Source organism: Euphorbia lathyris, chromosome 3 (assembly GCF_963576675.1).
Source record: "Euphorbia lathyris chromosome 3, ddEupLath1.1, whole genome shotgun sequence".
Lineage (NCBI taxonomy): Eukaryota > Viridiplantae > Streptophyta > Magnoliopsida > Malpighiales > Euphorbiaceae > Euphorbia > Euphorbia lathyris.
In genome coordinates, this window is record NC_088912.1 from 25,784,941 (window position 1) to 25,857,029 (window position 72,089).

At 34.8% G+C, this 72,089-nt stretch overlaps 3 protein-coding genes across 9 annotated transcripts in view; 1 reads left to right on the forward strand and 2 right to left on the reverse strand.

Moving 5' to 3' along the window:
* Positions 1-61, reverse strand: part of LOC136222340 (uncharacterized) — a 7,545-nt gene extending 7,484 nt beyond the window's left edge. Inside the window, exon 1 of the mRNA XM_066009995.1 lies at positions 1-61. This exon is cut by the window's left edge and continues 98 nt beyond it. The gene's annotated coding sequence lies outside the window, so the exon portion shown is untranslated.
* Positions 62-23,402: 23,341 nt separating this feature from the next.
* Positions 23,403-29,536, forward strand: LOC136224318 (vacuolar protein sorting-associated protein 36). 6 transcript variants are annotated; one of them, XM_066012614.1, is made up of 9 exons: positions 23,403-24,246; positions 24,355-24,558; positions 25,773-25,866; positions 25,984-26,064; positions 26,196-26,260; positions 26,970-27,105; positions 27,190-27,274; positions 29,044-29,123; positions 29,208-29,536. In XM_066012614.1, exons 1-8 carry the CDS (start codon positions 23,611-23,613, stop codon positions 29,096-29,098), a joined length of 1,356 nt encoding a protein of 451 aa, XP_065868686.1. In that variant the 5' UTR covers positions 23,403-23,610; the 3' UTR covers positions 29,099-29,123; positions 29,208-29,536. The 6 variants fall into 6 exon arrangements, 5 of the variants coding, with proteins under 5 accessions (XP_065868686.1, XP_065868689.1, XP_065868687.1 ...); XM_066012617.1 differs by having other exon boundaries at positions 29,295-29,536; XM_066012615.1 differs by having other exon boundaries at positions 29,044-29,118.
* A 5,162-nt stretch (positions 29,537-34,698) lies between these two features.
* LOC136223081 (2-isopropylmalate synthase 2, chloroplastic-like) lies at positions 34,699-49,017 on the reverse strand. 2 transcript variants are annotated; one of them, XM_066010876.1, is made up of 12 exons: positions 48,283-49,013; positions 43,373-43,586; positions 43,209-43,289; positions 41,528-41,620; positions 41,348-41,434; positions 40,862-40,962; positions 39,505-39,538; positions 39,341-39,415; positions 37,743-37,826; positions 37,531-37,665; positions 35,127-35,272; positions 34,699-35,036 (listed from the first exon to the last, which is right to left on the reverse strand). In XM_066010876.1, exons 1-12 carry the CDS (start codon positions 48,972-48,974, stop codon positions 34,901-34,903), a joined length of 1,878 nt encoding a protein of 625 aa, XP_065866948.1. In that variant the 5' UTR covers positions 48,975-49,013; the 3' UTR covers positions 34,699-34,900. The 2 variants fall into 2 exon arrangements, with proteins under 2 accessions (XP_065866948.1, XP_065866949.1); XM_066010877.1 differs by lacking the exons at positions 34,699-35,036; positions 35,127-35,272 and adding an exon at positions 36,913-37,128 and having other exon boundaries at positions 48,283-49,017.
* Positions 49,018-72,089: the final 23,072 nt, after the last annotated feature.

Below are 72,089 nucleotides of genomic sequence, written 5' to 3' on the forward strand. Positions count from 1 at the left end.
ATAGTGAAGCAGGATTTAAGGTTCTTACGCTGAAACCCTTGCTTTTCTTACGTTTCACGAACCATTCTTTGATTTTCCTTTTATTTCCTTTTTTTCCCCTTTTGCGTCTATTTACAAAATTAACCTGAATAACTTCTTTTTTTCTTTTCGTTTTTTAGGAACATTGATCTTTTATTTATTTAATTAAACTTCAGATTTTTATTTTAACATATATTATGATGTTAGTTATAAACATCTAATCTAATTCACTAAAAAATAGATACGATTTTATCTTTGTTTGAAATTATATTTTTACAGTTTAAATTAAAGGCTTTATAGTTTTTCTATACTCACATTATATATAAAAATCTATTTTTAAACTGTGAAAAATACAAATTTTAAAAGTATGATTAATCGAGTTTTATGTTCAAAGCTGGACTTTTTTTGTCATCATGAGATTTAATATGACCAAAAATAAAAGATAGTTTAATATTCTAAATAAAAGATCAATTTATCTATATACTTAAAGCAACTAACATTCGAGCTGACTTGGCATTTTCTCAAATTTTTCAGATTTATATTTATTTATATCATATTTAATTTATTTCTTCTTTCCACCCACTTCTCATTAGGGTAGTGTACGGGGGGATTATCTTTGTAATCAAACTATGTAACAATGGGGAGAGACTTACTCTATTGTGTTGTGGGGAGCTTTGTAATAGCCATTGGCGGTAGGACTCGAGTTGGCATAAAAAACACTATAGGGGGGAGTGACCTGTCATACTGGACAGTCACTCGGTTGTTGGTAGTCTACCCTCTCTAGTAGTTTCCCCCCTACTACTACGAGATGGGACCCGTGGTGTAACACTGTTGCTTATCTATGAATAACATCATCCGTGTATTGTTCATTCTTGAGTGTTCTATATGTTATCCATGTGTGTGCATGATTGAGATGGTTGCCCTTATGTCGGTATCGTATGTAGGCTATTATATTCACTATATGTGGTTCCTATCTAACCCTTGCGTGTGATCTTTGCAGCTAGAGTGATCTAGTTCCCTTGGCTGGCTTACTTCGGGGGAGACAAGTAAGCGTCGCACGGGCCCCGACGGTAGGCCCCGTGACAGGTAGCACGTTGTTGATGCACTCATTCCTTCAACTGTTTCTCAATCCTTCTCAAATATGAAACGATTCTGCATTCTCTCAACCATCAAGCCATCTTCCTCAACTGTTTTTAGATTTCATTAACTTCTTCCACTCCCTATCTCTGACTATTTTGAATTTTCTATCTCCATTAAATCTCCCTCTCCGACTCACGATCATCTCTCTCATCTATACAATACTCTAAACTGATTTTCATCTTTTCTCAACTGTTTTCCTCTCTCTCAACAATAATTTCTACATTCTGCAGATTTAGGAGCATCATTGTTAGAAATTAGAAAGGGAGATGAAGAAACCGGAAATAATTCAGGTAAGCCCTGAATTTTCGTTTGATTTACGTTTCCTTGATGTTTTTTTTTTGGTTCTCTTCTCATCAGTTCTCTTCATTTCCAATCAATTTTCTTATTATATATTTTGAATTCCATTGAGTTTCTACCTAATGGAGTTTTGGGATTTGTTAACTTGCGGGGAATTAAAGGTTGATCTGAGGTAATTTTTATGGTTTTGATTGTTCGGAATTTGCTTCACTCTTTGATTTTATTTTGGGATACATTGTGTTTTCAATTTGATAATCTTTCTACTTTACAAATGAATTTTCTCAGGTAAATTCGGTTATACTCCATCTTAAGTTCGTTATTATATTAAATTTGTTCAACTTTTACATGAATTTATTTAACTTTTACATGGAATTGTTTAACTTTTTCTATTCGTGATGCTCTGAAGTAAATCACAAAATCACCAGTTGCAATTTGTTCATCTGATGTTTTTTCTGCATGCAATAAAAGATAATATTTGGCTGTAAATTAATTATAATTTAATCAATATATTATAAAAATTCTCCTTATTTAGGTATTTGAAAAGGCATATGTTTATTCTTTTTTTTTTCTTTTTTACAGCAACATTGTAGGAGCTAAGAGATTTTAGAGGGTTCAAGTCATATTTGGTGCAAGGGGATGCACATATTGGATGTAGGAAACTCCCAATTCTACTAAAATATGCCTGAATGCAATTCAGGTATAAAGTGTCCAAGTTCGGACTATACAAATTTGATGATAATATTCCCGCTCGAGCTTTCAATAACTTCCAGGTTAGTAGCAGCTCTAAAATGTACATAACATTGAGGTTTATGGGTTTTTTTCATTTTCTTTGTTCTTTCAAAATGCTTATATTAATGGATTGCTATCTTTTCATATTAGTTTGTAAATTTTACAGATATAACGGCAAAAGCTATGGACCAATCTAGACAAGAGCTAGAGTTTGCTCTTGCAGCACTGATGGAAATTCCTGCTCAATACAAGGCAACTATTGAGCTCAGAATATTGGGGTAGTTATGCAATTCCCTTTTGTGTATGGTTAACAAGTTTTCATATTTGTAACGTAAAGTTGTTTCTTAAGTAGTCGACGGACAAGGAATGGTCTGGAGACTATTCGTACAGTCCGGGACATTTATAACTAAAAGACTTTCTATGGCGAGCAATATCACAAAACCCAAATGATTCTTCTGTACATTTTAGCAAAATGGTGTGTTACATATTTTCAATGTTTTCCATATTATTGCACCTTAACATCAATAATTTTCTTTCTAAGTATTATTTTTTTTTTTCTAAGTATTAAATTTTTATTGAAAATTTTGATTTATGTATGTAGGTTTAATCTTGAATTTTAGAGAAACTAAAAAATGACTCAAAACACATTTTCAAACAATTGTATGGATACAGTTCATTATCAATAAATTAGTTCAAAGAAAATCACAAGAGTCTATCTGAAAACAATGAAACATTTTTAGTTTTCATTCTTCATAGTTCATATTCACGGTTCTACATTCATATATTTTTTTGTTATTTTTGAATTCATTTTACTTTTCATCTAAATACATTAGCATAGTTCAATTTTCATTTAGTTTATATCACTTAACTATTCAAGATATTAAGCATAATGTAAAAATCTTTCCGTTATCGATTCATGTATTTTCCTTTATAGTGTTCATGGAATAATTAAAAGGAAGGAACCAAGCTCAAATATTTGTAGAAGATTTTATTCATTACTTAGTGCGAAGATTAATGTAGGAATCCTTACTTAAACTTCCTACTTGATTTAGATAAAATAGCATGAGAGCTTATATGTGGCTATTTTCGTTCATGAGAGCTTATATGTGGCTATTTTTGTTCTCGAATTGTCAAATGATAAGCAATATAGTTATATGGATAGTTGTACATTTAAAATTAATTGTTAAAGTGTCATGCTTATTGGTTATACAATTTTGTGACAACACTCTATTTGTTAAAATATCATGTATTAATTTTTTTTTCTTTTCGTTACTAGCAAGAAACATAACAAATCATGGTCTTCATAAGGAGATAATGAATTTTACAAACGTATCATTGCTTACCAATTTCTTCCATTAATTTTCATATTTGTTAATATATATTCATTGCCTAAAAACCATCTAAGTGTTTAACTCATTTCATTTGCATGTTAGAAAAAAACAAACGAATTAATTTTTTTTGCCAAAATTAGCAGCAATAATAATTATTGCGTCTTTGTTATATTGTAGTAGTTCAACAAAATATTTTATCCCTTAATAATTTTGTGTTAGTATTGTACTTTTTGAAGCTATTTTTTACTAGAATGTTTGAATAGTAAAAAAATTAAATAATGATGTAAATAAAATATGAAATTATAACAAATATTGAAATTTAATATTTTGGATAATAATAATAATAAGCAAACTTTAGTTTGACATAATATATGAATTTTAAAACAAAATTACAGAGATAAAAAAATTATTTTTAGTTTTAATTTGTTTAAGAAAATTCTAAGATAAAATTAAAATTTTCACTGATTAATAAATTTTCTATTCCATCAAAAAAAATTCTATAATTTATACTTTAATGTTATCATTAATGCATACTTTTTAATTCTTTAAAAAGTACATACTTTTTAATAGATAATGAGATTTTATATATATCCCGTGCATTGCACGGGGTTTCATACTAGTAGGTTAATAAACCAAACAATAAAAGATCAGGAACCTCGTGATGCTTCTTATGTTTGTTTAAGATTAGGGACCTTATGATGCTTCTTGTCCGGCTCTTTCTTTGATAAAGGAGTGGAATAGCGTTCCAATGAGGAACTGGTGTGAATTTCAGTAGCTCATTTTCTTTGTTGAGATTGATTAAGCACTAGTAGATATACATTTTCTTCTAACAAAAGTCTGGATTGTTTTAAGCATGTGCTAAAACCATCGACATTATCCAAATGTTTCATGCAATCTGACATCTTGCTTATAACAGCTCCTCTTCATGTTTCATCTGTGTTAAATTCATGGCATTGTGCGTCATTGCCTTGACTAGAGAAATTTGCCTTGTGTTAAACATGCGCTTTTTCTGCATCCTAAGACACAGCAAAGCTTGGATTCACCATTAAATTCATGATTGAGTGTTGACATCGTTTTTTATCCCACCGAGCGTGCCATTTAATGTTTCACCTTTTTTGGAATTATGCGAGCGTGCCAGAAAGTTTGTAAAAAACTTACAAAAAAAAGGAACTTTTAAATCAAAAGATTGTGTAAAAACTTAAAAGACTAAAAAGCTTAAGATTCGCAATTAAATCTATAAGATTGAGATTAATTGAAGGAAACGATGTCGAAATTGAGAATAAAAATGCTTGAACAATCGAAATTGAGACTGAGATTGAAAGGTTATATATATAGGAATGGAAAATGTATAACTAAGAATTGAAAAGAGAAATGTAGAACTAAGAATTGAAAGGGAAATGTAGAACAAATGAGTGAAAATTGAAAGAAATTGACAAGATTGAGTCTAATTGTTGTACATATTTTTTTCTGAGATTGTTGAGTCTTGTTGAGATTTTTGAGGCTTTTTTCTGCTGCATAAATATGTATTTATACTATAAAAAATGTACAAATAACTGCCCAGCAAGAAAGTTTTACGTTTCATCAAGGAAGATCCATATTTTAGCAAGGAAGATTCACGTTTCAACAAGGAATATCTGTAACTGCAAAGCAAGGTTGTTCCTAACTACTCTTCTCTACTAATCCATGTTTCAGCTCCACTATCTCATATGCCAATTTTCACAAATTTATTTAATTGGATAATTACATATTTCAGCCAAAACTTTTAGTAAATTACCAAATTGATCCAAAACTTCAAATGTTACACAAAATTTGACAAAAAAAAAAGTGATTAATAAATAACTATAAATTCAGACTAGAATAATTGGTAAAATCGCCTAATCGGTCGAATCCCATCAATATACATAATTTGGACCGAATTAAAAAATTAATAACAAAAAATATGGGTAAAACTCTAATATGATATCCACTAAAAATATTTATTTCAATTCTTTCATGTAGAACTAATAAACTTTCATTCATCTAGAGAAGTGGTATCGGAGTGAAAGGATTTAAAAAATTAAAAATTAAAGTGTATGTTTCCAATGACTACATAATGATATTAGTAAGAGAATTTAAGAAACATCTAATTTTTTTATTTTAAAATTGTCATATTTGAATTTTACTAGTGATATTATATAAAATATTTACATCAATATTGATAGTTTTAATAAATTTTTATTTAAAAATATATTTAAAATTAAATAATCGTATTTTTAAGTATAAAATTAAAATTCATGATTAAAGGATAAAATATGCTAAACAATGCTAAAATTTAGGACTATAAATGTAATTAAGCAAATAATAATTAAGGGCAAAGTCTTAGCGGGATATTTATTAGAGGGGATATAGAAGGTGTGATAAGGATAAAAAAACGAGATAAGTTATCTCATGTTTGTTTGGAAGATAGGAGAGTGAGACAAAGGAGGCATAAACTTCTTATCCACTAAAGTTATACCTAGAGATGGTAGTATAAAACATGAATGATAACTTATTTAGATGAAAAAGTCTAATTTGTCCCTCAAATTTTACTATTTATTCCATTTGTTGTGTTTTGAAAATTTAGTAGGGTGTTCCAAATATTTCTTAAGTTATTCTATTTTTTGTACTTTGAAAATTTAATACAATGTTCCAAGTATTTCTCAAGCAGGTTGATAGGTTAAATTTAACTAACTACAGTCCACGTTGATACTACAATAATAAATAACTTCTATTTAAATTTGGATAAGGATAATATAGTAAAATAAATCATTTTATTTTTATCCATATCCTACATATTAAACATGGGATAATAAACTCTTATATCTTATTTTTATCCTTATCTCAATCTTTTATCTTAATCCACATCACAACCTTAAAATACCAAACGACCATGGACGTAATAAATTATTTACCAACATAATAATAATAATGCCTTCTCTCCAGCAAAACGTGATTGCGATGGCGACAGTGGTGATAAACCCTAGCCAGTGAGAGTGTCTCTTCCTCGATCGGTGGTGAGAGTATCGGTGGCGCCGACGTTCCCCCTGCGGCGGTTGACGGTCAGATTCTGGTAAGTGTGCTCCTTTCCTTCTCCGATCTCTGGTGTTGGTGATTTGACGGTGTTTTCTCTGATTGCCCCTTTTTGGATTTTTTACTTTTGAAGTGCATTTTGTCTGCGATTGGCTCTGTTTTGGTGCGACTCGCCTGTTTTATTAAGCTGGATTGTCGTTTACATTTCCACCTCTCACAATCTTGTGCTTTTGAGTTACTGTGGTTTCTTTGCTGTTTGGTTTGATTGTGGTTTTCTTGATTCTCTGTGGATCCTCGACATATCTGTGTCGTTGAGTGTGGACTGTTCAGCTCTTGTGTGAAGTGTGTAATTTCGTGTCTGTTTGTTCAATTGTTGGCTAGTGACCGAGTCTCGGGTCCTCTTTCTGTTGTACTGTGTGCGTGGTACCGGTATTTGGAGGCCTTTCTTCAAAAATGGAAAAAGCTTTTGAGGGGCTGAACTTGGTAGGAGATGAGGGAGACTCTTTTGACTTCTCTACAGCTAACCAAGAGGGACCGACTACTGCAGAAACAAGTTTGGTCATGGTTGGGCGATTCCTGACTGACAAATCGGTTAATTTCAATTCAATGAAAACTAAGCTCGCTGACGTCTAGAGACCAGGGCGTGGGATCGCTATATCTGAGCTCCAGGCAAACCTGTTCCTTTTTTAGTTCTTTCACAGGGTGGATAAGGAACGCATCCTTGTAGGGGGAGTGGTCCTTTGACAACAACATGCTTGTGCTTGTCGATTGGAAGCTAAAGGAAAGACCAGAGCAGCTAGAACTGAACTTTGTGGCCATTTGGGCCCAAATTATGAACTACCGATCGGTTGTGTGACAGAAAGTATTGGCAAGCAAATTGGAAACTTTATAGGAAAGTTCCTTGAGTATGACCCCAACAATAACAGTAACATCAAGAGACAGTTCATGCGCATCAGAGTGGCGATTGATACACGGGTTTCGCTCAAATGATGTAAGAAAAGTAAAAAGTATGCGTCAGAATGGTCACTGATCAAGTTCAAATATGAACGGCTATGTAACTTTTGCTACATCTGTGGCCATCTGGGCCATACTGACAGATTCTGTGAGCAATTATTTCGCTTGGCACCACAGGATATCACTAGAGATTGGAGAGAGTGGCTACGTGCACCTATGCGGCGTGGGGCCGAGGCCAACATCTCGAGATGGCTAAAGGAACCTAGTGGGAGCAGACTGGCTGGAGAGGTCGATAACCAGAATAATAGATGGGACAACAAGAAGGGTGGAGGAAGGTGGGGACCATTAGAGTAGAGCAATCTGGCGAATGAGAATGAGAAACAAAAGGAGGTCAATACAGCTCTAAATGAAGATGTAGAAATGGAGCTGTTGGAAGCAAGAAAGAGGAAGAGAGAGGAAGAGTGGTCGACTAATGTTCTAAATGAGATTGACCCTAATATCATGAGTAATACAGCGGCCAATTCTTCTACACAATGTGTGGATCAATTAGCCTCTTCAGATTTGGAATCGGTGAGACCGGAGATGCAGGTCTGCCGAGGAGAATGAGTTGCCTGAGCTGGAACTGTCGGGGTCTAGGTAACCCCCGGGCAGTTCGTGCATTGGGTGAGTTGATGAAAGCTCACGCCCCAAGCTTTGTTTTTTAATTGAGACACTTGTGAATAAGGCGAGGGTGGAAACTTTACAGCAAAAATTTAAGTATAAAGGGTGCTTTGTGGTGGACGCTAGGGGACACAGTGGAGGGTTGGCATTGATGTGGAGACATGAACAAGATTTGGAAATAAAATCTTATTCGGACCATCATATTGAGGCTATTGTCAGGGATGGTGTTTTGGGGGATTGGAGGCTGATAGGGTTCTATGGGTATGCGGATTGAAGTAAACATAAAGATTCCTGAGAACTGTTGGGCAGCCTAGCGGGTAATTCAGAGCTGCCATGGGCTATCATAGGGGATTTCAATTGTATTCTGGCATAGAATGAGAAGCTGGGAGGCCCTTAATACCCACAGACTCTGATCACTCAGTTTTTGGAAATAATTGCACAATTGAACTGCGCATGAAGGGTAGTATTTACACTTGAGAAAGAGGTAGAGGGTCCAACAACTGGGTTCGGGAGAAGCTGGATAGAGTCTTTGGGTCTAATAGTTGGTGTGCGCAGTTCCCACAGTATGAAGTAACCACTCCAATTACTACATACTCTGACCACTCACCAATTTTATTAAAACCTTCCGCTAGTATCCAGAAAAGACGCAGTTGCCGCTTTAGATTTGATCATGCCTGGCTCAAGAAGGTGGATTTCGATGGCTTAGTGGCAGGCAGTTGGAGCAGGAGCGCTCAGCTGAGCATCCCGTTTCGCCTACGGACATGTTGTGCAAATATGGATAGATGGGGGTGAAATTTCAAGTATAGATTTGTGAGAGGCCTTGAGATTTACAAGGCGACTCTGAAGAGGAGATGTGACTTATCGGACCCTGAGTCAGTGGAAATGTGTAATCATGCTAGAAGAAAGATGAATCTATTGCTTGAGCAAGAATAGAGTTATTGGAAGCAGAGGGCAAAGGTATTTTGGCTAAAGGATGGTGATTTGAATACAAAGTTTTTCCATGCTGTGTCAATGCACGAAATCAAATAAACCGTATTCAAACACTAATGAATGAGGAGGATGAGGAAGTGAATGATGCTGCTGGCATGTGCAAAGTGGTTCGTCAATATTTCAACCAGCTTTTCTAGGGATGTGCGCGGACAGGTTATAGACGTGGGTGTCCTGCCAGTGACTGTAAACACGGAAATGAATGCGGATCTCACTAGACCCTTCACTTTTGAGGAGTTTACTGAGGCTATTAAACAAATGCACCCTGACAAATCCTCAAGACTTGATGGGCTTGGGTCGGGCTTCTTTCAGCACTATTGGCATCTGATTGGAAGGGAAATTTTCACGGCATACACTGACTGGTTACAGAAAGCTGAATTTTCGGACAACTTAAATGACACCTTGGTCACTCTTATCCCTAAATGTGAAAATCCTAGGAGGATGACCGAGCTGAGACCGATCTCTCTGTGCAATGTGTTGTACAAAATATTGGCAGAGGTCATTGCCAACAGATTAAAAGTGATGCTTCCCATGGTTATTTCTGAGAGCCAATCTTCTTTTGTCCCTAGAAGGTCTATAATTGACAATGTACAGATTGCCTTTGAAGTTATTCACTACATGAAAAGGAAGAATATAGGAGCTAAGGGCGAGGTTGCCCTTAAGATTGATATAATCAAGGCCTATGATAGGGTTGATTGGAGCTTCTTAGAAGAAGTTATGATTAGAATGGGCTTCTGCTCGCAATGGATCACTTGGATTATGCTATGTGTCAGATCTATATCATACTCCTTTATTGGCAACTCGGATATTGTGGGCCCTATCAAACCTAGTAGAGGACTTTGACAAAGGGATCCTTTATCTCCCTATCTTTTCCTATTGTGCTCTGAAGTGATATCCTAGTTAATTGGTAGAGCTGAATGGTAGGGGCTTATTGAAGGATGCAGAATCTGCCCTGGTGCACCCAGTATATCACATCTACTTTTTACAAATGATAGCTTCTTGTTCTTCAAGGCCACGACGGCTGAAGGTACTCAAATTAAGGAATTACTCCATGGCTACGAAGCCATATCAAGACAAGCGGTTAATCTAAGCAAATCTGGGATTTTCTTTAGTGCCAACGTAAAGGAGGAACAAAGGATGGAACTGAGGAACTTACTGCAGGTGCAGGCAGCGATTGACACAAGAAGATATCTGGGGCTGCCTTTTTTAATTAGAAGATCTAAGCGAGCGATTTTTGGGTTCCTAAAGGATCGCCTCCTGAAGCGATTTTTGGGTTCCTATCGTCTGCTGGCAAGGAGATACTATTGAAATCGGTTGCTCAGAATTTACCCACCTTTTGTATGAGCACCTTCCTATTACCAAAATCGACTTGTGATGACTTGCAAAAGATGATGAACTCCTTCTGGTGGGGCAAGAAGGAAGATGGTAGTAAACGTATACACTGGGCAAATTGGGGGAGACTGTGTGTGGACAAGAATAGAGGAGGATTGGGATTTTGTGAACTGGGAGAATTTAATTTGGCAATGCTAAGCAAGCAGGGATGTAAGCTGATTGATGAGCCTGACACTTTGGTGAGTCGAATGTTCAAAGCTAAATACTATCCTAGAGGAACTTTCCTAACCTCCAAATTGGGTAATAATCCTAGTTTTATTTGGAGGAGTGTTTGGAGCTCAATTAATGTACTAAAAGAAGGGCTGAGATGGTGTATTGGAAGAGGAGACACAGTAAAGGCATATGGTGATACTTGGATCTAGAATCTGGATAGGCTACTGACTGGGCATATGCAAAATCAAGGGAACCAAGAGGAGACAGTAGCAGAATTATTTATTCATGGCACAAGGATATAGGACCAGACTAAACTCAGACAGGTATTCAATGATGATGTGGCTGAGATTGTCAGTAGTATGGTGGCCCTTAATGGTTCTAAACCAGACAAGCTTGTTTGGCATTATATGGATAATGGATTATACAAGGTCAAATCAGGATACAAACTTTAGGCTATGGCTAGAGATGGGACAATGGAGGAAGTAGCATGGAGAAGAGTCTGGGGACTTGAGATCCCTCCAAAAATCAAAATGTTTGTATGGAAACTAATGTCATGTTTCTTGCCACTTAGAACCAGACTAGCTGACAGACGGGTGCCAGTGGCGACTAATTGCTTATTATGCCCAAATGACATAGAGTATGGCTGACATCTATTTTCTGGATGCAGGTATGTGCATGACTGCTAGATCAGATGGGGGATGGAGGCTCCGGGTGAGGAGTGGGAAAGAATAGAAGACTGGGTATCAAATCTATTTGTTGACACCACTGATGAAATAATTGTGAGGAAAGTCACTGTTTTTTGGGCTATCTGGCAATTTAGAAACAATGCGTTATGGAACCAGCAGGTTAGAACCCCTATGGGAGTGATTAGCAATGCGTTTGAATTTTTGAGGCAATGGAAAGATGCCCAATGCCCCCCCTAATGTTATACTGGACCGCTATGATAGGGTCCACCTTGCAGATGATGTAAATAATGCGTCTGTGGGCGTTGGGAGATTGGAGGTGTGGTAGCCTGTCGCCAAGAACGAACCGCGATGGGAGGCTGGGTTGAGGGAGATACAAGTGGCGGGGCGTTTTCTACTAATGATTTTGTTTTTTCAGGTACAACTGACACCCTTGCACGGAGTGTGGTGAACATCCACGGGGCACCGGAAGAGAGATCTTCCAGAACTATAGTAGCAAGATCCCAAGAGCAGACGATGCTGCCTCGCGGCATGTACACTGCTGAAATCCACCCAGCAGTAAGAAAATGTAACAGCCGCAGTGAAGACGGAACAACGAGTAGCAGTATTGTCGGGACTACAACAGACAAGCCACATCGACGAATGGAACCAGGAAACTCCAGCAACCTTCTGGGGGAAGATGACGAGCAGCCCCCACAACGAGCCGAGATGCATGAGCAGCCAGCCACGCAACAACATCATCCTCTGATAGTTCGACGGATAGACTAAATCTAATAGGAGGAGGTAGCTCGATCAAGGGACGAACCCAACATCCACATCTATCCCGAACTCAAACCACCGTCGGACAATGCAGCGCCTCAATCTCGGCAACAGCATCACAATGATAAATGGAAACGACTGGCTATCAAATGGTTCAAATGCAATGTAGACGCGGCTTTGTTCACAGAAGACGCGACATTTGGCGTGGGAGCAGTTCTACATGACAACTCTGGATCATTCATAGCCGGTTTCAGTGCACACATGACCGAGTTAGTTACAGTTAGAATTGTGGAGGCTTTAGCCCTCAAACTAGGATTGGATTGGATACTTAGTCTTGGCTACCAAAACGTCATTTTTGAGTCTGACGCTAAGGTAGTCGTAGATAGCATTATATCAGGAAGCAGGGATATTACTGAATACGGCAACATTATCGCCGATGTGAGGTCCTTGCTTCGGGTTCACTCTAGATTTTTAGTGCTTTTTATTCCAAGGTTAGCGAACGCAATGGTCCATCTTATGGCACAAAACGCTCATTCCTATGCTAATTCTTTCATTCACTATTCTTCTCCTGTATTTATCGAAAGCGAACACAATCGAGACGCTTCTCAAAGTTCTGATAAAAGTTGATATTTTCCGTCAAAAAAAAAATAATAATGCCATATGTATCGATTTAATTTATATACTTGTTAAAAAAAATAAAGGGAAAAGTACAAAAATAAACCTTGTGGTTACACCCATTTTCGAACAACACCCATGTGGTTTAAAAGTTTGCAAAGTGGTACCATGTACTTCATTCCGTTAGCAAACGCATACCAAATTGACTAACGGTGTTAAAAGTCAAAGGAAAAAGAGTTAATTTGGTCCTTATATTTATTTATTTTTGTAAATTGACCCCCTTATTATCTAATTATCACAAACAAACCCCAAAATAAAAAATAAAAATCAAATATACCATCTTCTCCATCTCTTTTTAATTTCTTATTTTTTTTCTTCTTTCTCTCTCCTCTCTCTTAATTTCTCTCTCTAAAATTCAATGTGTCAATAATCTATTATTTTCTGATTAAAAGAAAACACCATAGTTCTCAAATCTCATTCAGTTATTTAACACTGCTAATAGAAACAAATAACAAAGGTAATACGTCTAAAATTCAATGGGACTTGAATTTTAATAGAAACATAACAGTGACTGGTTATATAACCCATCTTTTTCCACTTTTCCCTGTTAACAAGAAACTGTTAACACTCTTTTCTTTCTCATTTTCTCTTTTATTACTTTAATGGCCATTAACACTGGCGCCAAGGCAAAGGCCCACAATGCTAACGCCGGCAATAATGGTTGCAGCTCTAGCGACAGCAGCGACGCTGACAGTAACTCTCCCAGTCTCCATCCGTCTCCCCATCAGTACCGTAGATAACTATTAAGCCCAAAATATACCTAAAATATCATATATAAATACGTTAAATTTACATTGAAATCGTGCTAAATATATTCATTTAGAATACTTTTACGTCTTTATTTACTTCTTTGATGCAAGGTACCTAATTATTTGGTTAAATCCAAATATGAGCTAAATAGGAGCTAAAACGGAGCTAAAATGGAGGAAAAACCTAAAAAACGTGCCAAGAATACGTATCAATCAGAAGAACGCTCAAGGAGGACAAGAAGCAGTCGAAAGACGGGGAGAAAAGTCCCTGTCGCGACTAAGATTTTCAGAATCTCAGTCGCGACATACGAAAGCCGGTCACGGAAAAACGAAGTCTTCAACTCGCCCCTTCACCCCCTGTCGTGACTGAGATTTTCAGAATCTCATATGAGACAGCGAAGAATTCTACACAGTTTTCACATGTTTAATTCCGAGAAACGCGTCTGTTCGTTTGGATAAAAGTGACCCTTCACTAACGGACACGACCCATCAATTACAATCGTTCACCAACTATAAATAAGTGATTCATTTCAGAAATCAAAGTTGAGAAATAGTTAGAGAAATTAGAGAGTTGTTATTATGTTGAAGAAACTCTGACTCAGAAATGAGTCAGATTAGTTTACATTTCTGTATAAACAAACTTGATGTACACAAGTTGTTATTAGATTAGTTATAAACACAGTATTAGTTTAGTTTCAAAGGTTGATCAGAGACAAGTTTTCATTCTGGTAGCGGACTAACCGGTCCCTATTCCGAAGATTCAGCGAGAAGAACTAATGGCCGAACCGCAAAGAGGTCTGACAAGCCTACGGAGTTTGAGGGAAAGATTGACAACCCGGATCTCAAAGTTTTCGCTACAATGCTATCCATGTTTCTACTTCTCTGTTAACTTGTGAAGATTCACATTTCATTAATGATATATTTATTTTATTCAATACATTCTTCATGTTGTTATTTTGATATTGTTCTGACAAAATGATTTTCAAAGTGATAAATTGGTGTTTTTATTAAAACGTTTTATACCATCTTATTCATATAAGAACTTTGTTGAACACTTGAAAGAATTGGTTTTTACGGATGATATGATCGCTAGCGCGGCTTATCGGATATAAAATACTAATTTGATTAAGGTAGAAATCTGCTCCGAACCAGAGAGATTTTTACGGTTCAAAGCCATTTAATTGAATAAATTCCTATATTATTACATGTCCATAATCTTACCAAAGTTATAGTTGTTTTCTTTGCTTTATGAAAATAAGTTTTATACCTTCTATTTATTCCAATTACGGAAGTATCTATCTTGTAATCAAAATCTCAAGACGGAATTGTTCTCTAAATTCAATATAATATTCTTATCTAATTCTAATTTATCCGAACCATTACAATCAATTAAACGATTTTCTTTAGTTAAACCTAAAGACGTGAATAAAACTGAATTAAATAAGTTTTTAGTTAAAAAGCGTTCCCTGTGGGTTCGATATCTTTTATTACTATAAGCGTATACCGTGCACTTGCGGAAATCGCTCAACAAGTTTTTGGCGCCGTTGCCGTGGAACGCCAAATTTTTAACAAAAATTTATATTTTTCGTCTTTTATTCCGAACCTTGGTTTATAATATATGTATTTATTTATTTATTTTTATATAGTATTTTATTTATTGAGGATGGTCACTAGGACTAAATCCTCATTGTTATTTAACGTTTTCATTTAGATGTTTGCAGATAAAAAAAATCCAAGTTTTTTCGAAGATAAACTGAAGATTTCATCATCAATATAAATTCACAGAAGGAGTCTACAGAAAAGAAATTTGGCTAGCAGATACATCGGAAGGAAAAGAAAATTTTATGAAACAGGATGTCAGACGTGACAGATGATATTTCCAGAAAATTTACCTCTTCCCAAACACATTTACCTCTTTTCTATACACTTAATCCTTCACCAAAATATCATATCTCTCTGTTAAGAAATTTATTCAATTCCTACACTAAACCCAAATAATTTCCTTTTTTATCACTACCTTAAATGTCTACATCTTCTCAGACAAGATATATCAGAAGTAGGATGAAATTACCTTATCCGTCAGGAAGGAATTATATACTTTTAATATAGTTTTGAAAGTTTCGGTTCATGTGCGTAGTTTTTGTTCGAGGCCAGAACCAGAAGTTCGAACATTCAACCAAAATCATTAGATCCTTAAATTGAGAAAACGCTAAAAGAGAAAGCGCTTAAAAAAATGCTAAAAAAAAGAAAAAAAAAGAAAAAAAATATTATAATAATTTCAAAGTTTGGGATACAGTTCTACTTTCTTTTATTCCTGCTTGAAATTATTCCCAGGTAAGCTCAGGTCTAGATGGAATGGACCGTTTGTGGTTAATAAAACGTTTGATTATGGAGTTTTAGAATTAGAAAATTCCAAAGGCGATCGATTTAAGGTTAACAGTAATCGATGCAAAATTTATTACGAAGGAGCTCCAATTCAAGCAATTGAATTCATTGACGAATTCTATGAAAATTAATTTATTTAGTTTTCATATTTTTAATTTATAGTTTTTCTTATTTTATGTTCATAATTTTTTTTATTTATTATTATTTTTTTTATTTATTTATTTTTATTTACTTTAATTTTTATTTTTATTTTGTGTACAAATAAGTTTTGTCAACATTAAAATTTTAATCTAATCATGTTTTGAAAATGATTTCATTAAGTGTTAAGTATTATTGAGAAATTAAATATGCAGAAATCTCAGTTGAGATTTTCCATGTTTCAGGATTTGGAAATCTCAGTTGAGATTCCGAAAATCTCAGTTGAGATTTTCTGTCTTTTACATTTTGAAATAACTGTAAGGGATTACAGCCATCTAATTTTAAAATTTCTGTCAGTTGAATCGAAGAGGTATCACTTTGGCATCTTTTCTTTTTAACAGACACAACCTTTCACTTATATGTCTTATATATTCCTGTAGGATCAGACTTATTCCATTTTCATTTCATCTTTCTGAATTTCTTTCTCAAATTCTCAATCCTATAGACACCATTTTCTTCTCTCTCACAAACATGACTAAGTCTTTGAAAAATGTTCGAAAACACACTTCTGCTCAAAGCGGGAAAATTGATATCTCTTCTCGTTACGGCGCATGGTTTCCAATCTATAATCATGACGAAGGGAAACGTTTTCTGCAGTTTAGATATGCTCAATTCTTTGGCATGATGTATATGGACGAGTTTCTGAACGAGGAACTCGGGATAAGCGATGACATAGATCGCTATCTGACTAATTTGGGATGGACCAAATTTGCTTCTATGAAATTTCCTATTGGGTTCTAGAGTTTTTATCTACCGTTCGGTTCGTCAATAAGAGACGTGTTCGTCTCAGTTTTTGTTGTGAGGGGAATGTATTCACTTTTGGATATCCAGAACTTCATAATTGGTTTGGTTTTCCACCCCGAGACACAACTCAGCACCATCCTGGAGGGGATATGACTTCTACAGATATATGGAGGATGTTAACAGGATTTTGGCGATTCAATCCACGTCTTGCCTTCAACAAATCCATAAATTCTAACTCCATGTTGTATCTACACAAATTCCTCTGTCATAGTCTTTTTGGTCGAGTCAGAAGCAATGTTGTGAAAGATACTGATCTTTATGTGTTAGGCGATGTTTTCCAAGGCAACTCAGTGAACTCCTCGAAGATTCTAATGGAGGGGTTAGTTGCCGCTTCCCGTTCGAAGAACCGGAAGATTGGGTTTGCCAATATCATTTGTGGAATCATTTTAGGAGCCAAGGGAACCATTTCTGTCCCTTGGACTGATACGGAACCATTCCCTATTCTTGATTACGAGTTCTTGGAAAACGAGGGGCTTGTCAAACGAGTTTTTCGTTCTGGTCCATAATTTCTTTCTCTTGAAGAAAGACAAATCTTCATTCAAGCGAAGATTAACAGGGCCAATGCACGCCGTATTCCAATTCATAGGGATGCTGTTTAAATCTATTTTGTTTGATTGTATTTATTGTGTATATGTTTGGTGTTTATGTACATAGATGCTTCATTTTTATGTCTATATGTAATAAGGTTTTTTATTGTATTTCCTTTGATTATGATTAATAAAAGTGCATTAATTCTTTCCTTAATTTCTTTTATTTAAGGAACAACCTTTGGTTTTCCTTTAATTTAATGTTTCAGTTTTGTTTATCTCAGTTTCAGGAACTAAAATTAGCTTTAATGTCACTTAATTACAAGAGGAATTGAATTAGTCATGTTCAAATTGTCAAAAACAGTCCAATTTTTACCCAGAAATTCCAGAATCTCAGTTGAGACAGCAACAGAGCAGTTTTCAGGAAAAATCCGCCCCCTTGCAAGCTTGTTGTCGCGATTGAGATTTTGAAAATCTCAGTCGCGACACGCAACTTGAGTGACGGTTTGGATGGTTTTTTGCATTTAATCCTATTCCTACTCTAATTCATTACCTATTACTCTATCCTAATCAATACCTATTACTTACACCTATTTATATCACCTCTATTTTCACCAATCACTCATCTTTTACTCTTCCCAACACAAAGATTCACTCACCTTCCCCATAAATCTTTACCCTATTCATCTTCTTCTTCCCTAAATCACCACCATTATCTTTTACTCTTCCTTTCATTCTTTCAAATTTCTTTATCTCTTTCACCAAATTTCACAAACAAAAATGCCTAGACAAAAGACCGTTGCTAACAAAACCAAAGCCTCCGAGATCACTAGATTACGCGTTCAATATGGAGCACCGTTCGATATTGCGACGCAGACCGAAGGACGCAAATTTCGCTGTTTTTCTAATAGCGAAGTGGTGTTCGTTGACATGCCTTTCCTTGACACTGAAACGGTAAACATATTTTCTTTTACCGACCGTATTGATGAATATCTATCCATTCTTGGTTGGACAAGATTTGCTAGTATGCGTTTTCCTAGTAATAAATCGCATATTTTGGAATTTTTGGTCACGCTAACCTATGACAAGAAAAAAGGTGTTATCTCTTTTCGAAATAATGGGATTCGTTTTGAAGTCGGGTATGCGGCAATGCACCGATGGTTTGGTTTTCCTACTCGGAATTTTTATTCCAAACCCAAGACTTTTAATGCACACACGGTTTGGCACACTTTAACCGGCCTAGATGTTTTTCATCCAAAGAACACATCTAGTAAATTAATTAAGGATAATTGTATCTTTTTCTTTCACAAATTTTTATCCTTTTCTTTATTTGGTCGGGTTGAAAGTTCCAAAGTGCAAATCCGTGATTTGTTTGTGCTAGATTGTATTTTTAAGAATTTGACCATTGATAGTATTGGAATGATATTTACTAATTTAGTTCGAGCTTCCAAGTCCCGCAATAAGCAAGTGCCAATGGGTAATTTAATTATCGGCATTGTTTTGGGTGCTCGGGGTGAATTAGTAGATTATCAAAATATGCCTCATATTGGTTTACCTTCCTTGGATCTCACGGCACTTCAAAGAGCCAATTTGTTGAAGAAAATGGGACCGCCCGCCTTTATCTCTTATGAAGATCGCACAAGACGTGTTTTTGCTACCTTGGGTGGTGAAGCTTCAAGTTCTCAAGGTTTGGGTGCTCAAGATGATGATGAGGAAGATGAAGAGGAATTTGATGAAGAGGAAGCGGAGGAGGAGCATATTGATGTTAATACCAACGAGCAAGCAAATGTAGAACCGAATGTTGAAGAGCAAGTTGGTTGGCAACGTGTTTTGACACAAATGAACGAGCATAACCGTCGCATGAATTTGCGGTTAAATAAAGTCGTTGCCAACAATCCCGAAATGAGTTCGAGGATAAACACGGTGGATGCCAATATCACTACGTTGAGACGTGAGCACAAATCTACTCGTCGCCGGTTGCTATCTTTCTTCCGACGCCAAGGAGTTGAGACTATCCACCGCGTTCACCTTGATAGGTTTTATCCTTTCTATCTTTCACTCATTTTTGTTATTTTGTTTTATTCGGTTTGGTACACTATTTTTAATTATGTTTGGTACAATTATTTTTATTATTCTGTTTGAATGTTATCGTACTATATTTTTCAATTCTAATTCGTATGATTTATTTTGTACTATTTTTCGTGTTTTATCGTTTTTGCACCAATAAGGACATGGTCCAAATTAAGTATGGGAGGAGATATTTTATATTCATTTTAATTTTAAGTACGAATGAATGCAACGAATGAGAATGAATGCTATTTATTTAAGTATAAATGCATGTTGTTATTCAAGTTCAAGTAAAGTATAAAATGCAACATTTTTTCAAAAACAATTGCAACATTTTTATATATAGTGCAACATTTTTAAAAAATAATAGCAATTTTTCATAAACGTAAAATTTTTGTTAACTATATATTTCATATGTTTCAAACAATTTAACTTTCAAAAATAATGTTAAGAATATTTTAAGGTTATCATTATTGGTAGAAATAATATTTCTATACGGGCAATATTTTTACAAATCTCCGATACGATTTTATCAAAAACGTCTCGAGTGAATGTATATAAGTAAAATTTCTTTAGTTTCAAATCTCTATTTTATATCATGAATTCATGATAAATATAAATCTTATTTTCAATTTTCAATTAGGTTTATAGGTATAAATCGAACTAACAACTTTAGCTTTTTAGCTCGGTATGATTATTCGTCTTACATTAAAAACCAATTGAAGTTTTTAAAGAAATTTTAGCCATAATACATGTTGAATTTCAAGTCGATATAGGATGAATGTGCTATATTTCTTTTCCCAATTTATAATTTTAATTTTATAACTCGTGTTAATTCAATCAAGTAGTCGTATTCTTAACTTTTGGCCACGATTGAGACCAACCTTATCACAATCGAGGTATGAAAGGGAAGAACATTAAGTATCGTTTACTTTTGGCCACGATTGCGACCACCCTTATCACGGTCGAGGTATGAAAGGAACGTTAGAAATTAAAGCAAAATTAAACATGTTTAAAGTTTTAAGTAACGATTGCGTCGACCCATGGCATGGTCGGTACCTCTTAAACGAACACAAAAGCAAATTAATTCATATAAAGTCACGAACGAGACCACCCTTATCACGGGCGTGACTAAGTAAATATATCAAACCTAAGTCCTTAATAAATCTATATTTGTAATAGTTTAGGTTTGGGAAAGGAAATTTTGTGCTTTGAAATGCCTTGAGACGAAAGATTCAAAAACATGTGTGCTTACACCGTCCCGAATACTTCAATATAAAAATTGAGATACAAGACGAATGATATATCTCTTTTACACTAGCTAGTTTGATACTTTGTGTATAAATTTACCATGAAAAGTTTATCTTTCGGTTTAACTAATTCAAAAAGGAATTTATGGATATATGTTCTGTTTATGAAGAGATTGATTAAAGAATAAATTCAGTGAAATTTTGCTCGGGACTAGCAAAAGCTTAAATGTGGGAGTTTGTTAAGCCCAAAATATACCTAAAATATCATATATAAATACGTTAAATTTACATTGAAATCGTGCTAAATATATTCATTTAGAATACTTTTACGTCTTTATTTACTTCTTTGATGCAAGGTACCTAATTATTTGGTTAAATCCAAATAGGAGTTAAATAGGAGCTAAAATGGAGGAAAAACCTAAAAAACATGCCAAGAATATGTATCAATCAGAAGAACGCTTAAGGAGGACAAGAAGCAGTCGAAAGACGAGGAGAAAAGTCCCTGTCGCGACTGAGATTTTCAGAATCTTAGTCGCGACATACGAAAGCCGGTCATGGAAAAACGAAGTCTTCAAATCGCCCCTTCACCCCCTGTCGCGACTGAGATTTTCAGAATCTCATATGAGACAGCGAAGAATTCTGCACAGTTTTCACATGTTTAAATCCGAGAAACGCGTCTGTTCGTTTTGATAAAAGCGACCCTTCACCAACGGACACGACCCATCAATTACAACCCTTCACCAACTATAAATAAGTGATTCATTTCAGAAATCAAAGTTGAGAAATAGTTAGAGAAATTAGAGAGTTGTTATTATGTTGAAGAAACTCTGACTCAGAAATGAGTCAGATTAGTTTACATTTCTGTATAAACAAACTTGATGTACACAAGTTGTTATTAGATTAGTTATAAACACAGTATTAGTTTAGTTTCAAAGGTTGATCACAGACAAGTTTTCATTCTGGTAGCGGACTAACCGGTCCCTATTCCGAATATTCAGCGAGAAGAACTAACGGCTGAAGCGCAAAGAGGTCTGACAAGCCTACGGAGTTTGAGGAAAAGATTGACAACCCGGATCTCAAAGTTTTCGTTACAATGCTATCCATGTTTCTACTTCTCTGTTAACTTGTGAAGATTCACATTTCATTAATGAGATATATTTATTTTATTCAATACATTCTTCCTGTTGTTATTTTGATATTGTTCTGACAAAATGATTTTCAAAGTGATAAATTGGTGTTTTTATTAAAACGTTTTATACCATCTTATTCATATAAGAACTTTGTTGAACACTTGAAAGAATTGGTTTTTACGGATGATATGATCGCTAGCGCGGCTTATCGGATATAAAATACTAATTTGATTAAGGTAGAAATCTGCTCCGAACCAGAGAGATTTCTACGGTTCAAAGCCATTTAATTGAATAAATTCCTATATTATTACATGTCCATAATCTTACCAAAGTTATAGTTGTTTTCTTTGCTTTATGAAAACAAGTTTTATACCTTCTATTTATTCCAATTACGGAAGTATCTGTCTTGTAATCAAAATCTCAAGACGGAATTGTTCTCTAAATTCAATATAATATTATTATCTAATCCTAATTTATCCGAACCATTACAATCAATTAAACGATTTTCTTTAGTTAAACCTAAAGACGTGAATAAAACTGAATTAAATAAGTTTTTAGTTAAAAAGCGTTCCGTGTGGATTCGATATCTTTTATTACTACAAGCGTATACCGTGCACTTGCGGAAATCGCTCAACAACAACTCTCTCAGTGCCGTCGACGGTTACGCTCTAAAGTTCAGTCTCATTTACGCAAGGAGAATCTGCTGACCTCCGGGATCTTTCTCCGATGGAATAGTCGGTACTTGTTGCTCTTGGCTCTTTTGTATGTTTCTAGTTTGATTTTGTGGGTGCGACCATTTTCGGCGTTGCTTCAGCCGAGTCTTCCTGGTGATGTGTACCGGAGTCATGAGTTGTTTTTGAAGCTTTGGCTGATATTTCAGCTGATAATTCTACTGCGATTGAGTTTTTGTTTCTTTTCTTGCTGTTTGGTTTTGGTATAATTCTTTTAGTTTGTTATTTGTTTCTATTAGCAGTGTTAAATAACCGAATGGGATTTGGGAACTATGGTGTTTTCTTTTAATCAGAAAATCATAGATTATTGATCAACACATTGAATTTTAGAGAGAGAAATTAAGAGAGAAGAGAGAGAAAGAAAAAAAAAAGAAATTAAAGAGAGATGGAGAAGATGGTATATTTGATTTTTATTTTTTATTTTGGGTTTGTTTGTGATAATTAGATAATAAGGAGGTCAATTTATAAAAATAAATAAATATAATGACCAAATTAATTCTTTTCTCTTTGACTTTTAACACCGTTAGTCAATTTGGTATGTGTTTGCTAACGGAATGAAGTACATAGTACCACTTTGCAAACTTTTAAACCGCATGGATGTTGTTCGAAAATGGGTTAACCACAAGGTTTATTTTTGTAATTTTCCCAAAAATAAAATTATATATATATATATATATATATATATATATATTTTAATAATTGTAAATTAGTACTACTTGTCTTTAAAGTAGAGTTTATTAAATGAAAAAGAAACTTTATTAGCTTTTCGATTTCATACTTCTCTGTCTGCTACTCCTTTGCCATCTGCTCGCGAATTTGAATTTGGACTACTGGATCGATTTCAAATTTCAATACTGAAGAAGAAGAGTGAAAGCAGCAATGCCTTTGGTTTGACTATACAGCGTAAATAAGAGTCTTCTTCTTCTTCTTCTTCAGAATTCAAATGGCCGGCAACAACAATTTCTTCCCATCAGTATCCCTCACCAGCAGCGGCCGTCCGGTGCTCCTCCCTAATGAGGTGGAATGCCAGCTACTTTCCTCTGTGGACCTTGAATTTGAGGACGCCCAGTCGAATTCGCTCAATTTTCCTTCCCTCAAATCAGGTCTTCTCATTCTCACCACTCACCGTCTCTTATGGCTCCCATCTACTTCCATCCCCGTCCCCAATTCCGATGCAATTGCTATCCATCTCTCCCTCGTCACTCATATATTCTCCAACAAAAAATCCATCAAATCGATTTTCCACTCTCCCCGTATTCGGTTCCAGGTCTCCTTGAATTCCAAGAGTGTGGTAGTTACAGTCGTGGCCAGAGGGAAAGGGGACTCCGATGGGTTTTTGTCCAAGTTTTGGGAGAGCTGGAGGGGAAGGGTTTGGGAAGCTGATACTGTGAGTTCCAATTCCAGTGGGCCAGTGACAGCTTCAATTCCGGGAACAAGCTCTTCTTCAGGTGGATTATATTCAAGTGATGGGTCTGTAAGAATGGTAGGAGTAGCAGGAATACTCAGGAAGGAGCAGGAGATATGGGAGAGTACGGACAAGAGCTTGCAGGATGCTTTCCAAGACTTGAGTGCACTTATGGTAAAAATTATTTTGTTTACCTATGTTTGTTTCTATTTGGTCATGATCGTCCTTGTTATCAGTCTTTGTAAAGCTGGTTTATGTTCTATAAGTATCTTGAAATTTCAGACCAATGCTAAAGATATGGTAATACTAGCAGAGAAAATGAGGCAGAAGCTCTTATCAGGTTCCAGTTCTCAAGGTAGTGCGGGTACGGATGAGGAAATGGGTTCCAAAGACGAGATGCAAGATTTGTTGTTGAGTGTTGGTATCATATCTCCTGTAACAAAAGAGTCTGCTGGGGCCCTGTATCATCAGCAATTATGTCGACAGGTTTCCTCTTTCTTTCTACTGAAACACTTTGTCATTTGGATTTTCAGTTTTGATAAGAAGCTATATTTTTTGAACTTCTGATGCTAGATATCTGTTTGCAACTTCTACTGTATAACAATGTGAACTTGTGAACAAATTTACTACTACTGTCTTCTGAACTGAAATGCAATTCCTGTGCAGATTTTGTAGTTGCAACTTGTCTATGTTTGGTGGTCTTAATAACCATGTCTGCTTGTAATGTCTGAAAATGCGGCTGAAACATGTCAGTCAAGCCATAGTTGCTAAGGCAGGCGCAAGGCTCAGGCGCATGCCTGATGAATAGAAGGCGCAAAAAATGAATAAAAAAAATACAAAATCTAATTATGAATATTCGATACTAGTGTCACTAATAATCTATTAGTAGTTAAAGCACAAGTTATGATGAACTAAAGAACACACTTGTAAGTTGTAACCACACCAAACACAACAAAACCACCTAAAAACATAATATCAAACATCAACAACATAAACTAAGATACTAGAACTGCATCAGACCTCTGCTGGTCTCTTGTGTCGTACTGCAGAAGGAGCTCCTCTCCTTTAACTCTCTAACCTTTCTTCCTTCTCTTCTATTTTTTACATCTTTTCTTATTCTTTTTTACTTAGATCAACGTGTTAGAATTAAGTTTACTAAATAAGATAAGTGGTTAAGATTAATCAACCTTTTTCAAGAATGTTTATGATGCCTTAAAGAGTTTTTTAATAAGAGGTCTTTGTTAATATGTGATAAGGATTTTAATTTGAAACTTTGTTGTTCCCATATTGGAATTGGCCTACAAAGGTCAGGCTTTTTTGACATTGTGTGTATGTAGTGCAAGAATCTGGAAAAGATTAAATAATCAATTCTTGAGGATATTATTTTTATTTTCTTTTATATATTTTACTTCATGATAGTGCTCTTAATAATCATTTAGTATTCAGTATCAATCATTTTCTGGAAATTTTTGGTTCTGCTTTTTCTGGGTAAGTTTTCCAAGCTGCTAGCATTCAAGTGGAATCGTTTCTAAATCTTGCTACCAATGAATGTCAATGATACTAATATTTGTTTTAGATCTTACTTAATATTTATCTTCCTTACTTTTGTAATTGTTTTATGTTAGGGGGAATCTCTTTTTTGATTTAGTTTTTCTCTCTTACAAAAACTAATTTATTTATCAAATTTCATTAACCCTCAGTTGGCAGATTTTGTCAGAAAACCATTAGAGAAACATGGAGGAATGATGAATCTTATAGATGTCTATTGTTTATTTAATCGTGCTCGGGGCACAGGTATCATTTGATACTTCTTTATTCATCTTTCTCTGAAAATATCTTCAGTTTGCTAGATTTTATTTCAGGGGTTGTTTGTTAGAAGAACTAACTTTTTACTTTGTATTAATTACACAGAGTTGATCTCACCTGATGATCTGTTGCAAGCATGTACCCTGTGGGAGAAATTCGATGTGTACGTGGGTTACTATCTTTCAAGTTATGTTGCATTTGGTTGTTTAGTTGATATTTGAATATGAAGACTGATCAATTTCATTTCTCTATCAGGAGTTCAATTTTCATATAGTTTCTAGTCATTTGATAAGATTGTCCTCTTTTTGACAGACCAGTCATGCTTCGAAAATTCGATAGCGGAGTCATGGTCATCCAGAACAAGTCCCATAGTGATGAGGAGGTAGTCTCTTTAATTTTATGCAGAAGCAGTTATATTAGAACGTTACATTTGAAAGAAAATTTACCATTCCTAATTTAAGAGCATTAGTGAGATGAAATTTAGCCTTATTACTTTACCAGCTGCTCATTCCACATGCTGCTTAGAAATGTGGGTTTGAAAAAAGTTAACTTATAATAGACTTTCTTCATAGCCAATTGTAACATAACAGACAGAATGACAAAATTCCAAGGGATACTGGGTAAGGATAACAAATAACTCAAAAAGTTATAAAATTTGATAGAGCAAAATAAGTAACAGAATATTGCAAAAAGGAATTTAAATGCAACATTTGTTTATTTTAAAACATAAATTTTGAATATAGATTTATTTTAGTAGTATTCTGAGAGATATTTTATCAAAATTAGAGATTCTCTTCTGGATATAGAATTCTGTTACTCATGTCTAGACCTTGAATAAGAACCTACTGCAGCATAGCCAATGGTATTCATTAATTTGCTTTTGCTATGTGGGGATATTGTGTGTGGCTGCAAGAGAATCAATAAGTTGTGCTCTTTTGCTCTGTATGTGTAGAGATGTGCAGAAATTGGATAAGAATTGTTGATAGGGAAACATATTGTGGCTTCTATCTGTTGTTTTGATTCATCTACATGAGGCATGTATCACATTAAAACACTATAAATCTATAATTAAATTACATGATCTGTTTTAGGTTTTTGCTCGAATCAAAACCCTAGTCACAAAACCCGATGCCCTCCAAGCTGGAATAACTGCTGGTGATGCTGCTATGACATTGGGTATTGCACCAGCTATGGCTAAGGAGCATCTTCTAAATGCTGAGAGCAAAGGTGTATTTCTCTATAGTTTATTCTTGAACTATTAGTGTCATCCTTTGTTGGTATTTATCTTTCATTTTTCAAAATTGTTGCCAGGTATACTGTGCAGAGATATTAGCGTTGATGGCTTTCGCTTTTATGTCAACATCTTCCCTGAGATTGATTTTAATGATATTCACTTGTAAGTACTCTTATGGGTTATATGCTACTGCTGTCAATTCGAATTCATGTTTCTCTATGTGTTTGCCTTTTATTTTGAATTCTGCTTCGAACATTCTTGTTGAAACAACGAGGATCATTTTTTGGCCTAGTGTCTGGACTTCTGATAAGTTCAAGAATCTAAAGACTAATATTATGTAGAAAGGAAAACCTTGTATTGCAATTTCGATGAAGAATAAAAGCTCAACTTTTAATGGTGATACAGATAACAACTGAACAAAGCAAAAATAATGTCAAGTACGTGGACACTCCGATGTAGACAGCCCTACTCGCTATACGCAACAAAATGTCAGACACACCTCTCTACTCTTTAACAGATCCTATGTATTTTTCTACCACACTACTGCATAACTAACTACTCCAATTAAGTAGTGCCACATGTCTTCCTCCTATTCCTTCTGCATAAACTTCCCAGATTCTTGGATCATGAGAGAGCTGGCCCAGTGCTTTACCTCTATTTGTTGAATATGGCTCTGGTGCAGTTGGCTCGTTATTTTCAGTTTTACAAGTGTTGTTCATTTCCTTCCCTCGAAATTTCTATGTTCTTGCCCTTCTTTTAAAAATAACTCTAATGTCCCAAGGAAATTCTCATATAGGTGGGAAAGGGTGTTGGTATTTCATTTCTTCGTATAATTGTCGGTTTGATTGATTGGAAGGAAAATGTATAGGAAAATAAAAGGAAAAATAAGTAGTACCTTTTTTAGATAGTCAATGAGGAGAAAGGAAAGGATAAGAATAGCTAATTCATCTCTTTACCCTTTCAGAATAGAGGGAAATTAGAGTTTTACTTTGCAAAGTAAATAAAAAATAAACTTTAAGTTAGACTATTTAATGCTTCATACTTCAAATCTGTTGCTATCATCTCAATCCATCAGACTGAATAGTTATTGCATCTCTTAATTGTTTCTTTTCTTTTCCTCTGCTGTCTCATATTAAAGACTATATCCTTTCTAACCTTAACTGAACTCTCAATCATACTGAACAATGGTGATTTCTGCAGTTCAAAGCATTTAGTTCTAGAGCTAAGGTATTTATCCCTCTATGTGAACTTCTCATACTAAGAAATCACGGATAATTTGAATTTTTTTGTGATGCATTTGTAGAAAGTTGGGTTCTTATGGTCCCAAATGATACTCTTTTGATCTCATATTATCGAATATTGACTTTCTAGTCTGAACTAAAACTTATGCAGTTCAAAGCATTCAGTCATTTTTTGAGGCATTTCTTTTACTTACATCTAATAAGCAGTCACTCCCAGTTATTGATGGAGATGATTTGAATTTTTTGTGATGCATTTGCAGAAAGTTGAAATTCTTGCGGTCCTAAATGTGATCATCGTCTTGGATGTACCATTTTACTCGGGCGTTGTTCATGCAACTCTGAGCAATTTTTTTTCTTTTTATATGATTTGAATTTTTTGCGACGCATTTGTGAAAAGGATGGAGTTTCTTATGTCCAAATGATACTGTCTTGGGCTTGGTATTTTGATTGATGAGACTTCTCTTGTGGCATCTCCAACTTTGACTAACATTTTTGTGGCTTAAATTCTAATCCGCTATATGGTGTTTTTAGTTTGTTGAGCTTATTATCTTCCATTTTGATCATGTTTGGTGGTTAATTTCTGTTCCAACAAGTTTAGCAGTGATATTTGGATCAGTGTCACTAATATTAGGAAACTATGTAATAATATTCCTATCCATGTTTACCGATCTCTTATCTTCTGTGTAACAGAGTAAAAGATCATAGCATTTATTCTGTATGGATTAGAGCTACATCTACTTCATAATGCCGTTTTCTCCCAATGGTGTAAGGTCAGAGCTTTATCCACTTAATATATCCTATTGTTTCAACTGTGATGCTATGAAAATGACAGTTAACATAATTATATGATGCAGTCAATGCTTTCAAAAGTCGAAGTATTCTGAGCTGGTTTTGTTTTCCGCAATTCAACTGGCTTGAGACATTTTTTGTGTGAATGACAGAACTTGGTTGAGATATTAGGAACCATTTGCCGAGTTTTCAGAGGCATGCCAGACTTCCAGGCAAGGTGTTCATTCCAAATTCTAGTATTATACATGTAGAACATAGTTGAACCATTTATGTACCCCACACTTTCTGAACAGGGCCTGAAAGCACAATGATTTCCGACCAATACGTATACATGTTTATTTTCAAATTAAATTATATTGGAGGGTTTGCGTTCCATGCAACGGTCTCCTCTTTAGTTATCTTGGTTCAGAATAAGGTTGCATGCTGGGTTTGTTGGATTTGAAAGCAAGAAAGAACTCCATATTTGTGACTGGCAATAAGCAAAGCTATTAGTCTTGCTTTTTGTTACTTAATGTATCAGAGAGTAGGAATTCAGTTGATGAAATTGTGATTCAGTCATATTTCATAAATAGACCGACTATATGCTACTTCAGGTACATGTGAAGGAGTTATCGTTATCATGATGCGGGTTGAGGAATTTTGTGAGGAACAGGGATGGGGATTTGGGAGAGCAGATTATCTTCCATACTCGTCTACTAATTTCATTGTTCTGTTCATCCTAATAGGGATGTAAACGGGGCGGGGCGGGGATTTGCTTTCCCATCCCCGTCCCCGCCTAAACGGGGATTCCCCGTCCCCGTCCCCGCCAACTAAATGGGGACAAAAACTGTCCCCGTCCCCGCCCCACGGGGATCCCCGCGGGTACGGGGAATCCCCGTTTACCCATTTAGTACAAAATTATCAATTATTAAATTCAAAATTCCCATCAACATAAAACTCTCAACATAAAATAATTTGCTTCCTACATGTATAAACAAATCCATATATGTTCCAATATACATAATTACATAGATCCAAGACTCCAATTTCCAAATCATTGACAATTATTCACAATGCTAAATAGTATTTCACTCAACTTCGTACAATTGCATCTTCAAATCATAAAAAATACCCTTACAACCAAAATCCCAGAAAAAGGCAAAAGAAGATGTAAAAGTGAGAAGTTAAAGAAGCGTGCAGCCATGGAAATGAGTGGTCGTCGGAGATGAAAGCTGAACTGGTGAAGGTTGGCTAAATATTAGGTTAGGGACTGATATGTGAGATGAAGACGAGAGGGTCGGCGGCGATGCGAGTTCGGAGCGGTGGTGCGAGGTCGGGGTAGCGGTGTGCGAGATTGGCGGCGGCGATGGAGGAGCAGAGAAGATGGAGTGCAGATTGGCGGCGACGATAGAGGAGCAGAGAAGATAATGGGTAGAGACAGGGAGAAAGCAGGAGACAATCTAGGAAGGAAATGAAATGAATCGTGTTTTTAGGTCAAGAAAAGAAAATAATTAATTTTGAAAAAATTATAATATTTAAAATGTTTAATATCTTTTAATTAACTAGGGGAATAGTTGATAAGAAATTGAAGTGGTTCAGATGGTTAAGACGTTTGGTTGTGTATCAACTGGTCAAAGGTTCAATCCTCCTCATGCACATATATTTTTCAATTTCATATTTAAACGGGGTTTAAACGGGGAATCTCCGTCGGGGCATTAATGGTACGGGTATGGGGATCCCCGCGGGGCGGGGATACCATTTCCCGTCCCCGCCCCGTACCCGCCTACGGGGACCATGTTGGTCCCCGTTCCCCGTCCCTGCCAAAAAACGGGGCGGGCCCCCGACGGGAACCGATATTCCCCGCCCCATTTACATCCCTAATCCTAATCAGCATCATAGCATTGGAATTGCAAAAAAACAAATGACACTATCAATAGATATTGAAGGACATTCTAGCTCAAATTAATAATTTAGTGGTTCTAGTAGCATTTTTCCCTTTATCCTTTTTTGTACTGTTAGTTATTCCCTTATGCTAGACACGTGTAGGCTGCAGAATAGGTGAGGTTGTTTTCCTATTTTGTTTGCTTATGTACACTGTCCTTTATAGCTGGGTATTTTGTTTTGCAACCATTATGATGGAATAAAGAACTTTTGAGCCCTATTCTAACAATGCTTTGGAGTTTGATGATGCACAATGCAGAGCTCTCTTTTCACTTCATGGAGTCATCCATCAAACTTCTTGTGTTAAGAGACCTCAGCAAAATGCTAGAGTGGAGAGAAAGCATAGACACATCCTTGAAGTGGCGAGGGCTCTTCGATTTCAAGCAGGCCTACCTCTTTCCTATTGGGGAGACTGTGTCTTAATAGCAGTCCATCTTATTAACAGGCTCCCCACTCCTATTCTTGATTACAAGACTCCCTATGAAATCCTCCATAAAACTCTTCCCTCATACACACACCTTAAAGTATTTGGATGTTTATCATTTGTCTATAACCTTGATTTTTCTTCAGATAAATTTTCTCCCAGAGGAGTCCCATGTGTGTTTCTAGGATACCCATAAACTCAGAAGGGATACAGACTCTTAAACCTCCTCACTTCACAGATTTTCATCTCAAGAGATGTGCTCTTCCATGAATCTTTCCTTTCCATTCTAGCTCCTCTTCCTCTTATATGCATCCTGTTCCAACCCTTGAATCTACCACTCCACAAACTGATATGTTTGATGGCATTTACTTGTCTCAATACATCGAAGTTACACCAAGATCACCAAATCCTCAGCTCATCAATTCATCTTCACCTTCCTCACCTGCATTACTTGTTACTTTACCAAATTCAGCATCCCCATTTCAAAGCTCTCCTGAAAATTCTATTCTTGCTCCCAAATGTCCTCCTATTCCTCTACGAAGATCTTTTCGAACCCACACAGCTCCAACATGGTTGAAAGACTTCATACTCCACATATTTCAAATTTGGCTTCCACTAACACTGCTCCAACATTCCATTGCTTTGTGACTGTGCTCACTAACACTTGTCTCCAGTATACTTCAAGGATGCAGTTGCTCTTGATCATTGGGTCAAAGCCATGAATGTTGAACTTGATGCTCTAGAATCTAATCACACTTGGGAAGTTACTATTTTGCCTGCAGGAAAAACAACTATTGGATGCAAATGGTTGTATAAAACCAAGTACAACCCAGATGGAACCATTGAAAGACATAAAGCATGCAATTGGTGATTGGCATACACTGCAAATGGATGTTACTAATGCATTTTTGCACGGTGATCCCCTTGAGAATGTTTATATGCAGATGCCACATGGATATACACATCTTGGCTGCAGGGTTGTCACACAAACTGAACCTTCTCTCTTGATCAAAACCAAATCTTTTGTTTGTAAGCTTAAAAAATCGCTCTATGGTCTTAAACAGGCCCCTAGGCAGTGGTTTTCCAAACTCTCTACCTCTCTTCTATCATTGGGATATGTTTAATCAAAGTCGGACTATAGTTTGTTTGTGCATCACACTGTGGATACAATTACAGTGGTATTAGTCTACGTTGATGACCTGCTTATCACAGGAAATTGCATGTCTTCCATTGATCACTTGAAAATCATGTTGCCTCAAATGTTTCACATAAAAGATCTTGGTCCTGTATGATATTTTTTAGGTCTGGAAATTGACAGATCAGTTTCAGGATTCTTTATATCGTAGAAGAAATATGCTCATGATATCCTCAAGGAATTTGGTATGCTGCATGCTAAGCCACTGAAGTTACCTATGGAAGGGAATGTCAAGTTTACACCTGATCAAGGAGACTTCCTACCTGATCCATCTCTGTATCAAAGACTCATTGGCAAACTGATTTATCTAACCATCACTAGGCCGGACATTGCATTTCCTGTTCAACTTCTAACTCACTTCCTCCATAAGCCTACCACTGTTCATATGCAGGCTGCAAAGCGCATTTAAAGGTATTTAGGAGGAACATTGTCTCAAGGGATCCTCCTAGCCTCTTCTTATGCAGCTCAACTCACTACATACTGCGACAGTGACTGGGCTAGCTGCCCAATATCAAGGAGATCAACTACCGGTTACTGCATATTCCTTGGAACCTCTCCTGTTTCTTGGAAAGCAAAGAAGGAATCAGTTGTTGCTAGATCGTCTGCTGAAGCAGAATACAGGGTGATCTTTTGAAATTGTGTGGCTTACTGCTTTACTTCGAGACCTTGGCCTTAAACATTTACCTCCCACTATCCTTCATTGTGATAATCAAGCAACTATCTCAATTGCTGCAAATTCTGTGCTCTATGAACGCACAAAACAGATCGAAATTGATTGTCATTATGTTCGTGATCAAGTCAATGTTGGCACTGTGGGTCCTTCCTATGTATCCTCATCTGATCAAGTTGCTGCTTCACAAGCTGGGAGTTTCACCAACGTCTCACTCACAGCTTGAGGGGGAGTATTGAAGGACATTCTAGCTCAAATTAATAATTTAGTGGTTCTAGTAGCATTTTTCCCTTTATCCTTTTTTGTACTGTTAGTTATTCCCTTATGCTAGACACGTGTAGGCTGCAGAATAGGTGAGGTTTTCCTATTTTGTTTGCTTATGTATACTGTCCTTTATAGCTGAGTATTTTGTTTTGCAATCATTATGATAGACTTAAAAGCATGTAGTAAAATTGTTATAAGCAAATTATAACATCACACAAAAGAAATTCTGTAAGGCCATAAAGTCGATAAAAATCTTGTGAGCATCGTACTATATTGCAATGGCCATGCTTCCCATTTCTGAGGCAATTTTTCACAACAAATATTGGGAGGAAGAAACAGACCTTGCATATCTTCATTAGTGTATAATATTTCTAATTTTTGTCAAATTCCTCTGCCCATCTAAAATACATAAGAAAGAAAAAGGGCTTCATATATAATTACGCCACTGCAGCTCGGCAAAACTTTTTATAATATTTCTAATTTTTGTCAAATTCCTCTACCCATCTAAAATACATAAGAAAGAAAAAGGGCTTCATATATAATTACGCCACTGCAGCTCGGCAAAACTTTTTATAATATTTCTAATTTTTGCCATTTGAGTAGTTGGACCGGAACTATCACACACCTAAACTTGTCAATTTTAGACGTCCAACACCCTCATTTAATGTTTTGACAGATTTAGACCCGTTTGGTTAACTGTTGTTGTTTGCTATTGAAAAAAAACCGTTCTTAAAAAAAGCAGCGATTTCCTGCTTTTGTAAAAAGCTACTTTTCAGCCCGAAAAGGCAAACATGAAGTCTCACCAAACATCTAGAACTCTGCATTTTAAATGAAAAACAAACCGGAGGTGAAAAGTAGGTGATCAAACACCTCTTAAAGGGGAGCACCTCCATGTAAACAATTTATAGAGAATGTTAGGCAAGATTCACATCACGCTCCATTCTCCTAAACACATACATGTTTCGACATAAGAGTCTTTATACCCTCATTGTAGAAGGAGCAAAGAAATCGCAAAGGCACGCTGTCCAACATTCTTAAAAAGGTTAGAAGTTCCTGCTCAAATTATTGATGCAAAGCATAAACTTCTTAGCCAAGCTTTCGAGGCTCAGATCCAAGCTTTGTATTAAAAACTCATGCATTCTCAAACCAGTACAAGTTCTCCAGAAAACTAACAAAAAGAGTTCACTAACTTTCTCCAACATTTTTATGCAAGGAGCCTAGGAAACATTCTCCTCATTTACATTAAATAGGCAACTTGACGGATAGTGAACTTGTAATCTAAAGCTTACGCTGATACAAGGGTCCTATTTGTCGAAACATCTTTCGCTGGTAACTGCTGCTTAAATCCTAGCATTTTGTTTATTGCACCGGTATATGCCTTCACACTTGAAACAACAATATCCATTGAAGCACCAGACCCACTAGCAAAAGAAAGAAAGAAAAAAAAAACTTGTTATCTGAAAATGGAAGTCCGGAATAAATAAAAGGCAAAGGTTATGTAATTGGTGTACCTAAATGTTCGTTGAACTGGTTCACCCGTTAATGCATGAGTAGGGTTGTGATTGCTCTCTCCACGAATTAAAACACGTGTTGTGGCTATAGCATCGATGCCTTCAGTAACAGCAATCATGGAATATTCAAGGAGTTCAACTTGCTCCTGCAAATATATGGAAGATGCCTCAGCAATACCAATTTCTACCAAACACACTAGGATGAAATATGGCGCAAAAAGCACAACAAATAACACTGGGCGGAAAAGTTGTCAAATTCAAGAAATTCACCACTATAACAAAATAAAGTAAAATAAAAATCAAACAACCGAATATTATATATATTAACCTAAAATAACAAGACATGAATATATTATTTCCATTAACCACAGAACCATTACAACCCAAAAAATTCAATTGACATTTTCCCATCTCTCGCCACGAAATGTACTATCTGATGCACCCGAACAGGCAATCCATCCTGGTCCAATACTGACAGTAAGAAACACCGGATTAAACTGCCCTGCCATAATCTCCACCCATTTTACCCCCAACATAAGAAACATATAATTTTATATTGTAATACAACATTGATTTACATAACAACCGAAACTGTTCTGTTTCTGCAAACAGATTAGAGGCCAGTTTGACCCTTAAAATTTGTCAACTAAGTCCAACTTCATGACCAAATTATTCTACTACTTTGAACTTTTAACCAGTTTACACCTATTTCTTACGAACTATTTGAGGACAAAGTAACTATGTGTAGAATGAAATTTCTGGTAAACATCTCAAATATGTCCCATAAACTAATTTTGAGTGATAGAAGTCATGCACAACAAGGTTAATCCTTTTTAATATTGTTGCTTTTTAACAAATTGAAATAAACTGAAAGTAACAAGGCAAATTGTCTATGTTGTTAATTTGAGATGAACTGAATTATGATTTCAAGGTAATGATCCTTAATCCCATGCTTTGCTTGGATGAAGGTTTGACAAGGTTCATTAAAGGGAGGGGAGGTTAGGATCCCACCAATTTGGTGGGGCTGAAATTAGGGTTATTTCAAGGTTTTCTAACCTTCATTTAACCTCCATTTAACCTTCACCTCCATTTAAACTTCTTTCCAAGCAAGGTTAGGAAAATAACCTCCCTTTAATTAAGCTCCTCTAACCCCAAAACAAGCGAACCCTAAAAGAACACATTTTCACACAATTTTATTAAATTTTTATTACTACCTAAAAATATCGAAAATTCAAATGTATGTATTGTTACATGATGATGCATTAAAATCAAGGTTTTCAGACTCGACCAAATACTGAAATTCTAAAAGAGGAGGATCAACAACTGAAAATTCACCAGAGCTGAACAAAAGAAAATTAAATGTAGGTGAGTATAATCAATGTGACAGTTTCACTGCCCAACATTCCGTACCATATTACAATGCAGGTCTAATTGCAGTGCGGTAGAATTTTCCATTCAATCTATTAGGCATACCGGGATCGCAAAGGAAACCCGTAGCACTCTTCCACTTCAACCAACTAGATTTAATCCTATGAGCAACATCTCCATCCGTTTGAATAATAGACCCTAAATAACGGAAGCAATCCGAGCCCTGGACAACCCTCCCATCCAGGGTGATTGTCCCTGCCTCCCTACTTCTGTCGCCGCTAAAATACAACTGTGTCAAGGTTAATTATCTAACTCAAACCAAATAGTCCATCTCTCGAGCTTCTTGGTTCAACTGGTTAATTAAAGTTCAAACCACGATGAAATAAATTTCTATGAGAAAAAATTTCATTCCATCCAGTCAATAAGGGAAATAAATTTTTTCATTCCATCCAGTTCAGTTCGTTATGGAAAATCCTTTGATTTGAAAAGTGCAAGCTAACCTAAGTAAGAAATGAAGTTCAAATTAAAAGCCAGAGACTTGAACTAGGGATCAATCATCCTGCTTGCTTGCCACGGCAAATATTTCGATTCTTATTACTGGTGGTCCATCTGGCTTTTTCTCCTGCTCCCAAGCCTAATTGAGCCACTGAGCCTTTATTAGGATCAAGGAAAGACCTTAGCAGTCTAAAGCATGCTTCAGTTGACTTAGGCATGCTTACATTTATTACATTGAATTATTATGTAACAATATTAAACACTATTAACCAAAATACAGAAAAGAAAAAAAGCATATCCTAAACACCATTTTTCAATACCAATTAGACACTCCATTACTTTTTTGAAACCATATCCTAAAACAAAAAATGAAATACACTGGATTAGAATATTTTAAAAAAAAATAGCAGTAAATTTATTAATATTAGATGTTAAAGAAGAAATTTACTACTCATATTGTATGCACACGACGATTTTGTAAGAGATCAACAGCCTTGTAGTTAACCTTACTGCTACAGCCTAAAGTAAGTTTGTAGTTTACCTTTACAATGATATCAACAGCCCTGTATGCTGCATCTACAGGTCCAGTTCCAACAGAACATGCAACATGCTCCTCGCCATTAGCATCAATGAGTTTCACCGTTGCAGTAGAAAGACTAAGTGTTCCACAAGTAACCTATGTGTTTAAGTCAATTAATAGGGAGCGTAAGCAAAACAATTAATTACACAATTGAAAACAATTTACAGATTTACCTGCAGATCTGATAGCTTCCATAAAATTTCTGGCTGAAAAACTTCATCTGATACCAATGCTATCAGGTCAGCATCGGTAACCCTCTGCAGCATGTTCAATTTAAGAATGAGTCATCATAAACCTCAATAAAAAAAAAAAAGAGGAAAAAGATAATAATGTCACCAGAAAAAGCCTTCAACTCATGCTCCAAGTTTTAAACCAAAAAACTGTAACAAATCCATCCCAAAATTTTTATTGCTTTCTATACTTTTTCGTAATATTGATACATATGTATTTCAAAACATTTATGGATTACATAGTTTATATTTAATAGTATCTTGTTTTGGGCTCTCATACTGAAATTGAACCCAACCAAATAGTTAAACCATGTGATACAGTTTATAATTAGCCGGATTTGGTTAAAGTAGTTCAACTTCAACTCAGATAGAGAGGCCTCAGGTCAGTCATACTCCACAAGCTCAAGGAAAAATAACCATTTTCAGAACATGCATATGGGGCAATCCAAGTAATCAGAGATCAAAGCGTGCACAAGTTTGATATGCTTCCTCCAATAGAATATTACCATATTGCTGTATAATCCTCAAAACCATAGTTATCAATACCGGACTCGACCTGCATCTGACCAGGTTAAACCAGAATCCGGAGTTCACAGAAGCCAGACTTTTCCAGTTAATTAACTAGTCAACCTGGAAACTAGTCCCGGTTAAACTGTTGAATTCAGGTAATTGAAATAAACGAAAATTTACTCTGTGGACCTCATATCATTAAAAAATATTGACTTTATAGGCCCCTAAACAAGCCCACAGTCAACTCCAATTCAGTTATAGCGCCATTGGTAAGCTTTTGTATTCACAAATGGACAGCTGTAGCTCTTATAGTAGGCAAAGGACCCCAATGCTCACAAGTTTTGATGTGAGATAAATAAACATACAGTTAAAATAAAAATAAAAATAATTATAATTATAAAATACTAAAGAATGAAGCTAGGAATTGAACGAGTTCTATAAAAGCTGTCTTCAATCCCTTCACCACAAATTAGATTAATTTCTTGTTATTTGTGTTTGCAAAAATACATAAATAAATAAATTGTTCACAAGTATTAAAACATACAATTAAAAACTATAATTATGACACGGCATCCTTAAATCACTTGTATAATTCAAAGTTACATATCTGGTTACAAAATGTGCATATTAACTATATCCTTATTCATATAATGATCATAATATTAACAATAATTATTATTCTTATCTATAAGATCAGCAAAACAAAATTATGTTTTTATATAAATGCTAGCTCTAAATATTTTTTTATATATTTATTTTAATAAAAATCTCAAGTAATATTTTAAATAATGTAATATATAAATTATATAAATATTTTTAAAAATAATTGATCCCCAGTTCAACCTGTAACCATTAATTCTTTGCCTTATCTGATTCAATGGCCGCACCGGGTCTAAACTCTATGCTAAAAGCCAAAATAGTCATCCAAAGGAAACATATGAATATGAATAAGAGGGAAGTCATATTCCAGCATAACCAAAGCAATAAAAATGTGCACATAATGGGCAAAAGCCTAAGCTATTCATCTTCACCTTTTTTTGTTCAGCTACTGCCTTGAAATGCCAAAATATACTCCCAAGTTGCTCATCATCCAACTCGTAACCAAGCTGAAAGCAGTAAAGAGCAAATGAATGACATAGAATTGCAAAGAGGAGGCTAGTTAATCAATTCCAACTAGTATAAACCCATGTTTTACCTCTTTAAGTCGATCTTTCAGAGCGTGTCGGCCACTTCACCAAAAACATCAAAAGGGGAAAACAATCATGATTTTGTATGAACAAGATTTCTCTAAAAATAGTATATAGTATATGGGAATACTGAGATAAGTCAGTATACCAATCATAGTTTTGAAAGGCGAAAGGCGAGCGGGGGCGACAATGCCTCGTATCACCTCGAGGCAAGAATCAAAGGCGCTCGCTCGCCTCACGCCCGTGAAGCAACAAAAATTAGAAAAATTCATAAAATAAAAATTTATTCAAAAACATCAAAAATCACAAAATGTACCTAACATCATACATGTTTTACTAGTTCTAAAGCAAAATAAAACATACTAGCTTAACAGATTACTAGTTTTAAGGCAAAATAAAACATATTATTACTCGATTACTAGTTCTAAAGTTTTAGACCAAATTAAAATGTCAGATATTAATATAAATTGGGCGTTCAACTATTAGCTTAAGCTTTTAGTTCAATTGGTTCCATGACATGGTATAAGAGCTTCTTTGACCAAGTGATCAAGGGTTCAATCCTGACAACCTCATTTGTTGATTAAATTGCAGTTATAGGCCTATGTTGTGCACGCTTCAAGCCAAGTGGGCATTGGCGTGCGGGGGTGTGTCAGATATTAAACTAATAATAAAATCCTTATAGAAAGTTAGTATACACTAGACTCATAGAATTATTATTTAATTATGATGAAATCCTACAAAAATAGATTTTATCATAATTGATAAATATAAACTAAAGAAAATACGAACATGCAGAACAACATTACACCTACGTGTTCCTATGTAACGAGCATAGTGCCTAAGCTACAATATAGGATACACACATGCACAAAGACACCATTATTTCTCATGATATTGTCATTCATATCCTCTCTACTAGTCCCTTTGTCCCACGAATATAGACGCAAATTCAGCTTCTTGATGTCCCATGAAATAGGCAAAATTACTTTTTTACTACATTTAAGTTCCTAACATAACTTTTTTTTTTTTTTGAAACAAATATAACCTTATTTATAATGGCTTGAAATCACTAAATTTAGCAATTAAATCCCCAATTCATCACTTCATTAATGTAGGGATATATTAGGAAAAAGCAAGAATATTTACTATTTTTCTTAATATTAGTGAAAATCCGATTTGAGCCTATATTCGTGGTACGGAAGGAGTAGCATTTAACTTTGGCCTCCCCCAAAATGTAATTTTTAGATCTACCCCAGTATTGCGGAAGTCTATTTGCTTTCAAGATGACCATAGGTCATCACTATATAATATGTTAAGGAATCTACAAATAGATTGATCAATCATAATGACATCCAATAAGCATACCTGAGTTTCCCAAGGACTATCCCAGCACTATTGGCGCGCTCCAGCCCGATATCTTCTGGGGAAATGATCTCATATGTACCTTTGTGTTTTAGCATTCCATCCTAGAGAGCAAAATGAATATAGTGAGCCTATCTCATTAAACATATAATTAAGAAAACAAATGACTAAACTAAACAATTATTAGTTAAGATATATTTTTCACCAAAATACAACATTGGTAAAGGATACCACATGTAAATCTAAGCAATTACAACAAGACACGTGGTGCAAGTAGTGACAAGTACAGTCTAACTCCACAAAATCAGAATTACATTACATATATTTATGAAGCCTTCAAAAATTAATATAACAAGTGTAGTCAAAAAATCACAATTCAAGGAAACTTATAATGGAAGTTAAGATCTCAACTAACTTTATGGTAAATTGTAATGCCATGAAGGAATTGCAGAACTTGTCAACCTGATTTCAGAGTTTAATAGTACCAACCTGATGTATGCCACTTTCATGAGCAAAGGCATTAGCTCCAACAATAGCCTTGTGTGGCTGCAAATGCAATCCAGTGTACTCTTCTACCTATAAGTTTCAATTTCAACCAAGCAACATGATAAAAAGCACATTAAATAAGAGAACACAATCCGAACATGCAAAAAGTTGATCAGGAGTTACCATCTTGCTTGCCATTGTGATATGTCTATGGTTGATACCAGTATAAAGACCTCCTAAAACATGCTCCCCTCGGCATTTTATGGCCATCACAACCTACAAATTTATAATTCAAATAAACACAAAAACAAAACACGATCAAAATTTATTGAGGATGAGGTATTACAAACAGTGGCTTAAAAAAATTGTTTCAACATCAAAGAAGCCAAGTCCAAATAACCTAGGTTTTAAAACTTTAATATTGCACACGAAATGCAGTCAACACAACTCCGGATGCACAAATTTTTGTATGTTCACAATTTCAATCATTTAATGCAAAGATAGTGGGAAGGGGGGAAAACATAAACTGCAACAGCAATAAAACCATCACTAACGTAAACCAGAAATTTTGAGTCTTTATGGCTGACAAACAACGGATCCTGATCACTTAATTGTGGAGAAAATTGGTTCCGTAGCTTATAAGTTGCAGCTGCCTCCTTCTCGTAAGGTTCTTACTATTTCCATGTTTCTGTATTTAAGGAAGCAGTGGTTTCGACTTGGTAGAGAGCTCTCGGTCTAAGAAGTTACAGCTGGAGATTTCTGGTCACTTTGTTCCTCAAGCAACATTGGCTACTTGCTACATTTCCTAGCATGGTAGCATCATCTAACAGTGCTTAATTCAATGGAAAGATTGTTCAATTGATGAGGCAACTTGGGAAGATGCTCTTTCTATTCAAAGTCAACTCCCTGAGATTACTCTTGAGGACAAGACTCTTGAAGAAGGTGGGGGTAGTGCTAGGGAGTCTCTGGCATAATAGGCCAGTCTTGGCTCATTTAGCTCATGGGCCAAATATATGGAATGTCTATTATAGGAGGTCCAAGGGCATTGAGAGAAAGAAGAGTGAGCTGGCAGAATTAGTCTCTGCTGTGGGAGAAAGTTAGTTAGATGGCATGTGTTTGGCAGAGGTGTGGGGTCTGGGACTGGGTAGAGAATGGCATTTTTGGTTCACTGCTTACAGCTTTGAGAGAGGGAACTTTCCGTGTATCTAGTTTGCTCATCTTGATGCTATTGTTCGTTTTTAAGCATTTCTATTATCAGTAAAGCTTCCTTCATCTTTTCTGTATATCACTTTATTCTTTCTTCTGTTATTTGTTATTTTCTACTGTATGGTTGATTTTTCAACACTTTATGAGAGGTTGGTCAGAGGGGATAGATTGGGGTAGCCTAACCCTAAGCAAATATACCAATAAATATGCTGATACTGATCTGCAATCGTCTAACTGAGATTATACTCTGTCATTGCCAGCCAAATGGCATTATTCACATCTCAATGTTTATTTTATTCAGTAGATGAGAACAAGGAGTATAAGCTTACCTATCAAAAGTTCACTCTGAAGTGCATTTCACCACCTCTTACTTTGGCTGGCTTGGTTGGAAAGGAGTGGGGTGAATAGTGAGACGAGACAAATGCCTATAACTATTAAAAAAGCTTGAGGATGTTTCAAAATTATTCCTAAATAGCTTAACATTAGATTCCTTTTTCTTCAGAAGGCTACTAGAATGAATTGTATTTTCTAACTCTGACTTTATAACTTCAGAAAGCTGGTAAAACTACTTCATGGTGCATTTTGGGGACCTTGAAGCTTGATTTTAATAGATAAGAGAAAAAGCCATTTACATGTTTTGCACAAAGTAAACACTCACCTCCTCTAGTGAGGCATTTCCAGCTCTTTCGCCAATGCCATTGATCGTTACTTCCACTTGTCTTGCACCTGCATATGCTCCCTGAATTTAGTACAAGCAAGGACGTGAGCACTTACCTTGCAAGTCAACATGCATTAACTAGAGTAGAACGAGCAATCACATACTGCTAAAGTGTTGGCAGTAGAAAGTCCAAGATCATTTTGGCAGTGAGTTGAAATGATGACATTTTCAATTCCAGGAGTATTGGCCTTTATATCAGCAATCAACTGTCCAAATTCACTAGGCAGCGTAATACCAACAGTATCAGGTATGTTCAGAGTTGTCGCACCGGCCTTGATAACTTCCTCCAAGATATGATACAAGAACTCTCTCTCAGATCTGGTAAAAAGAAGAGAACATCAATTATAAAAGCACAAATAAGCAATACGTCGTAAATTTTCAACAAGCTTCAAACACTTGGGAAAGACTTTGCAGTCATGTGAGCATAATGTAAAATTGACATGTCAACTACTAAAAAAAAATATATCCAAAATAAAGTAAAGAAAAAGAATAGGCTTAATACATCATTTGCCCCCTTGAACTTGTCTAAAAAGCTTGATTGGCCCTCTGAACTTTCAAAGTGTCCCAATAGCACCCTCAACTTGCATAAAATCTTCAGTTAGCCCCCTGAACTTGCATAAAATGTAATCAATTGATCACTCGATTGCAAAAAAGTAAGTTAAATGTGGAAGATGTATTCCACGTGTCTTAAAATGTTATTACATAATTCAAGAATAGATTAAAAAGGAAGTTATTACTTGCTCAACTATAAAATTTGCCTTCTCTAATATGTCATTTTACTTTTTTTTAAGAAGCGTGCAATACATCTTCCGCATTTAACTTATTTTTTTGTAACCGAGTGATCAATTGATTACATTTTATGCAAGTTTAGGGGGCTAACTGAACATTTTATACAAGTTGAGGGGGCTATCGGGACACTTTGAAAGTTCAGGGGGCCAATCAAGCTTTCTGGACAAGTTCAGAGGGCAAATGATGTATTAAGCCAAAAGAATACCAAACGAAACTACTGCTCTGCTCTTTGACATTAGTCATGGAGAATTACAGAAAGTACTACTATAACAGAATTATTAGATGACAAAGGATAAATTTGGCCCCTAAACTTGGCTTGCAGGATCAATTTGGCTTTTTAACTTAGCATTTTGGGTCAAATCAGTCCAAAAAACATGTATCAACATCAGAAATTGACACATGTAAAAAGCCACCAATTTTATGTCAGCTTTTTAAAGTATGTATGTTTAAAAAGTGATATCAAACATTTAGCAACATAGATCTTTTTCCTTTTGCCACCTCCTTCCTTATGGATGGATGGCTCATTGTTAATAGCTGACTAGAGTTCTGAGTTCCTGAATGTTCAAACCAAGATTGACATCATTTGCATGGAAATAAAGATACAAGTAATCCCCTAATGGCCATTCTAATAGTTATATCAATGTAGCTGATGAGGTGAAGCAAAAGGTAGCATCACTATCTCAAGAATCAATATAAAACATATCAAGGACCAACTGACAACTCAAAAAGCAATCAACTAACACCAGAAAATTTGTTGTTAAGCACAAACATTTGGAGAGATTATTGTTGATCCTCTAGCCATTTTATGCCAGAAAGACCCGACAACAGAGTTCCGAAACACTGAAGCCCAAGTACCAAAATAATGGGCTTCGGTGAAAGAAATCTCACCAAAGCCCCATCTAGTCTGAAGTTAATGTGAACCAAGCCTGTCAACTATACTCTTATGCCCAAACCAACCTAGCCCAATCAATAAAATTTTTACATGCATGACTAAATATACTTTTGTATTTGGGCCAAGCTTGGGAAACATGTTAGATTACACCCTCCAGGCAAAACCATGCCTGAGAAGAGGTGTAAGAACCTCAACTCAACTGAGACTATACTGAACCCTCCCTCCTGCCCAGTTGATATGTCTAATTAAAAATACCTTTCTTGTGTACGATAGATGAGTTAGCATCAAGTATTTACAAACCGGTATACTTATGGTCTCAGCCACAGTATCATGGAATAGGAATCAAATCATTTATAATACAGAATCAAACCATTAGCATATAGAACTATTCTTAACAATTTCAAATAAACTTAGCTTAATAAGAAATTATTCTAAGCACCAAAAATATAGTGAGAAATTGTTTCTTAATCATAATTTAAGATTACAAAAAAAATGAATAATATCTTTTTTATTAGCAATATAAACATAAGTGAAAACTAAAATTAAGCTTACTTCATAAATTACAATTAAAATTTAAATATCAAAATTAGTTTTGAAAATATATAATGTATAATAGCATACATTGCTAACTGCCCCTTTTTTAGTAAAAGTAATAAATAAATGGTGACAAAACTGAATTTCTAGCAGAAAAGAGTAAGAATTAATTTTTAGATTAATTTCAATACCAAAAATTTGACGTTTATCATATATCTAAACTAATTAATAACAGTTCACTAGAAGCTGAAAGCTCATTAAATTATGAGAAATAGGACGCCCATTGGAGACTTGGATTATGGTTAAATTAAATAGAAGAAAGAAAGCAATCTGACTCAGCACAAGTAGGTTTCCCCTCAGTTTCCCCTTTTCTGTTATCATCATCATCTTCTCAGGGGCTTCTGCATGGTCTTTTTCCAAACTTTCTTTTTAGTTTATTTCAAACCATGACTATGTTCTACCACTCAGAAAAATAGAACATTTTTGTAGTGGGATAAAAGCACCATTAGATGCTGAGACAATCTAATCCCCAAATATCACCACTACATGCTCAGCAACTGTAATTCTATTATGAAGCACCGATACTTCTAAGAGGTTGACGTACGCGTATTGGATACTCTGGGGATACTGATACGTATGGGATACGCGGGGATACGGCAAAACAAGTATCCTTTTTTCTTTTAATTATGGGGATAAGCTACTTCGAGGATACGTTTCAGAGTTAATATGGTAAAATTTAGGGGTTTTTTTAAATAACTTCACAAAAATAGGGATTAATATAAAAAAAATAAATTAATATATAAATCACTAATATAAATAATTAATCAAACCAGCCGGCACCCACCCTTTTATTTGCAAAAAAAATAAATAAATAACTAAAAGTTAATCATTATTAAATATTTGTAGATGAAGATCATGAAAATGTCTTAGAATAGTCTTTAGACTTGGTAGTTTAAATAGTTTGAAGTGTTAAATGTTTTTTCTACGAATTAATGACTTATTAGTTATTATGAGTGTTATTTATGGTTTTATAATGACTTATGAATGTGATTTATGGTTTTATATTTATATATACATATATATTTATATTTATATATACATTTATATATACATTTGGTGTATCCCCGCCGTACCCGCGTCTTATATTTAATAAAAATGCCATTTTCCGTAAGTGCGTAGACGTATCAGTGCTTCATATATCACCATCTCATGCTAAGAAACTGCCATCCCAAATATCCATCCGTGTCCAACATCAGACAGTAACTTTTCCCTTACCATCTGGCTGAAAAGGGGAATAACAACCGTTCTAGTTTTTTTTTTTTTTTTTGACGAAAACAACCGTTCTAGTTAGTATATATGTTGAGCTAACATGATCTGCAGATAGATTTGGCTGATGACCAAACAATTGCAACCCGAACTCCATAACTTAGCATGAATGAGACCCAAATTTTATTCACAAGAATTAGAAATACAAAAGTTTCATCTTGGTTTGTTTCAAATATTTAGATAGGACTCTGTGAGTATTCAATACAAATTTCCATGGGCAGTCTAACAAAAGCATCAGATCGCTCTCACAACAAAAAAACTAATTGTCAAAAACCATTATTTGGATATAACACTATCGCAAGTTTCTTCAGAACCTTAATGCGTGCACTGATATTGCAAAAAATCAACGGGGTGTTTGTTAGAAGGGATATAGGAGGTGGGATAGGGATAAAAAACACGAGATAAGTTATCCCGTGTTTGTTTGGGAGATAGAAGAGTGAGACGGGTGAGGGATAAGCTTCTTATCCCTCAAATCCTATACCCAAGAGGGGGTGGTATAAGGAGGTGGGATAAGCTCCTGCGATTTTAATAGAACGGAAAAGTCCATCTTATCCCTCAAATTAATGTTATGTAGTTTAAATAGGGTTAAAATAGTAAAATGTATTATTTTATCTCTATCCTTATCCCACGTACCAAACATTGAATAATAATTCTCGACTATCATATTTTTATCCTTATCCCAACCATTTATCCTTATTCCTATCCCAACCTTTATCCCTATCCCTATCCCTATCCCAATAGAATACCAAACGTCCCGCAAGAGTTATAATTCATGTGGGGGCGCGGGAGAGGGGGAATTGAGAATTTAACTCAGTCATGCGCATTAAGACTAAAAGTAATTAATATTCTACGACTTCCCAAAAAAAAAAAGGAGCGAGGAAACTCGTAAAGCCTTTTCCTATATCACGAAAAAAAAAACAATTTCTCAATATAAATATTGAGAAAAGAGTCGTTTGATGTTTTAGAACTCCGAAAGAACCCGGCTACGAACATAGTCCCAAAACCAGAAAATGAGAAACACTATCGTAGTCACCAACCCAGAAAAAGAGAAGCACCATGTACCCAATCGCAGAAAAAATACACAAAGTTTATCAAATAATAAAAGTTTCCTTCCACCTGCTATGTACTCTTCACAGTTTTCTTGAACGGAAAATCCTACAATTTAACACTATAACAGATCAGAATCATCTGGTTCGATTAACACACACACACCCACCCCACCCAAAAAAAAAAAAAAAAAATCAAGTATCTGATCAAGTTGGTTTCTCCTTTATAAACTACAAACTCAAACGTATCCTGATACAGTATAGTCGTCTGCCAGTGGAAACAAGTCCAATTTCGAAAAATTAAAAGACGAGATATTAGAAAAGGAATTAAGAATCGGAAGGTTCCAGGATTCTTATTCGATTTTTCATTTTCACTAAGAATAGAAGTAGCTCAGTGAAAAAATATTCAATAATTCAAAGTCCGTACCTGCCAGCATCCTCGGGGCTAAATTCAACATCATCACAACCCAAACTCCTGGCGAATTTGACCATACTTCTGGCAATCTCCACCACCTCCTCTTTACTCTTCCTCAACTTATACTGCATGTGAATTTCGCTAGTAGCAATAAATGTATGAATCCTTGGCCTCTTGGCGTACTTCACAGCCTCCCAAGCAGTTCTAATATCCTTCTCATTACATCTAGACAACCCACAAATTACAGGCACATAACCGTCCCCATCCACGGCATTGCCCACTTCCTTGGCAATCGTTTTAACAGCTTCAAAATCTTCATTAGAAGCCGCCGGGAATCCAGCCTCAATTATATCAACACCAAGCTTTGTGAGCTGACGAGCAATATCAACCTTTTCCTTGGCAGTGAGAGTGGCACCGGGGGACTGCTCGCCATCACGGAGAGTCGTATCGAAGATGCGGACATATAAAGGATCAGAAATCCGGTTAGGAATATAATCAGGGCGGCGCTGGCGAGGGGAAGCGGATGCTGCTGATTGGGAGCAGAGAATGGCGGTCTTGAGGAGAGAATTGGAAGAAACAGAAATGGAAGGATTTGAAGGGAAATGACATCGTTTCGGGGTGAAATGGAAGAGTGAAGGAGAAGGGGACTTTGATGTAATATGAGAAACAGAAAATTTGGGTGGAGCAGTGGAGATAGACGCCATTAGAGGGAAAGAAAGAGATGATAAACCCTAGAAATATAAGAAAGAAGGTAAGGTTCTAAAGAAATGTATAATTAGCGGGTTTAAATGCATTGTTGGTCACTCATATTTCATATTTATGTTAAAATGGTCCCTCAATATCAAATTATTTAATAAAGGCCTAATACACAAATAACCCTCTAAACTTATTCAAATGTTGCAACTGTCCTCCTGAACTCTCAATTATAACAATTGACCCCTCAAACTTATCCAATTGTAAAACTTATCCAATTGTAAAACATAACCCTTCAAACTTGTTCAATTGTAAAACATAACTCCAAATTGCTGATATGGACTCCAATTGAAGAAACACATGAAATACAAAAACTGCAATGCTCGTGGAGTGTGATAATCAAATCTTTGGCGTGATACGAATCCGAAAAACATTTTTACGGTTGCTTCAAGTACGGGATAAAAAAATTCCCAATTTGGGGTTATGCTTTACAATTGGACAAGTTTAAGGGGTAAGTTGTTAAAATTGAAAGTTGGAGCAGTTGCAACATTTGAACAAGTTCAAGGGGTTATTTGTATATTAGGTCTTTAATAAAACCATTCAACTTTAAATTTTATCACAATAAAAGTTTTCTTCCGCCATTTTAAAATAAGAAAAAAAATATCAAAAAAGTAACGTGGCTATCATATCATTAGTTAACTTTCATCATTAACTGCAACGACACGTAGAATAATAAGAATGAGTCCCGATGAGAGTCTCTTTCTACCATTTATCCAGTTCATTGTTTCTTTTTCATCTTTCTTTCTCTATTACATTGCTTTTTTTCTTTGCTTCTTGAAGATTTTATCGTTGCTTCTTGTTTTATTTTGTTTGTTTCTCTTCTTAAACATCTTTTTTGTTTAAATAACTTATAATTTTTAGTCCCTCATATTGGAGCGTTTGTTATATTCTCTTTTGAGAAGTTTTTAACCTAATTATATTTTACATGATACTTATCTTACAAGTTAGCGTTTTGACCTGATTTTCAATGGACAAATGGAAAGGATTAATTGAGGCCTATTCCCGATTATGTTTAAAAGATGAGGATGAACAATGGGTTATTTTGGGAGAAGAACATATTGTTAATCCTACAAATCAAAGTTTCTACTTTGCTATTGGTCAGTTTCTAACAGCCAAATCTATACACCTTGAAAGTATAAAAAATATGCTAGCATCAATATGGAAGCATGTGAAGGGAGTTACCATCACTGAATCGGACTTGGAAGGGAGATTTCTTTTCCAGTTTTTTCACGAGCGAGATGTACTGCGAGTGTTGAATGACGGTCCTTGGATATTCAATCAAAACGTGTTGATAGTTAGATGCCTTGATGTAATGGAGCAAGCAACCCAAGTTGAATTGCATGACTTAACATATGGGTTCAGATAGCTGATCTTCCAGTTGGCTTTCAAACAGAGGCTACGTGTAAAATTCTAAGCAACCAAATAGGTCATTACTTGGAATCATATCCGAATAACTTTACTAGTGCGCGAAGAAATTATCAACGAATAAAAGTTACTATCGATGTCCGAAACCCAATCAAAATGGGGGCAAAAGTTAAACGTAATGGTGGAGAGTGGTTGTGGTTCAATTTTCACTATGGGAGATTACCATCCTTCTGTTTTTATTATGGAATTATCAAACACTCAGACAAATTCTGCCAATTGCTATTTGACAATCTCGATGATCATATTGAGAGACATTTTGGCAGCCATCTACGTGCCCAGCCAAGAAGAACGACGGTTCAAATTGGAAGATGATGGCTGGGGAATCCATTGGAGGCAGTCAATGAGGATAATTTAGACAGTTCAAACGTCGGTGAAGTTCCTATAGGGGATAATTCTAAATTCAGGGCGTTTAGGAGCAAGAATATGCCAACAAGTAGTGGTCCCTCCCAAATTGACAGTTCAAACAATAAGGAGAGTCAGAATCCCTCTATTAAAGACAGACTTATTCACGATTCAAAACGACCATATATAAAGAAAGTCAGTATGGAAGTAGAATATGATATCTTATCAAAAAACGGATATGGGGCGGATCTTGGGGTCCAGATCCGCCTGGGGTTATAGTCTCATAAGCTGGAACTGTCGTGGGCTAGGCAATCCACAGACAATTAGTATTCTAAAGGATTTGGTGCAGGTCCACATGCTCATGTTAGTGTTTCTTATAGAGGCAATGATTAACTCATAACGCATCTCATAAATCTGTAAGCAGTTTGGTTTTGAGGCCATTTTGTCTTGTGTTAGTATCTAAAAAGTGTTAGGCAATTGCTCTATCTCTTATATAAAACGTTCAGCGAATTCAGTCGTTCATCTCTTAATTAAGACGATCAATTCTCAATCTGTTCATGGTATATAGACATGTCCACCACACTATCTTAATGTTGTTTTTTCATCCGATTTTAATAATTAAAAAGTGTTTTATTTCAACAAAAAAAAATTGCAATAACACGTAACTATTATCTAACTGTTCAAAACGACACATATCAACTAAGTGAACGATTACTTGTAATTTCAGTTAGCTAGATGGCAATCACTATCATTTCAATCAGAGATGATGTTGACTACGTGACTTTTTTCAATAGCTTTTTATTCTTAAAGTGGCCGACTTCATTGACATAAAATTTAAAATCAAAAGGATTTTATTAAAACCAAATAAAATTAGTTGACTAATTTAAACAAGCATGAAAATTCAGCTAACATTAATGAATCTAACCCGTAATTAACTACATCACTATGTCATTATAACATTTTTTGGCTTTTATTAAAAAAAATTACGAATAGCTACTAAAAGATTTTTGAACTTTGTGAGAAAATCCGACAAAGAGGGTGTACCAATCTTAAATTAATTAAGTGGATAAATTACAAATTATACAGAAAAAAAAAATCACTTTTTCTTACTCTTAAATTTATTAAATTATAAAGTTAAGACTCTCAAGCTAGAAATTTTTAATATATTTTAAAAAATAATGATATTTTTTCAATAACTGCTTTTTATATGTTGAGAGTAAATAAAAGTTAATGAAACGTTTAAAATAATATTATTTAAGAGTTTCTTTTGTTGAAAGTAAATAAAAATTAATGAAAATTATTATTTTATTTTCTTAACTATATATGTTAACATCTAAAATTGGAGTTAATGAAAGTAGTGGAATTTTTTTAATGAAAATTAATCTTTTAACTTTCATTTATATTCCATCAACTCTCAAATAAGGTTAAATTTTTATTTTTATTTTCTTCTCACATTTTATTACCTCCTCTAACTCTTTATCTCGTTAACTTTCTAACTCCGAACAAATGTTAACACAAAATGAATAAATAAAGTTATTATCTTTTTACAGGTTAATCTATTTTTATATTGGAGAGTTTTTATTAGATATTTTATTCTAAATAATTGAGAAAGAAATTTTGAAAAAAAGGAAAAATATTAACATCCACAAAAACCTTTATTAATGTGTAAAATGTTAGGTGTAAAACTTAAAATTAAAGATTAAAAAATAGCTATATTAGGATTAAGGCCGGTTGTAGGGGGGTTCCCCTAGGCCGGTGCTAGGGCCTCACTATGTGAGGCCTCATATTTATAAGAAGAGGTTTCTTTCAATTTGCTTCAAGACACACCTGTACTAATAACAAAAGACATAATATCCTTCATAAACTAAAATTTAAAAATCAATTAGGATTTTACACTATTAAAATTATTAATTAAATCCCTAAATTAAGTAAAAATCATTAATTGAGTCTTCATTCTAAGCAAGAATTATCAGAAGGCGTTTGGTTCACACGGGGTAAGTGAAAAAGAATAAAGAAAGGGAAACTAAAGGAAATGAAAGGAATAAACATTAATTCTCCTATGTGTTTGGATATGTTTAGGAAAAGGAATTTGATAAAGGGAATCCAATTCCCTAGAGGACATGGGGTAATGGCTTAACATAAAGTAGGGTAATGGCTTAATTTAAAGTGGGTAAAAGGAATGAGTTTTTTTTTTTGTAAACAAACAAGAACAAAGAGAATGAAACACTCTCATTCCCATTCTCATTCCTAAAGACCCCAAACTAAACGTCTCCTCAATTGAGTCCCATAAAAAATCATTCAGTTAAACAGTTTCAGACTCTCTTTCTCAAATCCATTTTGAGCCAATACATAGAATATTACCGTCCATGTCAAATAATCACAATTTCTGATTTTAGGATAGCATAAGGATTCAATTGATATATTTTACTTAGCTCGGAGACTTAATTGGTGATTTTGATAGTTTAAAATTCTAATTGACTTTGAAGTTTTAGTTCAGAGGTTAAAATAAGCGTTATGCCATAACAAAAATATATAAGACTCTTCCCTATTAGAAAAAACTGAAAGAAATAATACATAATAATAATCACAAAACCTATTATTTTGTCAAAAAATATTTTAATAAATAATTAAATTTTTATAAATTACTGACAGTTTATAGACTAAAATTTGTAATTTGATTTAAAGTGTTATTTAGTGCATGATTTATTTTATATTTAGTTATTTGGCTATTGATTTATTATTTAGTCATGTTTGACCCCTAAACTATTTCAATATGTGAAATTTTACCCAAATTTGATGGAGACTTTAACTCAATCGTTATCCCTATAATATATAGTGTATTTTAATATATGCCCATGACAGTCACACGTCTTAAAGTTTATATGGCACATAGATTTTCCTATTCAAATATAATTAATTAGATTAAAACAAGAAAAACAAATAAAAACAAGTCTAACCGTCAAAACATCACCATATGTAAAAAAAAATACAACTCTATTAAGTTTCCATCCAAATTGGAAACTAGATGAAATTCCCTTAATTCGGAAAGGTTATTGGCCAAATGATAAAATTTTGGACATAACGAGAGCAAAATGACAAAAATTTGGATAAATTGAGGGTTAAATACTGGTTTAAATCTTGTAATTTATAAATAAAGACGCGACTCAACCAATCTCTAATTACCAAGATAAACTTTTCTTTTTCTTTCCACATAATCTTGCAATTAGGTCCGAGTTCAACTGTTTATAGGAATTGGTACTTTGTCATTTAGTTGCTACTCTCATGATTGGTGAGAAGATTAAATTTAAATGTCAAAAGTACAAATTTATCTAGGACCTCCAAAATACGGGAATATATATCACCCTTCTAAGAAGAATTTTATGAAAATAGTAATATAAATATACTTTCACAACGTATAAAATATTTTTCACATAAAGTTTCACAATATTATAATTACTATTGTTTAATAGGGTGAGATTTCTATTAAAAAATAGGGTAAGATTTAAATTTGTCTCTACTGTTTTGTTCATAGGAGAGTGAATAATTTTAATGTTAAAAACATATGATATTACTTCATCCCATAATATAAACCATTTTAGAGATTTTTACCTAAATTAAAAAATACAATTAATATTGATAAAAAAAATGAGTCAACAACAACAACAACAAAGCCTTAGTCCCGAAATGATTCGGGGTCGGCTAACATGAACCATCATATAAAACCGTGAAAATCAAGTCGTGTCAGCGACACAGATTCGCTCCCTCCACTCCGTCCTATCCACTACCATATTTTCCTCAATTCCCAGTAAACTCATATCACTCTCGATCACCCTCCTCCAAGTTTGCTTAGGTCTTCCCCTACCCCTCACCACTACATCTCTTTGCCACTCTTCGGTTCTCCTAACCGGCGCATCAAGCGCTCTACGTCTCACATGGCCAAACCACCTTAGTCGGGTTTCTCTCATTTTATTCTCAATAGATGTGACCCCTACTTTTGTCCTAATTATTTCATTACACACCCGGTCCTTTCTCGTATGACCACACATCCATCTCAACATACGCATCTCCGCCACCGACATCTTATGGATGTGGCAGTGTTTCACTGCCCAACACTCCGTACCATATAACAATGCTGGTCTAATTGTCGTTCGGTAGAATTTTCCCTTCAATCTATTAGGCATGCCGGGATCACAAAGGAAACCCGTAGCACTCTTCCACTTCGACCGACTAGCTTTAATCCTATGAGCAACATCTCCATCTACTTCTCCATCCGTTTGGATAATAGATCCTAAATACCGGAAGCAATCCGAGGCCTGAACAACTCTCCCATCTAAGGTGATTGTCCCTGCCTCCCTACTCCTACCGCCGCTAAACTTACACTCCAAATATTCTGTCTTACTTCGACTCAACTTAAAGCCTCTAGATTCTATAGTTTGTCTCCATAGTTCCAACTTCCTCTCCACTCCTTCTTTCGTCTCATCAACCAACACAATATCATCTGCAAATAGTATGCACCATGGTATACCATCTTGAAGTGAACTTGTTAGTTCGTCCATAACGATGGCAAAAAGAAATGGGCTTAGTGCGGAACCTTGATGCACTCCAATCGTAATAGGAAACTCTTCAGTCTTCCCAACACTAGTACATACACTCGTGCATACTCCCTCATACATGTCCTTTATGATGTCAATATATTTCCGCGAAATGCCTTTCCTTATCAAGGCCCACCAAAGTACTTCCCTTGGTACCTTATCATATGCTTTCTCCAAGTCAATGAAAACCATATGCAAGTCTTTCTTCTTATTTTGATAGTGCTCCATTAATTGTCTCATTAGATGGATGGCTTCCATAGTTGATCTTCCCGGCATAAAGCCAAAATGGTTTTCCGAGATCTTCACCGTCCTCCTTAGCCTTTGTTCGATCACTCGCTCCCAAAGTTTCATAGTGTGACTCATTAATTTGATTCCCCGATAGTTGGCACAATCTTGGACATCGCCTTTGTTCTTATACAAAGGGATTAAGGTAATTTTCCTCCATTCTGATGGCATCTTATTGTTTCTCCAAATTTTGTTGAAGAACATCGTCAACCATTCGATTCCTCTTTCTCCCAAACATCTCCAAATCTCAGTAGGGATGCCATCAGGTCCCACTACTTTCTTCAACTTCATCTTACTTAATGCCATTTTGACTTCACCCTTTTGAATTCTCCGCAGACATTCATGATTTATCATATCGTGATGGATACTTATATCTCCAACATCTTGTTGGCGATCTCCATTAAATAAGTCATCAAAATAGGACCTCCATCGTTCCTTGATATCCTTATCTCCAACTAGGACTTTCTGGTCCACGTCCTTCACACATTTAACTTTTCCGAGATCTCGCGTCTTCCTATCTCTCATCCGAGCAATTCTATATATGTCTCTTTCCCCTTCTTTCGTATCCAATCTTGTATACAGATCCCGATTCACCTTTGCTCTAGCATCTCTTATGACCTTCTTTACTTCCCTTTTAGCCTCTTTGTATTTTTCATAGTTCTCGTCACTCCTACATTTCCCCAATAGTTTATAGGATTCTCTCTTACTCTTTACTGCTTTTCGTACTTCTTCTGTCCACCAAGATGTGTCCTTACCCGGTGGCATGATACCTTTAGTTCCCCTAGAACTTCCTTCGCTACTTCCCTTATACTATGCTCCATCTTATTCCATATCGAATCTATATCTGAATCCATATTGCAAGTCCAAATATCTTTTTTGGTCATCTCATCCACAAATTTTTGTTGATTCTCCCCTCGGAATTTCCACCACTTAATCTTAGTCTCTACTTGTGGTGTTTGTTTTCTTATACATTTCCTACTTCGAAAATCTAGCACCACTACTCTATGTTGGGTTGTCGTACTCTCACCAGGGATCACCTTACAATCAATATAACTCTTTCTCCAAGCACTCCTTACTAAGAAGAAGTCAATTTGGCTCGCATTACCGCCACTCCGATAAGTCACTAAGTGGGATGTTCTCTTCATAAACCATGTGTTCATGATACTCAAGTCATAGACTGATGCGAATTCCAAAATATCATTTCCTGCTTCATTCTTATCTCCAAAACCATACCCTCCATGAACACTCTCAAACCCATCTCGCCTAGAACCCACGTGTCCATTGAGATCACCCCCCATTACCATTTTTTCATCCCTAGGAACCTATTGCACCACTTCCTCTAAGTCATCCAAAAAAGCTTGTCTTATAGACACATCTAATCCTATTTGTGGCGCATATGCACTAATGACATTCACAACCTCACCCCCTATCACTAGCTTAACACTCATAATTCTATCGCTCTTCCTAGACACCGCTACTACAGCATCAATATACTCCATATCAATAAGAATACCCTCCATGAACACTCTCAAACCCATCTCGCCTAGAACCCACGTGTCCATTGAGATCACCCCCCAGTACCATTTTTTCATCCCTAGGAACCTATTGCACCACTTCCTCTAAGTCATCCCAAAAAGCTTGTCTTATAGACACATCTAATCCTATTTGTGGCGCATATGCACTAATGACATTCACAACCTCATCCCCTATCACTAGCTTAACACTCATAATTCTATCGCTCTTCCTAGACACCGCTACTACAGCATCAATATACTCCATATCAATAAGAATACCTACTCCATTTCTACCCTTATCCTTTCCTGAGTACCAAAGCTTATAACCCCAAGGAGCTATCTCTCTAGCCTTGGCTACAACCCACTTGGTTTCTTGTAGGCACAATACATTTATTCTCCTCCTCTTCATAACATCTACAATTTCAGCTAATCTTCCTATCAAAGAACCTATATTCCATGTCCCAAAGCGTAACCTACTACCCATACCCCTACCATTACCGTGGACTAGCTTATTTACCCTCAACCCTTGCATATTTGACACCACCCCCGGGTCCTGGGATGGCGCGCCGCTTCGGGGCGACGACCTAGCAACCCTTGCACATTTATCACTACACCCGGGTCTAGGATATTATGGTTCATGTCATAAGATGTGGCTAAGTTTTACGCTGGCCGCCACAAACCTACCGCAACCCTCCTCCTTTGTCCGGGCTTGGGACCGGCTGTAAAGGCCACCAAGTGACCCTCACAGGCGGAGTTGATAAAAAAATGAGTCAAATCAATAAATTATATTGGTTAATTTTAAAAAAAAATTCTAATGTAACTATGGGTCAATAAATATTGGAATTTAAACAAACAAATAGATCAAGACAAAATATTTAATGTTTGGACCAAAAAACTAAACTAAATGTTCTTAGAAAACTAAAACGACTTATATTTTGGAAAAAACGACTTATATAATAAAGCACAAAATAAATGGGTAAATTACACCCATGGCCACTCAATTTTACCCATTTTAATATTGTGGCCACTGAACTTCAATTCTCAACGGTATGACCACTGAACTTTACATTTTTTAACACCGGTGGACACTCAATTTTAACTAACTCCTCAAAGTGACCGTTAACGACCTCAAAATGAAAATATTCAAGAATTAAAATTGTTTAAAACGACATTTACCATGAAACCACATTTTTTATTTTCCAAAATCACATTTTTTTTGGAGATTTCTCTCTCTAAAAATCCACTCTCTCTCCTAATAAACAACAATTAAATGACCTCAAAATGAAAATTTTCAAGAATTAAAGTTCCTTAAAATATCATTAACGCTTTAGATTTTATATTTTTAGGCTGTCAACGTCGTTCTGAGACGTTGAGTGGCCACCAGTGTTAAAAAGTGTAAAATTCAGTGGCCATACTGTTAGGAATTGAAGTTCAGTGGTCATAATGTTAAATGGGTAAAGTTCAGTGACCATGAGTGTAATTTACCCCAAAATAAATGGAGTAAATTTAGACTCGGCAATAAAGCACAAAATAAAACTCTTAGGGGGCGTTTGGTTCACAAGGGGTAAGGGAAAATGAATCAAGAAAGGGAAACTAAAGAAAATGAAAGGAAATGAATAAGCATTAATTCCCCTACGTGTTTGAATATGTTTAGGAAAGGGAATCCAATTCCCTACGGGTCTGGGGTAATGGGCTTAACCTAAAATGAGGCAAACTCATAATCTAAAATGGGTAAAGAGAATGAGTTTTTATTTAAACAAACAAGAACAAAGGGAATGAAATCATCCCGTTCCCATTTCTAAAGACCCCGAACCAAACACCCCTTTAGTATCTGGATCAAGAGGCGAAGATAGGAGGTATCCCCGTACTCACGTTCCTACTCATCTTTCTATTTTCATTTTGGATATATGGATTGCACCTCAAGGAACAAAAGGAAGATGTATTTTTTATTTTTCTCAATTCATATCTAAATAGTGTCGTTTTTTCGAGATTTAGTTTAACCGACTTGAGACTCTTTACTATTGAAGACTAAGTAAAATAATTGTTTTTTTTAGGTAAAAATAACTGTTAGATTTGTTTTATATTAAATAAAAAATGGGATAACTTACAAAATTGGTCTAACTAGATATTTGTTTAGACTTATTACAATACCTTTTATCAAACTAGGCACTTTTAAAATTAACTTTTTCGAAATACCGTTAGTGTATATACTCTCACTTAACATATTTTGTGCGGAGACAACTGCGGGACGATTTCCTTGTGATTCAATAGAAAAGGCTAGAAAGAAGGTATAAGAGAAACCTGAAAACAAAAGTACTTCGCACTTATAAACTGCTTCGTGCTATGAAACAAAATAATCTTAAAATACCTCGTAGTTGAAGCAATTGCGAAACAGATAGTAAAACTGTGAAGACAAGTTTCTGCAATCCCTTCACAATGGAAGGAACTACGGAGGAAATTCAAATGACTTATATGAATTTACTTGGTAGTTGTTTCCATTGCGATGGGATTGCAGAACCGTGAAATTATCTTCTTGCTGAAATAAGAGGATTTCTAATACTCAAACACACAAATACATTGCAAATAAATTTCCAATAAGTTTCTAACAAGGTTTTAACATAACTCTAGCTCTAATAAGGCTTTAAATCACTAAAAAAACTAAACCCGGAAACGTTACAAAAAATTGCACAAAAAATGCTGTCAAAATTGCAGGAAATCGCATTGCAGTTGTATTTGCACAAATTAAATAGGTTAAATGATAGTATATATATATTGAGAAATTATAGTATATGCCAGACATACCACGTCAAAAAATGATGTGTATGTCATGGCCAATAATATTGAAACATGTGGCTTTAATTAAACAGGTGTCATTTAATTAAATTTCTGAATAAAAAAAATTAGTCCAGTTCTTTTTTTTTTTTAATAGAAGTCCAGTTCTCTAAAAACGACAGAATCTGCAATCCCTCCTTTCTCCCAAAACCTTCTCGTCAAAACCGTTCCTACTTTGCCGCCGACCACCAAAATTTCTCCGTTCGTAATCCTCCGTCGGCTACCACCACTCCGTTGCTGTAATAAAGAACGATTCAAATAGAAAAAATATTTGCTATTCACTGCTTCGTTGATCTGGAGGCATATAAAATCTACTAAAAAATCTCAATCGGTGATGATCCATCATCAATCTAAGTTGATGATGGAAAAACACTCCAATCAGCAAACACTGGTTTGTTGCCACAATCACATAAACATAGAATAAACAAATGATTCAATTTGATAATCAGGTAAAAATCTAAAATTTTAGCATTTTTTTTCAAACAGAAACGCAAGCCAAAAGGAATTGGGTATTAGTGGAAAAGATTATGAAATAGTTTTTGAATTGGGTATTCAAAGAGATGATAAGGAATATATTTTCTTGTCCGTTTTATATTATATCTCTATCTTTTTCCACCATGAATTTTGAAGGTTTGTTAACGGCAGGTAATGAAATCTGAGCAGGCACAAATTTGGAGTAGTAAAGGGCTGTTGTGATACTGCATAGCCTAAATAAAATAATTTTATGACTAAATCTCAGAAAATCCAATTTTAATCAGAAATAAGGAGGTAGAGTAACATCAGTCGGCAATGGCAATCAACGATCGGCAGTTCTAAGAAAACCCAATGAAGGAAAGGAAATGGCACGAAAAAGAATATCTCACTAAAAAACTAAAAATAAATTAAGTACCAAATGTATTGATTTGATTGGCCAGACATACCACGTCAGATTTTGGCATGAGCCCTGTTTGGGAATTAGTTGTTAGTTGTTAGCTGATTACATTAGCTGTTAACTGATTTGACTAGTTGATTGACTAACTGTTTGTATAGACCTGTTTGGTAAAAATTAGCTGATTGATAATAGCGGTTTGTGCAAAAAGACGAATAAGGGCATTAATTTTGGCGCAGGAGAATAGAGAGTCTATCTATTAGGGTTAAAGAAGTTCATTAATTTTAATATTCCAAAACGCTAATTGAAAAAGCTCCTTTTAAGAGTTTTTTCTAAATTAGCGTTTTCATCTCAAAACCCTCTCTCAAATCTCTCTCTACCAAACACTCCAATCAGCGTTTTCAGTGGTCAAACCTCTAAAATTGGTCAAAACCGATCTTTTTATCCCAAAACGTTCTTTACCAAACAGGGCCATGGTATGCCTGGCGTGCTCTATAATTTCTCATATATATTAAGGTATTTGGGAAAAGTTAACTTAAAAAGTGTTGAGTTTGGTAAGAGATATTGTAATAGTTTTAAATAGAGGCTCCATGAATAAAATAGCACAAATATAAAAATGTATCAATTTAGGCTTCGAGAACAAATTGGACACGTCATTTCTATTATTCCGTTAAGTTTTGATTTTTCTCTCCATGTACAATTGATAAAACTTAACGGAGTAATATCAACATCATATCTCGTTCCTTTATCGAGGTCTAAATTGATACAATTTTTTAAACGTTAAGTTTATATTGATAATACTTATTAGACGTGTGGTATTCTATTGGGATAGGGATAGAAATAAAAGTTGGGATAGAGATAAGGATAAATGATTGGGATAGAGATAAAAATATGATAGTCGAGAATTATTATTCAATTTTTGGTACGTGGGATAGGGATAGGGATAAAATAATACATTTTACTATTTTAACCCTATTTAAACTACATAACATAAATTTGAGTGATAAAATGGACTTTTCCATCCTATTAAAATCGCAGGAGTTTATCCCACCTCCTTATACCACCCCCCATGGGTATAGGATTTGAGGGATAAGAAGCTTATCCCTCATTCGTCTCACTCTTCTATCTCCCAAACAAACATGAGATAATTTATCTCGTGTTTTTTTTATCTCTATCTCACCTCCTATATCCCTTCTAACAAATACCTAATAGTTCTAAATATCTAAAAAAAATTTGAATTGGGGCAGTTTTTATAATTTACCTCTAAAATGATATATTTGAAAATTAAAAAGGAAAGAAAAGTTGTAGACGTAACATATTTAATACCATTGATGACTTTGGACCAGCAGTCTGACTCGGAGTTGTGTTTATCAAATCAAATTTGATTTCGATTTGCATTGCTTCAGATAAGGATAGGCGTTAATGTTTTTTTTTTTTTTTTTTTTAAAAATACCAACTTTATTGATTACTCAGAGATAAGATCTCGTGTGATTACATCAATGAGCCAGCTAGGCATAAAGAATGAAATAAAAACGTTAATATTGGAGCGGGCTTGCCTTGCTAAAGCATGGGCTACGCCGTTCGCTAAACGCGGAATATAATTGACTGTGTAGTTGTCATGTTGTAATAGTAAACTCCTGCAATCTTCGATAATTGTTCCTTTGTCTGAAAGATCTGTTCTATCCGATAGTAATCCTCGCACCACCCCTTGTGAATCGGATTCGAACTCCATCTTCGTCCATCCCTTCTCAATTGTCCAAACCATTGCGTTCCGCAACGCAATTGCCTCTGCCAGCAACGGGTCCTGGACGTTGTTGTTGATGCTGCTGTAACAGGCGATAAACGAGCCTGCTGCGTCTCGGATTACAGCGCCCGTCCCCATCTGGTTCGACTCATTAAACAGAGCAGCATCTACGTTACACTTCAAGTACCCTGCTCGTGGTTTCTTCCATTTCTGTGCGTTGATCGTTCTCAGGTTGACTGTTGGTGAACTGTTGCGCTGCATAGTGTAGTTTATAAAAAATCCCTATGGTTTGTTTTTATAAAAAAAGATCGTGTTATACGTCGTTACCCAAAAACGGAAAATGGATTAACACCGTTAAATTGGCTGACGTGGCAAAGGCTAAAACATGAAAAATTAATTTTTTTTATTTTTTTATTTTTATTATTCCCTCTCTTCTTCCTCATTCTTCTTTAAGAAGAAGAAGAAAACAATCAATTTTTTCCGGTTTTACCTTTTGCCATGTCAGCCAATTTAACGGTGTTAAGCCATTTTCCGTTTTTCGGATAACGGCGCATAACACAGTCTTTTTTTTTATATAAAAACAAACCACAAAGGTTTTTTTTTTATGAAATACATGAAACCATATGAGTTGTTTTTGAAATTTATCCAAAATAAAATTAAGGCGTTGGTAAGTTTGGTTTTATCGGTTAGCTGATTATATTAGTTGTTATTTGATTATCTTTTTTATTACTTGATTTAACTAGTTGATTGTTTAAATCGGTTTTGATTATATGGACCCTAATGATCATGTAGTATTTGGCCATTCACCGTTAGATCTAATCTTATTAGAATCATACGGTGGATGTTCAAAGCATCTTAAAACTTAGATTTAATAAGTCTAGATCTAACAGTAAATGACCAAATTCATATGGTCATTAAGGTTCATGTAAATGTTCCTACAAATTCCAGATGCTCATACCAAACCTTTGTCGAGTACAAGATTTCAACTTTTTCGTTCTCGTCTCACGGTTCTCTATAATATATTATTTTATAAAATATTCATGAAATAAATTTTTTTATTTTTATTTTAAAATATAATAAAAATATTTTAATAATATAATTTTTTTATTAATATTTGAAGGCCTAAACTTTACGGACCCTTCAACATTTTTTAATTTTGGTCAATTTACTCTCAAACTTAAGGGACAACCAATTAACTGCTCTAATTCTCTGAACGTGACATAACACACCCCTTGGTTTTTTCTCAATCGGAGAAGATTTTGACAACTCGCTTTTCGGTTGAGTTCTCATATACAATGTGGTTATTCCCTAAAAAAATATTTACCCATTCTTAAAGCATATTTTGCAATATCCTCTACACTTTGAAATACCATCCTGAAGGCCACGTTGCAAATTTTTATAAAAGGAAAAGCCACATTTTATATGGAAAATCAAAGATATCTTGATCCTCTAGTTGATGAAGGTGTATTTAGTGGAAACAAAATACAACTAAAATTATAATGAATTTGAAAGTATATTAGCACTTATCGGGTGTTCAACATTTTACCCAATCTAAGAATCCAAACCAATTCAACACAATCCAAAACCATCATAGCTGGTTTATTGGTTTACTTAGTCTATTAGTCTATTGGATTGGTTATAACCAAACCAATATAATTTTGATATAGGGAAAATTATAAAACTAGATCAAATGAGAAGCCTGTTTACATATTTAATCAATTTACTCAACCTCTTACATATCTAGACTGATTTTGTGTGACTTTCCCATAATACCCTCAATATTTAAGCGTGTATGTCTTCCTCCCGTCTGACTTCGCAGAGGTTAGCATAATGCGAACCCAGGTTAGCATAATGCGAACCCTGCAGAGCTAAATATGCGAAGCCTGCGAAGTCTGCGAAGCTAATGTTTGGTTTAGTTGATGATTTTAGTTAACATATGCGAAGTGCGCGAAGCTAATGTTTGGTTTAGTTGATGATTTTAGTTAGCATATGCGAAGTGTGCGAAGCTAATGTTTGGTTTAGTTGATGATTTTAGTTAGCATATGCGAAGTCTGCGAAGCTAATGTTTGGTTTAGTTGATGATTGGGGTATTATGGGAAAATCACACAAAAAAGTTTAGATATGTAAGAGGTTGAGTAAATGGGTTAAATATGTAAATGAGCTTCTCAATTGACCTATTTTTATAATTTTCCCTTTAATATATGAATAAATTATTTAACTGATTAATTAACCGATCCATATAAAAACCCAACAATTAAACAAACTGAAAAACTATGAGTAATTAAATAATTAAAATTATCAATAACTGTGTCTAAACATCAAATTAGACATCTAATAATTTATTAACTACTATAGGGGTGTGTATCAGTTCGGTTTAAACCGCATACCGAATCGAACCGATTGAATTCGGTTTTTTTGACAGTTCGGTTCAATGTTGGAGTATATTAGCACTAATACATTTTATACGTTTTAGTTCTTATTTGACAATATTGGAGATATTTTGTACCAAATGAAAATTGACTTCATTTAGTTGTATATCAAAGCAGTTCTTAATTTTTGGATTAAAAATTTAGTTGATTTAATGAGATTATTAAAGATATTTTGTAATTATATATATTTAAAATGTATTCAAACATTATATATAAAATAAAAAAAATATATTAAAAGAATGTCTTAGAGGCGGTTAAAATATACACAGCACTGATGCAAAACCGTCTGTCGTTGCAAAACCGTCACAAAACCGCGTAAATTAGTCGTTCCTTCAGAAACATACCCAACGCCTTGTAAAAACCGTCGCTAGAGTAACAATGCCTGATGTACTGACAGGTTTGTGGACGGTTTTGAAAACCGTCGGTAAAATAGATACATTTGGACTCTAAAAGCTCTATTTTTTAGTGTTAATTATAAGGAAGGATCGATTATTAATTTTTGTTAAAGGAATCAGACAATTTTAGTTTCATCAGACTGATTCGGATAATGATTAACATATAAGCAACTTAATATGCATCTTATTATTATTGGAGATTATGTGTATTTTGCAAATGTTGTATTAGAAAGTAATAATTAGGTAGAAATTGTAACATTTTGACTTAACATCGTGTAGATATTATTTTCCGTTTTGATTCCCGTCTCATTCTTTGGTCATTAATGTTTGAAAATGTGTCTGAAAATATAATTTACTGATAAAGTCTTGTCACTTTTTTTAAGATCGGGTTGTTACAATCTGATCCAATACCATATTGATATTATCTGTTTTGGTCAAGCTCTCATTCTTTGAACCTCGTGATTTTGAAACGTGTTTACATGTAATTGGACACACACCTTATTTAGGGATGACAACATGTAGAGTAGACGTGGGTAGTGTCAATCTCAATCTCAAATCCTTACCCGTTTATTTTTTAATTACATGTACCCGTCCCATTACCCCAACAAGTATATGTTTTGCATCCCATACCTGTTCCATTTAATTCACGGGTACCCTTACCCGCTAAGAATCAATAAATAAAACAGAAAAATTACAAATTTAAGAAAGTATAAATTTAATAAATCATCCATGTAAAAATTGAATAAATTGAACTTTAATCAATACAAATCAAGTAGCTTATTGTTATCACTTAACGATTGAAGAACAAAATGTTGGTGTTAAAATCTCACATCTTACATCTAAAACACAATAATATTTTTTAATATGTAAAAGAGTTATGATAAGTAACGATTACCGGGTACCCTGGGGTGTATTCTCATACCCGTCTCATTACCCTAACGGGTAATGGTTTTGATCTCATACTCGTCTCATACCCTTTTATACAGGGTCTGGGTAGTCCCATTAGGATATCCGCGGGTAGAGTACCCATTGTATCATGTATTGTTAGGGTTATAGCCGAGCCGAGCCGAGCTTTGACACGCTCATACTGAGATAGTCAATAAATTAACGAGCTTGAACTTAATATCTTATTCGTGAGATGCTCGAGAATAGCTCATTAATTATGTTCATCGGGAATTTATTTAAACAAACACTCCTTAATTTAACACCTCCATTCAATGAAATTTATAAACATGCATTTTTCACATGCTCACTTCAATGAAATTTATCTAATACTAATTAACAATCTTATCCATTCTCCTCCATTCAAATTTATCTTATTAATACTAACAATTCTCCTCCATTCAAATTATCTAATACTAACAATCTTATCCATTCTTAAGCAGTCCAAATGCATATACTTGCTGCACATGTCAAATTTATTTTTCACATGCATGTTTTTTTTTTTTTGCAATAATTAACTTAATATTCAAATTAATTAAAAATGAAGTTTAATCATTAAGCATCTCCACCAGTCTCTTAGTTTGACTCTTAAGTTAAAATTTAAAGAGAGAGTAAAAAATCAGCTCCAATAACATTTTAGTGGCTCCTCAAATTGCTAACGGGGCGTTTAGTATTCTATTAGGATAGAAATAATGATAAAAATATGATAGTCGATAATTATTATTCAATGTTTGGTATGTGAGATATGGATAGAGATAAAATAATACATTTTACTATTTTAACTTTATTTAAACTACATAACATTAATTTGTGGGATAAGATGGACTTTTCCATCATATTAAAATCATAGGAGCTTATTTCACTTCCTTATACCACCCACCCGAGAAATTTTACAATATTCCTGGAGTAATACTCCCGGCCAATCAAAATCGTTTTTGAATCCCACCACATGAACATGATTGGTGGAAAGAGAAATATATATACACATGTCATGGAATGATTGGTAGGGAGTATTACTCGAGGAGTACTGTAAAATTTCTCTCACCCACCCCCTCCTGGACATAAGATTTGAGAGATAAGACTCATATCCATCTCTTATCTCCATAACCTATCTCTAAAACAAATATGAGATAACTCATCTCAGTTTTTTTTATCCATATCCCCGTATCTTTATCCCCTCTAACAAACACCATGTAAGCATCTTTCCATCATCTTTATTAATAAAGAGCCTCTTTCCACTTCTAAGTGCTTCGTTATTTCATTTTTTTTATTAATAATTTATTATAAAGCAATCTCTCCCTATTATATTTCATTTATTATATTATCATTAAATTTATTAATAATTTATTATAATTAATAAATTTAATAATAATATAATAAATAAGGAGTATTGTTGGTGATGCGATGTATTAGTTACTTTCAAATCACTAAAAGACATTATTTATACTAAATAGAGAGTTTCTTAAAAATGCTCTTATCCTTAAATATATTATTAATATGTTAATAATCCATAGAGTTAACTCCAAAATCATTATTAGTGTATTATTATTAATTAAAAAAATGCGTATGAAATGCATATAGTTGGTGCACATGGAAAATGTGGAGTCATGTTGACTCTTTGTTAGCTTATAAATAAATGAGTGGATTTTGTAGCAGTACAGTACTTCCCATACTCATACTCACAAGTGATTAATTGGGTGCGTACAAGTTACAACTCATTATTATTATTATTATTATATCTTTTATTGTTTTTTATTAGGTAAATTATTATTATTATCATTCATTAAAATTGTGTATAAGTGAAGAATTTATTTAATTTTGCAGGTGAAAAAGAAGAATTAATGGAAGGAAGAGCGATGTTGTGGATTGCGATAACAATATGGTTTTCGTTGAATTTCATGTGTAATCTGAGCTTTGCGGATGACACACTTTTAACAAGTAGGTTTGACGATGAAAAGGTTAGTAAATTTACTAGCCAGATAAGTGGTCCAAATGGATATTGTATGGAAGTAAAAGATAGGAATTATCACGATAAAAATCCTATAGTGTTAGGGGATTGTAATACGGATTCAAATTCACAAGTTAATCAAATATGGAATTTTGAAACCGATGGAAGAATTCGATCCAATGGTATGTGTTTAACCACTGATGGATCGAGTGAAGGATCATATATAATGATTTACAGCTGTGAAGAAGAGTTAACATTTTGGGAATCAAAAAATGAAGTAATTATGAATACTGTAACTGGACTAGTTTTAACCGCCATTTCAGGAACACATGGGACTCAACTAACGGCGCAGAAAAACCTATATTCGTAGTTCCAGACTTGGCATGTGAGCAATGATACACAAGTGCATTCGGTATCCATAAGTGGAATGAATAGTTTATGCTTGCAATCAAAAAATGGAGTTTGGTTGGATACATGTGATACAATCAATGAAGCACAACGATGGCTTAAGTATCCAGATGGAACCATAAGGCCTTATGATAAGACCAATCCAAACCAGTGTCTTAGTTATAACGATAGTCAAAAAGTTACTATTCAACCTTGTGGGCTTGAACCATCTAGGGAACGATGGTTATACACTTCCAGCGGTACCATTTTGAATCAAAGAGTCAATTTAGTTCTTGATGTCAGAGCCTCTAATCCAAGTCTTAAGGACGTCATAGTTTGGAAACCCACTGGACAGCCTAATCAGAAATGGATATTGGGTTTTCTTTTTTAAAATAATGCATGTGATTCTTGTGCTACTAATGAACCAACTACATGTTGATGTTCGTTCCAGCCTATAAATAAGACTTTCACTGCATCTACGTTTTATAATATAAATAATAATCATCTTTCCCATTGTAATATGTTTTATAATACAAATAATAATCATGTTTTCCACTTTTATGTATGTGAGTCTTGTGCTACCAACAAACCAATCTGATGTTCATGTTCATGTTCATGTTCGTTCGAGCCTATATATGTAAAAGACTCTCACTTCATCTACATTTTATAATATAAATAAGAATAATATTTTTCACTATTATATACGTTGTTGTTGTTTTATAATTTAAATAATACTCATCTTTTTCCAATGTTATGTATGCGAGTCTTGTGCGACCAATGAACTAATATGATGTTTGTGTTTGTTTGTGCCTATATATATGTAAAACAGTTTCACTCTATCTACATTTTAGAATATAAATAATAATTATGTTTTACACTATTACATATGGGACGGTTTTGTCGATTATTCTGTCTATATGGTCTTTTTAAGCGACAAAATTGGAGAGATCGACACGTAAAATTCAACAGTATAAAATTTCGTACTAAAAGATATGACGTGATATTTTTTTTACTTGAGGTGGCATGTGAGGTGGAGATGTTGTAGTGTTAATGTCATCATCAATATGTTAGATTAAGTCATTTTTATGTCATTTGAAAAATATAAGGATATATTTAACTGTTTAATTCATATAGGAGCGTAAATGCTAATTAAAATACACAAATACAAGGGCATTGGCATATATGTATATTCTACCACTATACCAATAGTGCTAGATGATGGTTTACAATAGTTTACTTAATTTTATAATTCATTAAAAATTTACGTTTAATCTCTTAATGCTTATCCTTAAACTTAATTTTCTGTGATTCTATATAATATTTGCAATAGATGAATATTTCATTTTTTGGTGGATCAGTCCAAACTATATTTGAATTCTTCAATCCAATGATTAAAAAAAAGTTTGGGAGGATCGAAAATTGTTCAAGCGGGCTGGGGATTACCTCCATTAAACTCTTTTCTTGGGGGAGGGCTTCAACTAAGTCCCAGTCCCAGTCTGAAAGTGAGTCAGACGGGTTCTCATCGAAAAACACGACTTTTAGCAAGTTTTGACAGCTATTTTGGGGAAATTTTGAAAAAGGTATCCGGTAAAGGGGGGCCTTCTAGACATGCTTCGGCAAGGGTAAGGATGTTCAGTAAGCAAGATTGAATCATTATAGATACAAGATTTTCTCGATTCGGATGATGTATTCCACTTTGTTGACTTTGACTTTTCAATCCCCCTGTAATAATTATGACCTATTCCTTTAAACAATTTAGCATATCGTATTTGAGCGGCTTTGTAAATATATCTATAATATATTGGTCCAAATCTAACACATTAGGTCTCACGACTTTAAAATGTGTCTGCTTGTATATGATTCCCACCTTACTAATAATCTCTAGCCACTCTCTCTCCATTTTCGATGCGGAATTCAGTTCATTCATGCCCCATCGATGTCCTTTAAGGCCGGACCTTGCTCATGCCTTCTACCCCAGGCCAACCAAGATGATAAAATTTGAAGAAAATTACAACTTTGATTCATGGAAAACATAGTTGAAATTCTGAAGCATTTAAGTCTTTACTCATTCAAATGTTTACCCTAAATCAGAATGGAGAGGATATAGAGGATTAAGATAAATATTGATCCATGAATGAATTAGAAATCCAAGGATATGGAAGCCTTGCCATTTTTACAGCTTATTTTCTAGAGAGAGAAAACTAAACCGTAGAGAAGGAAACGTAAAAGAAAGAATGAGAAAGAGAAGGTTTATTTTCTGTTTAAGACTTTTAGTGATGGAATTTTAAGGATTAATGAAATCTTAATTTGTTTTAGATTTTTATTTAAATTTTTGAAACTAGAAAGATAAGAAAGAGAGAGGCATGAAAGTATGACAGTGGTTTCAAAATCTGGAAGGTCAGTTCAACCAACCGTTCGGGACATCAAATGAACGAATTTTTTCACGAGGTCAAAAGTTTATGCTTGCAATCAAATAACGGAGTCTGGTTGGATATATGTGATACAATCAATGAAGCACAACGATGGCTTAAGTATTCAAATGGAACTATAAGGCCTCACTACACCATAGATGGCGTATTATAACACAAAATGAATGTGTTACATCTATTGTGTTACAATTTTTGTTATAAATTTTGGTCTATTGTAACATTGTCTCTGAAGTGTTATAGTAGATATGTTAAGCTAATCGAAGTATGACATATCGTAACACTATTCATGTGTGTTACTTATATAAAATTAAATTGTAACACAAAAGTCAATTTTTTTACACTTAGCGGTAAAATAAGGAAAAGGGGGAAAGAAAATTTGGCATTTTTACAAGTGGTGGTAATTTTTTTAGAATTGATAATTTTAGGCATTTTTTTTCAAAATAATCTATTATCTCTCTTCTCTCAAAAGAAAGCCCTAAAAACCTGTGAATCCTTGAATCAAGCCCTGAATCGAAGATCCTCAACCCGATGTACTGTATATCGAAGATCCTCAACCTGAGTTCCTTCCCTTTTAAATCTGCGAATCCTTAAACTCCGACTCCTCTTGATCGCTACCGCGACATCCACCTCCACTGCCTGAACTCCACCCATCCGACACCGTCCACCACCTCCAAGAAGCTTCACCATAACTATCGTAGTCGTACCACTAGCTTCTCTCTTCTTCTTCAGTTTCAGCATCCTTTGATCAATTTTGTGATCTCAAATTTCGATAATTATTTCTCTCTCTAAGTATGTATTTCTCTATATTTAATTTTTTCAATTGGGAATTTGTTCTGTTATTCTACTTCCTGTTCTAGCTGTTTTACTTCACCTAAGATTCTCTTATCCTCCATGTTTATTTTTCTTCTATTTATTGGTTATTCTGTGGTAGCTC

Excerpts from the sequence above, each read along its gene's own strand:
- LOC136224318 (XM_066012614.1), top strand. The coding sequence starts at position 23,611 with ATGGCCGGCAACAACAATTTCTTCCCATCAGTATCCCTCACCAGCAGC. Across the intron at positions 26,261-26,969 it reads AGTCCCATAGTGATGAGGAG|GTTTTTGCTCGAATCAAAAC; the intron begins GTAGTCTCTTTA and ends GATCTGTTTTAG. Across the intron at positions 27,106-27,189 it reads TCTAAATGCTGAGAGCAAAG|GTATACTGTGCAGAGATATT; the intron begins GTGTATTTCTCT and ends AATTGTTGCCAG.
- LOC136223081 (XM_066010876.1), bottom strand. The coding sequence starts at position 48,974 with ATGGCGTCTATCTCCACTGCTCCACCCAAATTTTCTGTTTCTCATATT. Across the intron at positions 41,621-43,208 it reads GAAATGCCTCACTAGAGGAG|GTTGTGATGGCCATAAAATG; the intron begins GTGAGTGTTTAC and ends ATAAATTTGTAG. Across the intron at positions 39,416-39,504 it reads TGAAAGATCGACTTAAAGAG|CTTGGTTACGAGTTGGATGA; the intron begins GTAAAACATGGG and ends TACTGCTTTCAG.